General features: G+C 40.3%; 1 protein-coding gene and 4 long non-coding RNA genes across 8 annotated transcripts; all 5 read right to left on the bottom strand.

Annotated features, from left to right (window-relative positions):
* Positions 1–25,803: 25,803 nt before the first annotated feature.
* LOC138929316 (uncharacterized) lies at positions 25,804–28,278 on the bottom strand. The gene is made up of 5 exons (XR_011445717.1): positions 27,532–28,278; positions 26,848–27,416; positions 26,545–26,789; positions 26,368–26,485; positions 25,804–26,308 (listed from the first exon to the last, which is right to left on the bottom strand). It is a non-coding gene; the product is annotated as an uncharacterized lncRNA (long non-coding RNA).
* Positions 28,279–31,904: 3,626 nt separating this feature from the next.
* LOC138929315 (uncharacterized) lies at positions 31,905–34,385 on the bottom strand. 3 transcript variants are annotated; one of them, XR_011445715.1, is made up of 6 exons: positions 34,133–34,383; positions 33,596–34,071; positions 32,912–33,480; positions 32,609–32,853; positions 32,432–32,549; positions 31,908–32,372 (listed from the first exon to the last, which is right to left on the bottom strand). It is a non-coding gene; the product is annotated as an uncharacterized lncRNA (long non-coding RNA). The 3 variants fall into 3 exon arrangements; XR_011445716.1 differs by having other exon boundaries at positions 33,596–34,041; XR_011445714.1 differs by having other exon boundaries at positions 31,905–32,372; positions 33,596–34,385.
* Positions 34,386–36,262: 1,877 nt separating this feature from the next.
* LOC138929317 (uncharacterized) lies at positions 36,263–38,247 on the bottom strand. The gene is made up of 5 exons (XR_011445718.1): positions 37,739–38,247; positions 37,054–37,623; positions 36,751–36,995; positions 36,574–36,691; positions 36,263–36,514 (listed from the first exon to the last, which is right to left on the bottom strand). It is a non-coding gene; the product is annotated as an uncharacterized lncRNA (long non-coding RNA).
* Positions 38,248–38,311: 64 nt separating this feature from the next.
* LOC121503122 (uncharacterized) lies at positions 38,312–42,698 on the bottom strand. The gene is made up of 2 exons (XR_005991299.2): positions 41,781–42,698; positions 38,312–38,921 (listed from the first exon to the last, which is right to left on the bottom strand). It is a non-coding gene; the product is annotated as an uncharacterized lncRNA (long non-coding RNA).
* Positions 42,699–48,055: 5,357 nt separating this feature from the next.
* LOC138929318 (uncharacterized) lies at positions 48,056–52,369 on the bottom strand. 2 transcript variants are annotated; one of them, XR_011445719.1, is made up of 3 exons: positions 52,301–52,320; positions 51,764–52,253; positions 48,056–51,648 (listed from the first exon to the last, which is right to left on the bottom strand). XR_011445719.1 is itself a non-coding variant. In XM_070288763.1 (2 exons), the coding sequence occupies exon 2, from the start codon at positions 50,839–50,841 to the stop codon at positions 49,732–49,734; it is 1,110 nt and encodes a 369-aa protein (XP_070144864.1). In that variant the 5' UTR covers positions 50,842–51,648; positions 51,764–52,369; the 3' UTR covers positions 48,056–49,731. The 2 variants fall into 2 exon arrangements, 1 of the variants encoding a protein (XP_070144864.1); XM_070288763.1 differs by having other exon boundaries at positions 51,764–52,369.
* Between the last annotated feature and the right edge of the window lie 19,720 nt (positions 52,370–72,089).

Here is a 72,089-nt window from a genome sequence, read left to right as displayed (position 1 = left end):
ATTAGGTCCCTACCCACGAAGCAAGAAAGGTCACATAGGGTTACTTATTGTCCTTGATCACTTCAGTCGTTACCATTGGATGTGTCCACTAAAAAAATTTACGTCTTCCGCGATCATAGATTTTCTGCGAAATCGAATTTTTGCTGAATTTGGAACACCCGAGATCGTCGTAAGCGACAATGGATCTCAATTCAAGTCTAATGAGTTTGAAGCCTTTTTAACAAAGTTTGGAATCAAGCACACGCTTACCGCGTTATATTCTCCTCAGAGCAACGCGGCGGAGAGGGTAAATCGCTCCTTATTGGCTGCGATACGATCCTATCTGCGAGCAGATCAAACCGAGTGGGATTCTAATTTAACTAGCATTTCCTCGGCGTTGCGATCCTCGCTGCACCAAGCCCTTGGCTGCTCACCTTACAAGGCATTGTTTGGTTTCAATATGGTAAATCATGGAAGTGATTATAAGTTGTTGAAAAAGCTATCTCTCTTGGAAGAATCTCCGCTTTTGAATTGTCAGAATAAACTTCATTGGTTACGAGATGAGATAAAGCAAAATAGCCGCACGGCTTATGAGCGTAATGCGACGCAATACAACTTGCGATCCAGACCAGTCTCGTACAAAGAAGGCCAAGAGGTGTTTAAACGCAACTTTTACCTGAGTAATTTCTCTAAGAATTTCAATAAGAAATTAGGGCCGCAGTTTTCAAAATGTCGGGTGAAGAAAAAAATAGGAACAGCTTATTACTTGCTAGAAACATTGCAAGGCAAAGAAATCGGTACATATCACGCCAAGGATCTTCGAAGCTAATTCCAGCTAATCGTGCCTCGGAGCCTCGTTAGATTATCTGGTGGTGTAATGGACCCATATAAAAACTTTTTAGTATTTTTTTTTTTAATTAAAATGATACGCACCTAAAAATAGTAGCGATAATTAGTATCGCCCCCTTATCTGGCAACGTCTTAAAAATGACAGTTGAAACCACCAGCTGGTGAATACCGAAGTGCAAATCGGTGAAGGGTTCTTCGGGTCTCCAGCTTCTGGCTTCGATCTTTTCTATTGGAGTCGTCAAGCTGAGAAGTTGGTCCCGAACCCAGCAGGGAAAATATACAAGCGAGCATATGCACATGTGCTCCGGACCCTAATCCCACTGCTATTTCGGCATCGGTTGAAAAAGGCCATCAACAAACGTCAATCTACCGGCTGCCAAAGATTGCCGTGTCGGCAAGGTAAATATTCTTTATAAAAAAATGTCCAAGCCGATCGACATATAATAATATTTTCTTTGCACGTGTAGGTCACGCTTATTTTCTTCGACTACACGGCGAGAAATCGCTAGGTCGATTGAGCAGAAAGAAATACAAGAAAAGGAAGCACTGGGTAAATATTTCTAAAAATATTCCTGGGCTCGTTTGCACAACATTAATTATTTTAATTCCTGTAGCTAAACGAGGCAGCAGAGCAGATTGGTTACGCTATTCCGCTCTGGCCAAAAAAGGCGGCTGGAGCAGCTATCTCTGCTGGGGAAAATTTATTTGGAGTTCGCAGCAGCTTGGACACAAAAGTGTGTGAGGGTGAAAGTTATTTTATGTTAACATATTTAACAGTTTCATATTATACATTCGCGGTCCATACCAATAAAATTGGACGCGACTGTAAACTGCAATTAAAAGCTCATTATCTAGAGCTTAGCATAGATAAAGCTCCTTATCTATGCAATATATATCGATGCTCATAGATAGCAGCTGATCGATGCATCTAGCTGACAACTCTAATTAGCTGTCATCTAGCTGTCATGCACTTGTCATGCACCTGTCAAATCGAGCTTAATTTTTCCACCCGCGTTTCCGTTTTGGCCCTTCTCTCATTCTCTTGAGATCTGTGCCCAGCGAAACATCGTGATTACTATATCACATAAAAATATATATATATATAAAACGGCACGTGCAGGAAAATTCCTTCCAACCTCGCCGAATTTCTAAGTGTGCTTTTTTCACACAAAGGCATTGGAATTTAAAATAAAGGAGATCTTCTGGAAACCAATATTTTTGTGTTTTTGTGTTCCGAAATACTCCGGGTAAGCATTTTGTGAAAAAGTGAGGTTCGAACCGAAAATTAACTTTAGTTTTCTAGCCGGATTATCCGAGCCATCCCGCTCCCGATCGGGCAGCGAAATCTTTGTTTATTGAGAGCCAGTAAAACCCCACTTAAGTGGCGGCGGCAGCGATCAACGTTTTCCGCCCCGTTCCTCCTTCTGGCGGCCACGGCCGCTGGCCCCCCCCCTACGCCCGTTTACATATATATTTGGAGGCTAAAGGAGACATTAAGACACCAAGAAGGAGGTCGTTCTTTTTTTGTGGATCTACCCCTCAGCTTTCCACCAGCTATATCGGCAGGCCCCCAAAAAGGGCGCTGCGCCATCCATTTCTGTGCACTTAATCAACTGCAGGATCATTTGTATCGCCTGCGTTACATTATTTTGTTAATTTTAGTTTATATTTCTTTTAAAGAGAATTTGTACTTATATCTGAATTTGTTTTCATGTGCTGCTGACGAGTTTGGTTTTTCATATATGACTTTAATTTCCACATTTATCAGCAAAGGTCACCGTGAGGTCAACGGGCCCGTCGACATCGAGGGACTGGGTCGTAAGTACGGCATAGCCGATATAAACAATTTATGAGAAGCCAAGACCAGCACACAGGTTCTTCAGATCGCTCTGAATAGCGATTTTTTTTTCTTCTTTCTTTGTTAAATATTAGGATATAAGTATGAAATCGACTCCCTTTGAATTTTTATATACAATATTAGAATTAATTGCACATTATATTTTGAGCATAAACTTTATGAAATTATAACGAAATTGAAATCATGAATTATTAGAGTTTTTATTTAGGCACCTTAAGGGTCAACACCTCAGAGGAATTCAATTCGCTAGGAGATAAATAACACCTCAATTCTCTTACAAAATTAGTTCAAGTCGTAATTCCAAGTTTTTCGGGTTTCCGTATTTTCTCCCGATACTCTGTCTACATTTAATTCGAGTAATGGGAATGTCCCAAGAGGAACAAGAACCACGCCATTTTCCCTGAGCACGGCCGGACCCCTTTTCGTAGACAGAGCGTTCCTTGAAGGACATATACCGTCCGTTACAGAATTTGGCGCCCAACGTGGTGCACGATCAGGTTTTTTAATAAAACCATATGGAAAATTTAAATATGTACATAGCTTAATGTATTTAGGTTCCAGTACCCTGCTTTCCAAAATACTTCCCTAAAATCCCCTCCGTTAACCTAAATCCATCCAAACATTTTTAGTAAATTCCGAAACAATTGCAGTCTATAAATCTAGGAATTGTCATTAAATTAAAATGTCAACCAGAAATATAAACTGTAAGAAATGACATATTTATATTTAAATTTGAATCTGGTTGGAATGTAGCGTTTGTCATCGAGCAGACAGCACACCACCAAGAAACAGTTTAATAGCGTGTTTAATCTGCGTAAAATTGAGAAGTTCATGCTAGATTACATTGTAGGGCATGATCCTCTTTTACTATGATTAAAATTCCCTTTAATTTTGTATAAAAATCAGATTTGCGACATGAACAAAACAGAAGAAAAACAGAAGAAATATAGAATACTCTGAGGTGAAGATACTTAAGGATAAGTCCTAATTCAATCATATATAAAAAAAATATACATATACATTTCATAGACATACCTTTATTCGATTTAATTCTACAAAAAAAATATAACTCAGTAAGGAAACTACCTTCTTCTTCTCTTTAAACAAATATTTATAAAATAAATAAAACATAGTTAAATTGATAAATATTCTAAATAAGATCCGAAGGCCACATTCTAAATATGTCTGTAAGGCGTAGCAATGAAAACCTTGCAGCCATACCACCTGCCGGTGAAGGTTTCTTTTGTACAATTTGTAATGTAGTCACTGAGGGCGAAATACTTACCACACCTTGTAGACATCAATTTCATAGAGTATGTCTGTTAACTTGGTTAGACAGCAATGAGACTTGTCCTTTGTGCCGACAGCACCTAACTCGATCAGATATAAATCCAGAATCGGTGGAAGCAAGAGCTCAGGCTTTGCAGGTACCAAGCGCAGCAACAGCAGGCAGTTCAAGATCTGGACCAATACCCAGAACTCGACCCGCCACTAGGAAAAGTGCGAGAAACGTACAAAACCCTTCTAATTTACCAAGGCCACAACAGAATACGCCAAACCGCGAATCAGTGCGTCAGGGTGTAGCAGCAATTCCCCAAAACATAACGGAAGAGCGTGTTCAACAAATTATAGCTAGCTCAGTAGATCACCTTATGGCAAGCTTAGTTGGAGCACTTACAGATCAGATTAGTGCATCTCTAGCTAATATAAATCTGGCATCACACGGGCGAGACGCTCGTGCCGAGCCCCAGCTAGAATGGGAACATGAAATACCCAGCTCATTGCCTCGTTTAAGTAACTTTAGGGATGCCCAAAGAAACGATTACTCAGTTGAAAGACCGGATAGAGTTTCTGGTGTCATTTCCAATTGGCATTTGAAATTCAGTGGCTCAAACAACGATATTCCGATCGAAGATTTCATTTACAGAGTTAACTGTTTAACAACGCAGTGCCTCAATGGAAACTTTGATTTACTATTTCAGTTTGCAAACCTTTTATTTTCGGGTCCAGCACTAACGTTCTATTGGCGAGTGCATCGGAACTCAGATGTGATGACTTGGTTCAGTTTGTGTGACCGACTGAAAGATAGGTACCAAGATCAACGAACTGATAGGGACATCAAAGTTGCCTTACGTAGGCGAAAGCAAGGTAATAATGAGTCATTTGACGAGTTTTTAGATGCGATGCTTACCATTGCGGATGCCTTAAGAGAACCTTTAACAGACTCGGAAATAACCAGTTTCCAGTTACAAATATACGTACCAATCCCAGAAATGTCGTTAATATTGTACAGTTTGAGGAAGAAGTTGTAGAAAATCTGGAGGATGAATCGCCCCAAGAGATATGTGCCGTTCGTACTTCCGACAAAATAAAGTGTTGGAACTGCGATGAGACAGGACACAGATATCAAGACTGTCTGAAAATCCGACGCATCTTTTGTTATGGATGCGGAGCAATTAATACATACCGGCCTAGCTGCCAAAAATGCTCACCTTCCTCGGAAAACTTGACAAGGGATATTCGTCACCTTCCCCAGTCGAATGTCCCCAACTAGAGTCCGATTCAAGTTCAAAGGGGACGTGTAAGTCTGAAATATTACTCCCCAATCTTCCATTTAATTTCACACCCTACCATGTCCGAATGCAAAACATATTGAAAGAAAACCTCGGTCAGCCGAATCGCGTGCACTCCCGCACACGTTCAGCGGAACGCATCCGAACTTATTACAGGAATAAAAATGTCCTAAAGAAGTTCGCTATCTCAGCCTTAGACTATAAAAGCAATGATATTAGACCATTTTCTCATATTGAAATTTTAGGAGAATTACATCTAGCACTTTTAGATAGTGGAGCGAACAAAAGTGTAATCGGTGGCGAATTAGCCCAACATATTCTCAGGCAAATTAATTAATCAATTAATACCTATGAAGGGTATGGTTAAAACCGCTGATGGCCAAACTCAAAAAGTTGCCGGAACATTTCCTGTAAAGGTTAGTTTTAACTCGATGCAGAAAGTTATAGAGTTTCTAATCGTTCCATCTATAAACCATGGTATGGATTTTTGGAACGAATTTGGAATTTCAGTTTCGATTACAAGTCATATCAATGAACTTCAGGTAGATCAGTTAGAAAAGTCCGATAAATTGAACCTTAGTAAATCGGAATTAACGAGATTGAAGTCTATTATTAATCTGTTTCCTTCTTTTGAAAAAGACGGACTTGGAAAAACACTTTTAGTTGAACATTCGATCGATACGGCAAATGCTAAACCCATAAAACAGAGATTTTATCCCTTATCTCCGGCGAGAGAAAAATTACTTTGCAACGAAATCGATCGAATGATATCCCAAGACGTCATAGAAGAAGCTCCAGCTTCACCGTGGTCTTCTCCAGTGACCCTAATTGTAAAACCCGGAAAAGTCAGATTTTGTTTGGACGCACGAAAGTTAAACTCAGTCACAATAAAAGACGCTTACCCAATGCCATTATTAGATGGATTAATAAGTCGTCTTCCTCCTGTTCACTGTATCTCAAAAATTGATTTAAAAGATGCATTTTGGCAAATCGCTTTAGATCAGCAATCGCGAGCCAAAACCGCATTCACGGTACCCAACCGCCCACTGTATCAATTTAAGAGGATGCCGTTTGGGTTAACCAATGCTCCACAAACCTTATGTCGTCTTATGGACTTAGTCATTCCATTTAAGCTCAAATCTCACGTTTTAGTATATCTGGATGATTTGTTAGTCTTGTCCTCCAGTTTCGAAGATCATTTATTGCATCTGGCAGAGGTAGCAACTCAGCTTCGAAAAGCTGGGCTGACTATAAATGTATCCAAAAGCCAATTTTGTTTAAAGCAGGTCGAATATCTTGGATATATTGTTGGAGAAGGAACTCTGCAAATAAATCCCGAAAAAGTTCGAGCAGTATCCGAATTTCCAGCTCCGAAAACCCAACGACAACTTCGAAGGTTTTTAGGAATGACGGGCTGGTATCAGCGATTTATAGCACAGTATTCCACAGTGATCTTTCACTTGACAGAACTCTTAGAAAAGAAACCATTCGAGTGGAATGAGGACGCTGAAGCAGCATTTCAAGAAATAAAGTCCAGACTTTGCTCAGCTCCTTTACTGGTGCATCCTAATTATGCAAAAGCGTTTATCATACAATGCGACGCCTCTCTACATGGAGTTGGTGCCGTTTTATCGCAGTGTGACGAATCAGGGATTGAAAGACCTATTGCATACATGTCAAAGAAATTAAATAAAGCGCAAAGAAACTACACAGTAACAGAACTAGAATGCCTTGCCGTTATTTTAGCTGTGAAAAAGTTTCGAATGTATGTAGAGGGTCACCCGTTTAAGATCGTAACTGATCATGCGAGCCTTCGCTGGTTGATGAACCAATCGGACCTCAGTGGCCGATTGGCCAGATGGGCCATCAAGCTCCAAGGATTTACGTTTGACATAGAGCATCGCAAAGGATGTGAAAACGTAGTTCCAGACGCATTATCGCGATCCTTTGAAGACGAAGAGCCTATCGCCTCGATAGAATTCGAAACCATGCCTAGAATTGATTTAGAATCCAAAGCTTTTCAATCCGATGAGTATTCTACACTCAAAGAAAAGTTTAAGGTTGCGAATTTACCAGACTTTCAAGCAATTGACAACTATCTAAACCATCGGACTTGTTTTCCCTCTTTAGAAAACCAAGATGAGGATTGGAAATTATTCGTCCCATCAGAGCTTAGGGATGAAGTGATTCGCTCTAATCATGACCAACCATCGTCTGCTCATTGCGGAGTCGCTAAGTGCTTAGAAAGAATTCGACGTAGCTTCTACTGGCCACGAATGGCTACAGACGTGCGGGAATATATAGCTCGATGTGAATTATGTCGAACTTCTAAACATCCGACAGTTGGCCTCAAACCGCCAATGGGAAGCCAAGCGACTAGCGAAAGACCATTCCAGCGTCTTTATGTCGATTTCATAGGACCCTTTCCACGAACCAAGAAAGGCAACATCGGTATCTTTATTATACTAGACCATTTTTCAAAGTTTAGGAATTTTCAACTTAGTAATATGGCTTCTCACTTTAACGCTAAACTAGCACCCGTAGGAATAAAAGCTAGAATTAGACAAAAATTAGGTACAAATATATATAAGTTAGAGGATTTAAATGGAAAAGAATTAGGAAACTTTCATGTAAAAGATATTTGGCGAGCCTAACCATTGTCACCCTTTTTCAGCTTTTATCTATACTGTGGCAGTAAAGATCAAACCTGTGCTGTGAGGGTGAAAGTTATTTTATGTTAACATATTTAACAGTTTCATATTATACATGTGGGATCCGGTACTGTTGATGGAGTGGCCAGAGTCACCAGGAGCGGTCTCACCTATTAGTTTCTGGCTCCCTTCTTTAAAATACTAGAACGAACACTCGAAAGCAGTGTTAAGCTCTGGCAACTCTTCGTTCAGCAGTCGCCGCCAGAATCTCGCTTCGATCGGACACGTTTGGAATAAGCTACATAACATTTTGTAAAATTAAGTTACAAGTTTAAAGTCGATGGAAATAAAGTATATCCTAATTTAAAGTCGGTGTTACAACTTTATTGAAAAGAGGACACTGCATTTTTGGGGGCTCAACCGGGATATTGCCCACCATTCGACAACTTGGACCTTAAATCGCATATTTCACACACGGAAAATATGTTTAACTAACAAAATATTGTGCGGTGCGAAAGTTGATGAAATTGCAAGTTTAAAAACTGGTCAAGAGTTTTGGAAAGGAACGAAAAGAAGAAAAAGAGACAGCGAAAGAAGCAGAAAAGTATTTCATCAGAAGCGGAAAAGAATTTCATCAGAAGGCGAAAGACACACACACATGGGCGAGTAAGACAGAAGCAGGAGGGACAAAGACGAACAGCGTGGCGGAGATTCAACGGATGAGGCTGGTAAAGAGCGAGAATTGAGAAGCAGCGGATCAGGCTGGAAACGAGGAGAACGAACAAGACATTGGAGCTGGTGGCGTAGCGGTTCGTGCGGGCAAGAACGTGTTGGCCAGGATTGGAACACGGAATTGGAGACAGACGTGGACGGCCAGGCGATTCTAATTGAGTTTAACATCGGAGAGGCAGCGGTACAGTTGCGTAGCAGCAGCGTAGCAGGCTGGGAAGTAAGGGAAGCAGCGGATCAGGCTGGAGGAAGATCAAGCGGACAAGAACAAACAAGACATAGGAGCTGGTGGCGTTAGCGGTTCGTGCAAGCAAGAGCGTGTTTGCCAGGGCAAGAACACGAGGAGCAGGAGCAGATCAAGCTTAAGATCTGGAGGTGGACAAGCAGAGGAGCAGACGTGAAGGTGCAGACGGGAGCAGCAAAGCATCGTCAGTGCGTGCAAGCATAACCTTGTTGGCCAGAGCTAAGGCACGTGGTTTTGCAAGCAGGCAAAGCAGATCCCAATTGGAGGCATAGCAGAGGTTGCTGTGCGCAGAAGACGAATAAGAGTGCGGTGAACACGAAAAGAAGAGAGACAGCAAGAGACGCAGCCCAGAAGAGGGTTGCCAGAGGGTTTTTGTACAGTCGGATGCATTAGTGCAAAGACAGAGCTATTGTTACAATTTGAGCAAAAGAAATTAGAGTTAAGACACTTTGTCATCATATTAATTGTAATTTTCTGCAGGACACATTGGTAAAATGGAGAGAAGCGAGATCTTGGCATTGCGAGTGGAAGAATTGAGACGGAAGTTGTCAGAGCTGCAGTTGAATACAACCGGATTGAAAGCTGAACTACAACAACGATTGCTAACTCATTATGGGTTGATAGATGAGGGTGAGTCAGAGAATGAGGGTGAGGCCGCTGAGTTTAGGTCAACATCCTCCACACCGATCAATAACCGCAACAGGGCAGTTATTAGATCATGGTTTACTTTGAAAGACGTCGAAGGAAGTGTTTCTCAGTTTTCAGGCGTAGGTGTTCCCAACATAGACCTGTGGATTGAGGAGCTAGAAGATTGTGCAGCTACCGTAGAGTGGAGTTCACTGCAGCAGTTTGTTTATGCAAAACAGTTACTGAGTGGAGCAGCAAAAATGTTTGTGCGTAGCCAGAGAGACATTAATGACTGGGAAAGTTTGAAGTCATCGTTGTTGCAGGAGTTTGGAGTACAGATATCTACAGCAGAGATTCATCGCAGGTTGGGAAAACGTCGTCAGCATAAGGGAGAATCTTTGCAGGAGTATCTCTATGCCTTAATGGAGATAGCTAAACCTATCCGTTTGGAGGATGAAAGTCTGATTGAGTACTTCGTAGAAGGAATTCCAGATGCACGGTCAAATAAATCTATGTTGTACCAGGCTAGAAATTTAAAAGACTTGAAGTGGCAGATTGAAGCATACCAAAAAGCAAGAAGCGCATATAAGTCAGATAACAAGTACGCTTCTCAGGGCGGTAAGGCAGGGACCGAATTCAATAAAGAAAAGACAACGGACTCTGTGAGGAAATGTTTCAGGTGTGGAGATCCGTCACATATGAAAAGAGATTGTCCAGTGCAGGAGAAATGTTTCAAATGTAATCGGCCAGGACACCGAGCAGCGCAGTGCAGAGTAGAGGCTCAAGTCAAAACTGAAGAGAGAACCAATGTGGTTCAGGCAGAGAAAGTTATCCAAAAGCAAGCTCGTGAACCAGTTGCTTGCGGTCTTGAGCTGAAATCAGTTTTTTGCTCGAATGTTGAATTCAAAGGACTTATCGATACAGGAGCGGAGCTTTGCCTAATGCGTAGGCGTGTATTTTTAAAACTTGGCGTAGGCGTAGGCAGTTTGATGGGCAGGCAAAGAGTTTTGACAGGAATTGGAGAAAGTCAGGTGCTGACTTTCGGTAGCTTCAAAGCGCCAGTCAGTATCGACGGCATTGAAATGTGGATGGAATTCCACGTAATCCCAGACGAAGATATGAAGTTCGATGCTATTTTAGGGACAACAATCTTGGAGAACGTCGACATGATGGTCACGAAGAAAGGAACTGTGTTTTCGAAAAGGGTGCAGTGCATCCAACAAGACCAGGCGCAGATAACAGAGAGTTCCTGCATGCAATTAATGAATGAATTTGGTAGCCTTTGCATGTTAAGCACAGAAGATCGAGAGTTAGGGTTGGAATTGGATCATTTAACTGAAGGTGTCGCTGCAGAAGTAGGGTTGTTGGTGAAGAATTATAATCCGAAGAGAAATCATAGTTCGCCAGTGGAGATGAAGATTTTGTTGACAGATGAATTGCCAGTATATCAACACCCAAGGCGTTTGGCCTATTGCGATCAAAAGGTAGTCGATGCTCAGGTCGAAGAATGGCTTAAGGAAGGTATAATTAAACCAAGTACGTCAGAGTTTGCTTCGCCAGTTGTTTTAGTTGACAAGAAGAATGGTAAGAAGCGTTTGTGCTGCGACTACCGCAAATTGAACGAAAAGATAGTCAGAGACAACTTTCCAACAGCACATATGGATTGCGTTATTGAAAAACTGCAAGGTGGAGAGATTTTCACAACACTGGATTTGACCAATGGCTTCTTTCATGTTCCTGTGTCACCAGAATCTCAGAAGTATACTTCGTTCGTTACCATGAGTGGGCAGTACGAGTTCATGTTTGTACCTTTCGGTATCACAAATTCTCCAGCAGTGTTTACCAGATTTATAATGGCTGTCTTAAGGGATTTGATAAAACACGACGATGCAGTAGTGTACATGGATGATGTGATCATTGCTAGCAAGAATGTAGAACAGGGCGTGCAGAAGTTAGGGCGAGTTTTGAAAGTGGCAGAAGAGAACGGTTTGCGCATAAATTGGAGCAAGTGTCAGGTATTGAAGAAGAGAGTACATTTCCTTGGATACATTGTAGAAAATGGTACAATCAAACCAGGTGAGGAGAAAACTAGAGCGGTTGCTGATTTTCCTATTCCTCGTGATAAAAAGGGAATACAACGATTTTTAGGTTTGACGTCGTATTTTCGAAGGTTCGTAGAAAACTACGCAGGTATTGCAAAGCCGTTGTCTGACTTGTTGCGTAAGGAAGCAAAGTTTGAGTTCAAAGAGATGCAAGTAGAAGCTTTTGGAAAATTAAAGGCTGCGTTAATCAGTGGGCCCGTTCTGAGACTGTATGACCCTACACTTGAAACGGAAATTCATACCGACGCTTCAAAGTTCGGATTTGGAGCCGTGTTACTTCAGAAAGGCAGAGAAGATAGTTTGTGGCACCCAATTTTCTATATGAGTCGGAAGACCAAACCTTGCGAAGAGAAATATCATTCGTATGAACTTGAAGTTCTTGCAGTTATCGGAGCATTGATAAAGTGGCGAGTCTACGTTCTTGGCAAAAGGTTCAAAATAGTGACAGACTGCAATGCTTTTGCCATGACTATGAAAAAGAAAGAGATTCCGCTTAGAGTGTCGCGTTGGGCGATGTACTTGCAAGATTTCGACTATGAAATTGAACATAGGTCAGGCAGCAAGATGAGACATGTGGATGCGTTGAGCAGGGTGTATTGTTTTGTTGTGACGGATAGCTTAATACATCGCTTAAGAGAAGCACAGCAAACAGATGATTGGACTAGGGCAGTGAAGAGTGTTGTTGAGTCAAAAGGCTATGAAGATTTCTATATATCCAACGGAATTTTATTCAAGGATCAGAATAAGGAGTTGCTAGTAGTGCCATCGCTTATGGAAGACGAGATCATTCGAAATGCGCACAAGCAAGGTCACTTTTCTTCAAAAAAGACTCAGGAGTTGGTCGAAAAGTCGTACTACATTCAGAAGGCTAAAGAGAAGATAGCACGAATCGTTGAGAGCTGCGTCGAGTGTATCTTAGTGAATGCCAAAGCTGGTAGGCAGGAAGGGTTCCTTAAACCAATCGATAAAGGTGACAAGCCGTTGGTTACATACCATATAGACCATGTTGGCCCGATGGAGTTGACTAAAAAGCGCTATAATCACATTCTCGTAATTGTGGATGCCTTTTCTAAGTACGTATGGTTATATCCTACAAGAAGTACTGGGGTTGAAGAAGTTTTGAGTTGCTTGGAGCGTCAGTCAGTCATTTTCGGTAACCCATACAGGATTGTATCGGATCGAGGAGCTGCTTTCACTTCACACTTGTTTAAGGAGTACTGCGAAAGGGAGAAGATACAGCACTTGCTCATTGCGACAGGAGTTCCTAGAGGTAATGGACAGGTAGAGCGTATGCACAAGATAGTGGTTCCAATGTTATCTAAACTAAGTGAGGAGAGTCCAGGATGCTGGTATAAGCAGGTTGGCAAGGTACAACAGACGATTAATAACACTGAGCCCAGAAGTACAAAAGTGTCTCCGTTTAAGATTCTAACAGGCCTCGATATGCGTATTTCCAGTAACTTAGAGTTAAAGGAGTTGATGCAGGAATGTTTAATATCAGAGCTAAACGATGAAAGAGAGAAGTTGCGAATAAAAGCAAGACAGAATATTCAGGATATTCAAACAGAAAACAAAAGGGCATTTGACTCTAAAAGAAAGGTAGAAAGCCAGTACGCAGTAAATGACTTAGTAGCTATTAAACGCACCCAGTATGGAACAGGCTTAAAGTTGAAAGGAAAGTACTTAGGTCCCTATAAAGTAGTTAAGATTAACAATCATGGGCGTTATGAAGTTGAAAGAGTCGGAGAAGGAGAAGGGCCATATAGAACCAAGACAGTTGCAGAGTACATGAAACCATTCGGGTCGAATGAAACGTCAGGAAGGCCGAATGTGGGATCCGGTAGTGTTGATGGAGTGGCCAGAGTCACCAGGAGCGGTCTCACCTATTAGTTTCTGGCTCCCTTCTTTAAAATACTAGAACGAACACTCGAAAGCAGTGTTAAGCTCTGGCAACTCTTCGTTCAGCAGTCGCCGCCAGAATCTCGCTTCGATCGGACACGTTTGGAATAAGCTACATATACATTTTGTAAAATTAAGTTACAAGTTTAAAGTCGATGGAAATAAAGTATATCCTAATTTAAAGTCGGTGTTACAACTTTATTGAAAAGAGGACACTGCATACATTCGCGGTCCATACCAATAAAATTGGACGTGACTGTAAACTGCAATTAAAAGCTCATTATCTAGAGCTTAGCATAGATAAAGCTCCTTATCTATGCAATATATATCGATGCTCATAGATAGCAGCTGATCGATGCATCTAGCTGACAACTCTAATTAGCTGTCATCTAGCTGTCATGCACTTGTCATGCACCTGTCAAATCGAGCTTAATTTTTCCACCCGCGTTTCCGTTTTGGCCCTTCTCTCATTCTCTTGAGATCTGTGCCCAGCGAAACATCGTGATTACTATATCACATAAATATATATATATATATATAAAACGGCACGTGCAGGAAAATTCCTTCCAACCTCGCCGAATTTCTAAGTGTGCTTTTTTCACACAAAGACATTGGAATTTAAAATAAAGGAGATCTTCTGGAAACCAATATTTTTGTGTTTTTGTGTTCCGAAATACTCCGGGTAAGCATTTTGTGAAAAAGTGACGTTCGAACCGAAAATTAACTTTAGTTTTCTAGCCGGATTATCCGAGCCATCCCGCTCCCGATCGGGCAGCGAAATCTTTGTTTATTGAGAGCCAGTAAAACCCCACTTAAGTGGCGGCGGCAGCGATCAACGTTTTCCGCCCCGTTCCTCCTTCTGGCCGGCCACGGCCGCTGGCCCCCCCCTACGCCCGTTTACATATATATTTGGAGGCTAAAGGAGACATTAAGACACCAAGAAGGAGGTCGTTCTTTTTTTGTGGATCTACCCCTCAGCTTTCCACCAGCTATATCGGCAGGCCCCCAAAAAGGGCGCTGCGCCATCCATTTCTGTGCACTTAATCAACTGCAGGATCATTTGTATCGCCTGCGTTACATTATTTTGTTAATTTTAGTTTATATTTCTTTTAAAGAGAATTTGTACTTATATCTGAATTTGTTTTCATGTGCTGCTGACGAGTTTGGTTTTTCATATATGACTTTAATTTCCACATTTATAAGCAAAGGTCACCGTGAGGTCAACGGGCCCGTCGACATCGAGGGACTGGGTCGTAAGTACGGCATAGCCGATATAAACAATTTATGAGAAGCCAAGACCAGCACACAGGTTCTTCAGATCGCTCTGAATAGCGATTTTTTTTCTTCTTTCTTTGTTAAATATTAGGATATAAGTATGAAATCGACTCCCTTTGAATTTTTATATACAATATTAGAATTAATTGCACATTATATTTTGAGCATAAACTTTATGAAATTATAACGAAATTGAAATCATGAATTATTAGAGTTTTTATTTAGGCACCTTAAGGGTCAACACCTCAGAGGAATTCAATTCGCTAGGAGATAAATAACACCTCAATTCTCTTACAAAATTAGTTCAAGTCGTAATTCCAAGTTTTTCGGGTTTCCGTATTTTCTCCCGATACTCTGTCTACATTTAATTCGAGTAACGGGAATTTCCCAAGAGGAACAAGAACCACGCCATTTTTCCTGAGCACGGCCGGACCCCTTTTCGTAGACAGAGCGTTCCTCGAAGGACATATACCGTCCGTTACAAGTGACCCAAAAATAAACGTGTGAAACAGTGCAGATTTAAAAAAAAAATTTAAAATTAAAAATCCTTAAAATCTAGTGACAAATTAAAAGTTAACCAAGACGAGGAAATGGGTTAAAACAACTCATAAAATATACGACTAGTTAAAATATAAAATCTTAAGAAAAAAACCCGACCTCAAAACAAAAAAAAAAAAAACATGCAAAATAGTGTAAAAACATATATATAAAACTTATTTTTTTTTGTTCAATTAAAAACCAATAGAGTTAAAACCATATCGGAAACATCGTAATTTTTACCGAATCATGAAATTATGAAGTGTCTCAAATCCGATAAGAAATATAAAATTTAAAATAGGCATGTAAAAGGTGTTAAAAAAAAAAACAATGATAGCGATAGTGATGGTGATGCATAAGAGCAGTCAATATGATAGAAAACAAAAAAACAAGAGCGTGAGCTTAGCAAATCCAACTAAAATCGTACAGTGCAATAAAAAGTTTCGTTGCCAGTAAGAATACAAAAAACTAATTAAAACGTAACTAAACACAGTAAAATAAAATAAATAATATGTAGCTGTATAATTAATATCAAATATGAAAACGTATTGAAAAAAAAAAATTTAAAAAACTTCTACATATTTTAAATATTAATCAAAAAAAAAAAAAAAAACAAAACAAACAAACAAATTAAGATCATGCGGCTATATTTTTAATTTTTAATTTCCCCCTAATACACACCAAAACCTCATCGACAAGAAGGCCTTCTTCGAGAACAACAAAATGGGTGAGTGAACACAGAAAACAACTTATGTCGCCCAGTGTAAAGACTGATTACCGGCATTAATGCTTATCAGCATCGATTGATTTTTGTTATTTTGCCAATTCCTCTTTTTATTCTGATTCATGTTATCATCGTAAATTTAAAGCATTTAAATGTAAAGCCAAAACATGCGCTACACTGAGAAAATTAAAACCTAATTATTTTGTTATTTTGCATATACATATTTCTTTTTTTTCAGCAATAGAAACTGGTTTATTGTAATTGTGCGATGTAGGTTGTTGAAGCGAAACAAAAATAGAATAATAATAAATAAATTAAATTATGTAGACCCAAAACAAAAGAAAAAAAAAAAAAAACAAAAATAAAAACAATTAAATGGGCATAGTTATAATTTAATAAAATTTTAGAGCATAATAATTAGGCACCTCATTACCATTATCATTGTTTTAAACCAAACAAAATAGAATTAAAAATGACACTGGAAAAAATTTAAATGATTAAATAAATAATAATATTAACCATAAGTAAATAAAATAGGCTATGTACTGATAGGGTATAGAAATTAATAAATAAATAAGTTAGGCATTGAAATCTAGTGGACATGAGTGAAGAAAAATAATTATATTAGGACTTCGTTTATTATTGTTAATATGAGATATGTGCACTGAAAAATATGGAAAAGGAATTTTTGTTTGATTATTAAAAATTATTATAATGATGATGAATTTTTAAGTTTTCTTACTTATGGCATGGGAGACTAACAAACTGATGTATACGTAAATACTTTTGGGGTCTTTCGCTAACGATTACAAGAAGGACCATGGTTGGGAGGGTAAAGATATAGGGTGTGGCGAACAACAGCCAAGGCCACCCCTGCAGGCTCAAAAATTTATTCGTGCTTTCTCGTTTCTCAATTTTTTTCGCAGTTTAGCTTTGCCTTGTTTCATATATTACTAATTATGAGACAATTGTTTTGTGTGTTGGTTTCGAATGAGGATCGTCTCATTGTGTAGATTCAGGAGGGACTCTATAATAAAAACCTTTGACGTAACAATCCTTATCCGCAGCAAAAACCGCCCCCACATCTCCCGCTAGAGCTAGGAATCAATGGGTCCCGCTCAGCTGATGGTTAAGGGTCGACAAGCCTGAATGTGGTTAACACTCGGAGGTATGATCGAGAACAACGATACCCTGTTTATGTTTTTCCCTTTCAACGGCGAAATTACGTCACATTATATTAGTTTTTACACTGCTAATACATTTGCATACTCAATTGCAAATTTGTAAACAAAAAGTTCACATCTCAGCTATAATGCATGTATCCACGGCAGAATTTATATTTAAATTAGTTCTTACAATGCTAATACATTTGCATACTCAATTGTAAATTTGTAAACAAAAAGTTCACAACTCCGCTAATAATGCATGTATCCACGGCAGAATTTGTACTTATATTAGTTTTTTAAAGGCTAATACATTTGCACACTCAATTGTAAATTTGTAATTTTGTTTTTGTTTTTTGTAAACAAAAAGTTCACATCTCAGCTAATAATGCATGTCTCCACGGCAGAATTTATATTTAAATTAGTTCTTACAATGCTAATACATTTGCATACTCAATTGTAAATTTGTAAACAAAAAGTTCACAACTCAACTAATAATGCATGTATCGACGGCAGAATTTGTACTTATATTAGTTTTTACACGGCTTATACATTTGCATACTCAATTGTAAATTTGTTAACAAAAAGTTCACAACTCAGCTAATAATGCCTGAATCCACTTCAGAATTTATATTTATATTAGTTTTTACACGTCTAATTCATTTGCACACTCAATTGTAAATTTGTAAACAAAAAGTTCACAACTCAGATAATAATGCATATATCCACTTTAGAATTTATATTTAAATTAGTTCTTACAATGCTAATACATTTGCATACTCAATTGTAAATTTGTAAACAAAAAGTTCACAACTCCGCTAATAATGCATGTATCCACGGCAGAATTTGTACTTATATTAGTTTTTACACGGCTTATACATTTGCATACTCAATTGTAAATTTGTTAACAAAAAGTTCACAACTCAGCTAATAATGCCTGAATCCACTTCAGAATTTATATTTATATTAGTTTTCACACGTCTAATACATTTGCATACTCAATTGTAAATTTGTTAAGGGGGTCTTCTCATTGGGCAACTTTTTTTTTTCGATTTTTTTTTTTTTGCATTTATTTATAGCTTGGGATGGTGTGTATATGTCCCCAAAAGGATTTTTAGAAATTGGAAATACTTTAGAAAATACAGCCTTTTTTGTGAAGCAAGATCTATGCAAAATGAGCTTTTTTCAAACTTCAAACGCGTTTATCTCGAAACCACGTTTTTCGAACTGGCGGCCATGATATCTCCAGTTCAACTGAACCGATTTTCATGAAACAAATTGGAATCGACGCAGAATTGTCACCATTTTCGGCTGACGGAACAGATTTTTTTAAAATTTTTTTTTTCTATTTTTTTTTTACACTAAGCTACAAAAAAAACGCCAGAAATCGAAATTTTTTTTTTGAATGGCCGCCATTTTGTTTTAAAAATTTTAAAAAAAAATCTGTTCCGTCAGCCGAAAATGACATCAATTCTGATTATAACCCCGTTTTTATTTTTCATTTCGGACGCTCTGGAGACCCTGAATCGTGGCCGCCAGGACGACACCTTTTTTTTCGACCACCAAGTTTGAAGTCTCATTACTCTTTGAACAACCCTCGTATCGAGGCAAGAACAACTTTTTTAGTTACTTTGAACATTTTTGAATACAATAAATAAAAAAAGTTTTCAATTATTCTTTGCGTTTTCAAATAAGAATTTTTTTAAAAAGGGTCCAAAAAACGGCTTTTGAATGAGAAGACCCCCTTAACAAAAAGTTCACAACTCAGCTAATAATCCACTTCAGAATTTATATTTATATTAGTTTTTACACGTCTAATTCATTTGCATACTCAATTGTAAATTTGTAAACAAAAAGTTCACAACTCAGATAATAATGCATATATCCACTTTAGAATTTATATTTAAATTAGTTCTTACAATGCTAATACATTTGCATACTCAATTGTAAATTTGTAAACAAAAAGTTCACAACTCCGCTAATAATGCATGTATCCACGGCAGAATTTGTACTTATATTAGTTCTTACAATGCTAATACATTTGCATACTCAATTGTAAATTTGTAAACAAAAATTTTACAACTCAGCTAATAATGCTTGTATCCACGGCAGAATTTGTATTTATATTAGTTTTTACACGGCTTATACATTTGCATACTCAATTGTAAATGTGTAAATGAATCCTGAATCCACTTCAGAATTTATATTTATATTAGTTTTTACACGTCTAATACATTTGCATACTCAATTGTAAATTTGTAAACAAAAAATTCACAACTCAGATAATAATGCATATATCCAATTTAGAATTTATATTTAAATTAGTTCTTACAATGCTAATACATTTGCATACTCAATTGTAAATTTGTAAACAAAAAGTTCACAACTCAGATAATAATGCATATATCCACGGCAGAATTTATATTTAAATTAGTTCTTACAATGTTAATACATTTGCATACTCAATTGTAAATTTGTAAACAAAAAGTTCACAACTCCGCTAATAATGCATGTATCCACGGCAGAATTTGTACTTATATTAGTTCTTACAATGCTAATACATTTGCATACTCAATTGTAAATTTGTAAACAAAAAGTTCAAAACTCAACTAATAATGCATGTATCAACGGCAGAATTTGTACTTATATTAATTTTTACACGGCTTATACATTTGCATACTCAATTGTAAATTTTTAAACAAAAAGTTCACAACTCAGCAAATAATGCCTGAATCCACTTTAGAATTTGTTCACGCCAGAAAGGCGTTTAATTTCGGGAGCCAGTGTGATCCCGTACGCTCTCCTTTTCTCTCCCTCTTCCTCCGGACTTCCAGTCCAAAGAGCTTCCAATCCGCTCTCCCTAGCTTTAATTTCTTTGTATTGTGTTAGTACCAATTACTCCTTCTACTAATAAACATCGACGCACGTCGCGTAAAACCCCGTCAAGTCTCCGTGTTCTTATTTCGAGTGCATTTCAGCTTAAAGCCGCCCCCCTACAACATTTGGTCCATCAGAGCCGGATTTTTCGTCGCATCTACCAGCAGCTCCGGTGGCTTTAAAACCGCGCAAGATAAGTTCAAATATATTATTGCTGCCGGTCATACAGTTAGGTTTTGCGAAGCTCAATTCCTCTTAATCTCTCTGTATGATTATTGTCTAAATCCAAGTCCGATTAATCCGACACTACGGCAGCATAAGAAGTTCCAATTCCAAATCCAAAATATTCGTTTTCTACATTTTTCAATATCTGTGCCGAAATCCAAATTGTGTGTGTAAATAAGTGCAATAGCCACAGTGAGAACTTATTTGCAATAGTTCTCAATTCCTCTTTAATAACTGTGTTTCCGCTAGCATTTATTTACATTTACATACATATTCAATACAGTCCACTCCACAAGACTACAATCGCTGTCAACATTGACATTTCCCCAAATCGAGAAATTATATCCAAATAATTTCTATACAAGATCTACGGGTTCCAAAATTCCGAAAGTGTTTGTTTAAATGCCTAAGCCACAGTGAAACTTTCAGTTCCGAATTGTTTTAAATTCCTTTACGTTCGCTGTGTTCCGCTTGCATTTATTTACATTTATATATGTACATACGTACATATATTTTCACTCCAGTCCAGTCTACACTACTGATCTCCGACTACTTCCGCAACATCTGAGTATACATAAAGATATCCACATATTTATAACAAACAAATTAAAACAAAAAGAAAAACTACAAATACAGTCCACTTCATTCCGAAACATACATATATTTACAACAAATGTATAAATATATAACCCAAAATATTTCAATTACTGTCCGGCAGCTACTACGACTATAAATTCATTTAAATATATGCACTGCAGCGCCAACTTCATTTGTATATTTAATTTATTTACTCTCCCTTGCTCTATCCTGAGCTTCACCTAATTAAATATACATATGTACATACATACATAATCGTCTGCAAGTCGACGGTCCAATATTTGGCAATTTTTTCCGCCTCTCCTTATCTCCGCTATTTTGCACTTGCATACGACAAGTGCACAAATAGACATACACACGTATTGGTTCCAAAATACAACACCGGTCAATCACATAAGTCCAGATCAATAAAATAATTTGTAAATTATTTTATATTAAAATTCCAACTAACGAATTAAGTTAGAAATCCAAGTGCGCTTCCGTATCCGCACTAGTGTGACCGTATTTTCGTAATTCCGTATTTAATTCAAATATTCTCGATTTAAATTCCATACGAGAAAAATACAATTTTCCACAAATAATTATATATAATAATTATTTCAAAAATAATTATTACGAGTCCGATTGGTTCCTAAATTCCCAATCAAACTTCGACACATAAATTTTAATACCTATTTATAGTAAAAATTATAAAGAAATATCCAGAATGGCTCCTTCAATTTTAGACAAATTTACTTTGATCTGTGACCGTCTAAGTCACTTCGAGTCCCGAGTCTGCAATCCAGCAGCGCCCACTCCATCCAAATACTCTTGCCAAATCCATCTCGACCAAGTCCGAGCGCTATGGGATAAGGTCGAGAAAGAGTACGAAGATTGTTCAGAGCTGATTTCAGTTGGGTTAGAGGGCGCGGAGGACACCTTGCCTACTCTTAAGGCAAAATACGACTACTCCTATTTTATTTACGAACGGTGTGCCGCCCAGCTCATGGAACAGATCGATACGATCTCCTCCAAATCGTCTCCAGTCCAACCTCCTGCGCCCCAAAATTCCTTTCCGTCTGGCTGTCGGCTTACTCCGTGCGAAACGGAAGTTTTCTCGGGCGATTATCTTCGCTGGCCGACTTTCCGGGACCTTTTCACAGCGGTCTATATCGACAATCCTACGCTGACCCCTGTAGAAAAGTTGTTCTATTTAAATGCCAAGACTAGTGGTGAAGCTCATTCCATAGTTTCCAATTCGCCACTCACCAACGACGGTTTCCGCTCAGCATGGAAAAACCTATCTGAGCGTTTCGAAAATAAACGCGCGTTGGTAAACAGCCAACTGAAGAAATTGTTGAACATTCAGTCCATTGAACGGGAGTCCTCGGCAGCCTTGAAGGAGCTGCAAAATACAATTCAAAATTGCCTCACATCCCTAACTCTGTCCGGCCTTCCTACGGATAATTGGGATTGTCTATTGGTTTATTTGTGTTCCTCGAAGCTTCCAAAGCTAACGCTCTCCTTATGGGAGCAATCCCTACCAAATAAAACCGAAATTCCGACGTGGCTAGAATTAGATTCTTTCCTTACTGAGCGCCATAGAACTCTGGAATCTATAAATTCTATTCAACCTCCTACGATACGCCTCAGTCCGTCCAACCCGACAAAATCCATCGTGGCACCGCGAGTACTAAAATCCTTTAGTACGCGGATTGTTCACTTATCCAAAAGATGCGATTTGTGTTCTGCAGAGAACCATCCAGTGCGTAAATGTCCACGCTTCCTCCAAATGACGATAGAAGATCGTACTTCATACATTGAGAAAAAACAGTTGTGCTTAAATTGCTTTGCAAGCGGTCATCCACTCCGTAATTGCACAAGCGCCCACAGCTGTCTTACTTGTCACGGTCGGCATCACACATTGTTGCATCCAAGCAACACTTCATCCAGTGTTCCGAATCCTCGTGATGACGCACCACAAATTCCTGCACCCATCCAAAGGATTTCCTCGTTCTCCACACGAGTGACCACTTCTGCCGATTCCTCCAATTACTGGGTTCCATACGACGATAGCAAGAGCAGACGTTCCCGAGGTATTTTATCCTACCAATGCCGAGTCTGCCAAGGGAACCATCCTCTTCGGAAATGCCACCGGTTTCTGCGCCTTAGCGCTGAGAAACGGCTCCAGGCAGTCATAGAAAGAAGTACTGCGTCAACTGCCTGGCCCACCACCATTCCGGGGGATCGTGTCGTAGTAAAGACCGATGCCAGTCGTGTGGACAGGATCACCACACTCTTCTCCATGCCAACGAGTGCTCAGCGTTATCCTACGCTTTCCAGAGCTAATCCTTGCTGTTACTTTTGCTGCGTATCCTCGCAAGGGGGGGCAGAATGTTCACGCCAGAAAGGCGTTTAATTTCGGGAGCCAGTGTGATCCCGTACGCTCTCCTTTTCTCTCCCTCTTCCTCCGGACTTCCAGTCCAAAGAGCTTCCAATCCGCTTTCCCTAGCTTTAATTTCTTTGTATTGTGTTAGTACCAATTACTCCTTCTACTAATAAACATCGACGCACGTCGCGTAAAACCCCGTCAAGTCTCCGTGTTCTTATTTCGAGTGCATTTCAGCTTAAAGCCGCCCCCCTCCAACAAATTTATATTTATATTAGTTTTTACACGTCTAATACATTTGCATACTCAATTGTAAATTTGTAAACAAAAAGTTCACAACTCAGATAATAATGCATATATCTACTTTAGAATTTATATTTATATTAGTTTTTACACGGCTAATACATTTGCATACTCAATTGTAAATTTGTAAACAAAAAGTTCTCAACTCAGCTAATAATGCCTGAATCCACTTCAGAATTTATATTTATATTAGTTTTTACACGTCTAATACATTTGCATACTCAATTGTAAATTTGTAAACAAAAAATTCACATCTCAGCTAATAATGCATATATCCACGGCAGAATTTATATTTAAATTAGTTCTTACAATGCTAATACATTTGCATACTCAATTGTAAATTTGTGAACAAAAAGTTCACAACTCAGCTAATAATGCATGTATCGACGGCAGAATTTGTACTTATATTAGTTTTTACACGGCTTATACATTTGCATACTCAATTGTAAATTTTTAAACAAAAAGTTCACAACTCAGCTAATAATGCCTGAATCCACTTTAGAATTTATATTTATATTAGTTTTTACATGTCTAATACATTTGCATACTCAATTGTAAATTTGTAAACAAAAAGTTCACAACTCAGATAATAATGCATATATCCACTTTAGAATTTATATTTATATTAGTTTTTACACGGCTAATACATTTGCATACTCAATTGTAAATTTGTAAACAAAAAGTTCACATCTCAGCTATAATGCATGTATCCACGGCAGAATTTATATTTAAATTAGTTCTTACAATGCTAATACATTTGCATACTCAATTGTAAATTTGTAAACAAAAAGTTCACAACTCAGCTAATAATGATTGTATCCACGGCAGAATTTGTACTTATATTAGTTTTTACACGGCTTATACATTTGCATACTCAATTGTAAATTTTTAAACAAAAAGTTCACAACTCAGCTAATAATGCCTGAATCCACTTCAGAATTTATATTTATATTAGTTTTTACACGTCTAATACATTTGAATACTCAATTGTAAATTTGTAAACAAAATGTTCACATCTCAGTCAACATATATCCACGGCAGAATTTATATTTAAATTAGTTCTTACAATGCTAATACATTTGCATACTCAATTGTAAATTTGTGAACAAAAAGTTCACAACTCAGCTAATAATGCATGTATCGACGGCAGAATTTTTACTTATATTAGTTTTTACACGGCTTATACATTTGCATACTCAATTGTAAATTTTTAAACAAAAAGTTCACAACTCAGCTAATAATGCCTGAATCCACTTCAGAATTTATATTTATATTAGTTTTTACACGTCTAAAACATTTGCATACTCAATTGTAAATTTGTAAACAAAAAGTTCACAACTCAGATAATAATGCATATATCCACTTTAGAATTTATATTTATATTAGTTTTTACACGGCTAATACATTTGCATACTCAATTATAAATTTGTAAACAAAAAGTTCACATCTCAGCTATAATGCATGTATCCACGGCAGAATTTATATTTAAATTAGTTCTTACAATGCTAATACATTTGCATACTCAATTGTAAATTTGTAAACAAAAAGTTCACAACTCGGCTAATAATGCCTGAATCCACTTCAGAATTTATATTTATACTAGTAAGCCCGGCGAACTCCGTTACGCCACCTTCGGCAAATTATCCGTTTAATTGAGGTGCTCTTTGGTAAACCATATTTTTTGTGATGCGTTGTGGTTAATGGAATTATCTAGGGACCAAATAGCCCCTGGGATGCTAAAATCACCAAGAACTACTAATTATGTGGTCCCTACCCGAAATTCTTTTAGAGACCAACTGAATAGCGGAAATATGGTTTCAATAAATAGGAAGTTCCGACAATGGAGGAATATAGTCCGATCTAGCCGGTATACTGTGAACAGAGCTTTAAAAACTTCGGAGCTCAGAATCTCCGGCTTTAACCAGGTTTCTGTAAACACAACACTTGGGAAGCAAATGTGACACTATTATAGTACAATTTAGGAAGCTTACTGCGTAAGCCTCTAGCATTCTGATAGGAGATACCAAGGAAGCTTGTTAGTTCTTTGGGACGGAATTGGAAGACGTTGAAGGCGCATTGGTCAAATCGGGCCTAGGAAGAGTAATTCCAACTGTCCTTTTTTTCTCTTTCTTTGCTTCGAATTCATTGACAATCACATGCTTTTGTCAGTTTTGGACAGAGCATAGTTTGTCAAAGAATTCCTCAGGAACATATATTTTGAAAGATGAAACTGTCTCGTTGGTGGTATTACCATAAGGGGTTTTTTCAAGGCAGGCTGATTTTCTGCCTTACCAATTTCGGCCGGTAGTCCGGGCCTGACACCCTGGTAGGGATCTGGGGCTTTGAGAGGACAACTGTTGGGACCCTCCAGTAGACAAAACGGATATGGGCAACACCGGGGGCACGGTCTCACCCGCGACACCTTCGGATAACGAATCTTTTCTAGCACTCTATCTCAGGATTCTTGACATTTGTCCTGAGGTCGATGGTTACTGTTGCTGTTAGGAGCCTGCCACGCTGGTTGGGATCCTCTTAGATGCTGCACACCAGTTGATCTTCGTATGCTCACGCGTTGTCTCAATCGGGCATTTTCCCTTACTACATTTCGTCTCTCCTCGCTTAAGTTCTGTGACTTGACACTTGTCACAGCACAGCACAACACTTGTTGCTGGCATGCATGCCTTGTGCGGAGACCGATGTTCAAACGTCGTGCTCTAGGCATTTTGAACTATAGGCAAAGTGGTTAATTTAACCTCAAATCCACAAAATTTTCACAGTTCAACTTACCAGCTTAAAGACAAATGCTGGTTTCCAATTGAAATGTTAGGAAACGAATAACTTTTTTTTTTTTGCAAAACCATGGAAATCGGTTGGTGCGTTCTGGAGTTATGTATATGATATGGGCCTATAGGCAGAGTGGTTAATTTAACCTCAAATCCGCATAATTTACACAGTTCAACTTACCACCTTTTCTGTTGCAATTATTCTTGAAAAATTCCGAAGAAGAGGACACTAAGCTTGCCTCAAATGCTACAAATTACCAAGGCTCAGATGCACCATTTGTTTTACTAAACCATTCGAAAGTGCCCAATAAGTTAATTAAAATCGGTGACAAAGACAGGCCGGCAATAGCTGAGAATATTTCCACCGCTGGTCCCGATTGGATAGTAATTCTATCCTATCCGGGAAATTCTGGTCTTGATCAAGGACTATAGGCAGAGCGGTTAATTTAACCTCTAATCCACATAATTTATACATTACACTCACCACCTTTTCTGTTGCAATTATTCTTGAAAAAGACGCTGAAATATATGAGGAAGAAGAAGAGGACACTAAGCTTCCCTGAAAAGCACCAAATTCCCAAGGCTCAGATGCACAATTTGTATTAGTAAGCCATTCGAAAGTGCCCAATATTAAATTTATTAAAATCGGGGACGAAGACAGTCCGGCAATAGCTGAGAATGAATAACTTATTTTTTTACTGATTCTTCACAATTTCACAAAATTAGTTTTGTTTTGTTTTGTTTCATAAAATAAACTGAGTAGAGAATTACGGCATGCTATGTATCAGTGATGGCCTTTATGCAAAAACGACTTTCCCGATTTTCTGTTGCAATTTTTCCTGAATTTTCTTTACTGCTTATATAACGAATTCCAAGACCTTTCCAACGAATGCAAAACCGTGGAAATCGGTTCATGCGTGGTGTTCCCTGAATGTTGCACCGCACATTCAGCTGATCCACCATCGACGAAATGAAATATATTTGCAGAAATTGATGCGGTTCCTCTGTTGTTGGCACCAATGAACCATGCAAATGATATATTTGTCCTAGTATCTGTAATTGCAAACAATCATTTGTTGAAGAATCGTGTGATGGTGTAGTCCGTAGAGTATATGTTGTTATTATGTTGCAATTCTTTGTGTTTTGTGTAAGTGATTGTAACTTTTACCTTGCAAGTCGGCATGAAGCCGCCTTCTCGAATGATATTAGCTCCAAAGGAAGTCATGCGAAAGCAGTTATTGTATTCAAGGATGTGTTGAAGAAAATGGCTGGAATCTGAATCACTTCCATCGAACAATGCTTTTATTGGCTGTGGTGGTGTAAGTAATGGATCCAGTTTGACTTTTCCACTTGCGCAGCACAATCCAGCAGTTTCTCTTTTAAACTTTAACGCATTGCAATATCGGCATATAGTCGTCATATGTAGGTCCAATATCTAATTTTCTATCATCTCTGTAGTTCGCAGAGGGATCATATTGAAATGCCAAGCGATTGTATGATGCCAATGATCTTCGTGTGCTCACGCGTCGTCTTAATCGGTCATATTCTCTTCTTGGATTTCGTCTTTCCTCGCTTAAGTTCTGTGAATACCCTTGTTGCTGGATTGCATGCCTTCTGCGGAGAACGATGTTCACACGTCGTGCTCTAGGCATTTTGGACTATAGGCAGAGCGGTTAATCCACATAATTTACACAGTTCAACTTACCACCCTAAATACAAATGCTGGTTTCCAATTGCACTGATATGAAACGAATAACTTATTTTACTCAAAATTGAACACAATTTCGATTTGTCATAAAATAAACTGAGTGGAGAATTATGGCATGCTGTGTCAGTGTTGGCGCTTTATGCAAAAATGATTTTCCCGCTTTCTGTTGCAATTTTTCCTGAATTTTCTTAACTGCAAAAAATCACAAATTCCGAGACCTTTCCAACGAATGCAAAACCGTGGAAATCGGTTCGTGCGTTCTGGAGTTATTTGCTCCGCGCAGAAAACTCGACTTATTTTTATATAATAGACTAGCAGACCCGACCCGCTTTGCTGGGCCCGAACTAATTATAGTTGACCCGGCAAACACTGTTTTGTCACGTATATTATTTGTAGGAAACAATAGAAAAACAATGAGCATATTACAGAGTTGGCAGTAAATAAAATATTAAACCTTGTTTATATATAAAAATCTCCTGTCACTATATTTGTTCGCTATAGACTCCTAAACCGCTTCCTCTGCTTGTTCAATAAAATTATACTGGCACCGAGTCGTTACGCGCTCTTCACAGTTACCCATAAAATATATTTGAAGAAATTTCGGATTATCATCAGCCATTGGCATCAATGATCCAATTTTGTGGTACAACTGGCCTTAAATTTTTAATGTAGTTTCAGAATTACGTCCATCGGATGCAAGATCACAAATTTTAGTGGCCCCAAATGGCGTCATTTGGAAGCAAGAATTAAATTTGCGTATTTTACGCAAAAATAATTTTGAGTCATTTGAATTTCCAGCAAGAAGGGATAATAAAGGTTCTGGCGGAGCCGGTAGAGGTTGCAGCACGACTTTTCCTCCTGCGCAGCACATACCGGCAGTTTCATTCCGGAATTTAAACGCCTGACAATATTGACATACATAATACCTTGAAAGTGGGCATGAAATTGTCTTGTATAATATGTGTAGCACCAAATGATGTCATCTGGAAACAATTGTTATATTTCTGAATGTTGGTCAAAAAGTGCTTAGAATCATTTCCAATCCCAGAAACTAAAGAGCGTAAAGGATCTGGTGGTGGGACCAATTCTGGCAATTTTACTTTGCCTTCAGCACAACATAATCCAGTAGATTCACCAGTGTATTTTAACGCCTTACAATATTTACAAATTGTTTTCATTTCCCCAATTGTTACTGATTTGTCGGCACAATAATCAATTGCCGGATCATAGTGGAATGCAGCTCGTTCAAGAATCACAGGAGCACTGCGTCTGCGGATTCGCTCAATTTCATTATGTCTAGCTTGCTGTTGTTGTGTTTGATGTGCACGAACTCGTTGCATTCTAAGCCTATCTCCTACATTGTCACTCACTAAAGAACGCAATTCTGACATAGCAATACGACTATTTTCTTGATCTCTCTGTCTCTGGTCATCAGTGCGGTTAGCACGTGAGGTAGCTCTTCGCACATTTGATTGACTACGACGACCTACGTTAGGTCGTCTTCTCCTCGGCATCGTAAATTGTAATTGAGAAAATTTCCCGTTTATTTAGCAGTAAAGTGTCACTATCACAAAAAAGAGCACATTACTTGGAATGTCACTATCACAAAGGATCACCAAAGTAAAGAAAGTTCTCGCGCACGTAGCCACAAAGATAGAAGGATGCACTCATAGATATCGTAACTCGTAACACAATATAATATCGTAATACTTTTTTCCGTGCTCTGACTGAAAAGCGACAGACAGGATGGATACTTTTTTCCGTGCTCTGACTGAAAAGCGACAGACAGGATGGATTGACATATTAGTTGGTTGTCAAATCTAATGTCAAATATTATGATTGCGTTCAGAAATTTAACTTAAGATTTATAATTTAACGTTTGTGACAAAACTTAAGATTTATCTTTCGATTTCTATATAGTCTTATTAAAAACAAAAGACAGATTAACAACTGAAGTTAGCTAAAATTAATTTTCTCGAAGCTATATGAAGCTGTGAGACTATGCAATTTTGTCGCGTTCGCGATTCACTTTCACTTTTGTTGAGTTTCGGAACGCGATATTAGATCCTCCAACGCGCATGCGAATTTGAACTTTATACAGCAGTCATGCCCAGCCCATAGCTCTTTGTGCTCGCATTGTTTTTGTAATTGCTCTTTAGCATAGGCAGAGCAATCGCCGTATGCATGCACGGCTCACTCCATAAGCAAAGGAGATTACACAAACAATTTTGCGTATTCTCTTCATTCTCCACGTCTTCGTTGATCTCGGCAACAACACTTTCATAGGCTTCACCGTTATCTCGCTTGTCCGAATGTAAATTGTTGTTGGATCGCCGAAAAAAGTACATCGCGAAAAATCAGTTGTATTTTGCGTTGCGGGCAAGATGTTTGATATTGCAGAATCTAATTTTTTATTTTGTAAAAATTGCTATGGTGAGCCCCAATGCATTGTTAAAATGTATTTTCATGTATTTTTATTACTTCCGATATCTTAATTTGAATTTACTTTCATTTTTTTCAGTGCAGAAATTTGAAGTAAAAAAAAACTTTTGCGTAAATGTATTTGTGTTTTCATTTATATGTATTGGTGCGTTGCTCTGCCATAAGCAACGTTTGGGCACCCCTGTTATACAGCGGTAATAAATTACAAATTGACTCTCCATTTTATTTAGAAAACGTTTGTATGGGAAATAGAAAAATACTGTTTTGAGGATTTTCCCGGCAATTATTCGAATTTTTCTCACCTTTTAAACCTTCCCTAGACCTCCACGAATAATTCAAGACCAAGATAAGATAAATCCGTTCAGCCATTCTCGAGTTTTAGCGAGACTAACGAACAGCAATTGATTTTTATATATATAGATTAGTTTTTACACGTCTAATACATTTGCATACTCAATTGTAAATTTGTAAACAAAAAGTTCACAACTCAGATAATAATGCATATATCCACTTTAGAATTTATATTTAAATTAGTTCTTACAATGCTAATACATTTGCATACTCAATTGTAAATTTGTAAACAAAAAGTTCACAACTCAGATAATAATGCATATATCCACGGCAGAATTTATATTTAAATTAGTTCTTACAATGCTAATACATTTGCATACTCAATTGTAAATTTGTAAACAAAAAGTTCACAACTCGGCTAATAATGCCTGAATCCACTTCAGAATATATATTTATACTAGTAAGCCCGGCGAACTCCGTTACGCCACCTTCGGCAAATTATCCGTTTAATTGAGGTGCTCTTTGGTAAACCATATTTTTTGTGATGCGTTGTGGTTAATGGAATTATCTAGGGACCAAATAGCCTCTGGGATGCTAAAATCACCAAGAACTACTAATTATGTGGTCCCTACCCGAAATTCTTTTAGAGACCAACTGAATAGCGGAAATATGGTTTCAATAAATAGGAAGTTCCGACAATGGAGGAATATAGTCCGATCTAGCCGGTATACTGTGAACAGAGCTTTAAAAACTTCGGAGCTCAGAATCTCCGGCTTTAACCAGGTTTCTGTAAACACAACACTTGGGAAGCAAATGTGACACTATTATAGTACAATTTAGGAAGCTTACTGCGTAAGCCTCTAGCATTCTGATAGGAGATACCAAGGAAGCTTGTTAGTTTTTTGGGACGGAATTGGAAGACGTTGAAGGCGCATTGGTCAAATCGGGCCTAGGAAGAGTAATTCCAACTGTCCTTTTTTTCTCTTTCTTTGCTTCGAATTCATTGACAATCACATGCTTTTGTCAGTTTTGGACAGAGCATAGTTTGTCAAAGAATTCCTCAGGAACATATATTTTGAAAGATGAAACTGTCTCGTTGGTGGTATTACCATAAGGGGTTTTTTCAAGGCAGGCTGATTATCTGCCTTACCAATTTCGGCCGGTAGTCCGGGCCTGACACCCTGGTAGGGATCTGGGGCTTTGAGAGGACAACTGTTGGGACCCTCCAGTAGACAAAACGGATATGGGCAACACCGGGGGCACGGTCTCACCCGCGACACCTTCGGATAACGAATCTTTTCTAGCACTCTATCTCAGGATTCTTGACATTTGTCCTGAGGTCGATGGTTACTGTTGCTGTTAGGAGCCTGCCACGCTGGTTGGGATCCTCTTAGATGCTGCACACCAGTTGATCTTCGTATGCTCACGCGTTGTCTCAATCGGGCATTTTCCCTTACTACATTTCGTCTCTCCTCGCTTAAGTTCTGTGAACACACTTGTTGCTGGCATGCATGCCTTGTGCGGAGACCGATGTTCAAACGTCGTGCTCTAGGCACGTGCTCTAGGAACTATAGGCAAAGTGGTTAATTTAACCTCAAATCCAAAAAATTTTCACAGTTCAACTTACCAGCTTAAAGACAAATGCTGGTTTCCAATTGAAATGTTAGGAAACGAATAACTTTTTTTTTTTTGCAAAACCATGGAAATCGGTTGGTGCGTTCTGGAGTTATGTATATGATATGGGCCTATAGGCAGAGTGGTTAATTTAACCTCAAATCCGCATAATTTACACAGTTCAACTTACCACCTTTTCTGTTGCAATTATTCTTGAAAAATTCCGAAGAAGAGGACACTAAGCTTGCCTCAAATGCTACAAATTCCCAAGGCTCAGATGCACCATTTGTTTTACTAAACCATTCGAAAGTGCCCAATAAGTTAATTAAAATCGGGGACAAAGACAGGCCGGCAATAGCTGAGAATATTTCCACCGCTGGTCCCGATTGGATAGTAATTCTATCCTATCCGGGAAATTCTGGTCTTGATCAAGGACTATAGGCAGAGCGGTTAATTTAACCTCTAATCCACATAACTTATACATTACACTCACCACCTTTTCTGTTGCAATTATTCTTGAAAAAGACGCTGAAATATATGAGGAAGAAGAAGAGGACACTAAGCTTCCCTGAAAAGCACCAAATTCCCAAGGCTCAGATGCACAATTTGTATTAGTAAGCCATTCGAAAGTGCCCAATATTAAATTTATTAAAATCGGGGACGAAGACAGTCCGGCAATAGCTGAGAATGAATAACTTATTTTTTTACTGATTCTTCACAATTTCACAAAATTAGTTTTGTTTTGTTTTGTTTCATAAAATAAACTGAGTAGAGAATTACGGCATGCTATGTATCAGTGATGGCCTTTATGCAAAAACGACTTTCCCGATTTTCTGTTGCAATTTTTCCTGAATTTTCTTTACTGCTTATATAACGAATTCCAAGACCTTTCCAACGAATGCAAAACCGTAGAAATCGGTTCATGCGTGGTGTTTCCTGAATGTTGCACCGCACATTCAGCTGATCCACCATCGACGAAATGAAATATATTTGCAGAAATTGATGCGGTTCCTCTGTTGTTGGCACCAATGAACCATGCAAATGATATATTTGTCCTTGTATCTGTAATTGCAAACAATCATTTGTTGAAAAATCGTGTGATGGTGTAGTCCGTAGAGTATATGTTGTTATTATGTTGCAATTCTTTGTGTTTTGTGTAAGTGATTTTAACTTTTACCTTGCAAGTCGGCATGAAGCCGCCTTCTCGAATGATATTAGCTCCAAAGGAAGTCATGCGAAAGCAGTTATTGTATTCTAGGATGTGTTGAAGAAAATGGCTGGAATCTGGATCACTTCCATCGAACAATGCTTTTATTGGCTGTGGTGGTGTAAGTAATGGATCCAGTTTGACTTTTCCACTTGCGCAGCACAATCCAGCAGTTTCTCTTTTAAACTTTAACGCATTGCAATATCGGCATATAGTCGTCATATGTAGGTCCAATATCTAATTTTCTATCATCTCTGTAGTTCGCAGAAGGATCATATTGAAATGCCAAGCGATTGTATGATGCCAATGATCTTCGTGTGCTCACGCGTCGTCTTAATCGGTCATATTCTCTTCTTGGATTTCGTCTTTCCTCGCTTAAGTTCTGTGAATACCCTTGTTGCTGGATTGCATGCCTTCTGCGGAGAAAGATGTTCACACGTCGTGCTCTAGGCATTTTGAACTATAGGCAGAGCGGTTAATCCACATAATTTACACAGTTCAACTTACCACCCTAAATACAAATGCTGGTTTCCAATTGCACTGATATGAAACGAATAACTTATTTTACTCAAAATTGAACACAATTTCGATTTGTCATAAAATAAACTGAGTGGAGAATTATGGCATGCTATGTGTCAGTGTTGGCGCTTTATACAAAAATGATTTTCCCGCTTTCTGTTGCAATTTTTCCTGAATTTTCTTTACTGCAAAAAATCACAAATTCCGAGACCTTTCCAACGAATGCAAAACCGTGGAAATCGGTTCGTGCGTTCTGGAGTTATTTGCTCCGCGCAGAAAACTCGACTTATTTTTATATAATAGATTAGTTTTTACACGTCTAATACATTTGCATACTCAATTGTAAATTTGTAAACAAAAAGTTCACAACTCAGATAATAATGCATATATCCACTTTAGAATTTATATTTAAATTAGTTCTTACAATGCTAATACATTTGCATACTCAATTGTAAATTTGTAAACAAAAAGTTCACAACTCTGATAATAATGCATATATCCACGGCAGAATTTATATTTAAATTAGTTCTTACAATGCTAATACATTTGCATACTCAATTGTAAATTTGTAAACAAAAAGTTCACAACTCCGCTAATAATGCATGTATCCACGGCCGAATTTGTACTTATATTAGTTTTTAGAAGGCTAATACATTTGCATACTCAATTGTAAATTTGTAAACAAAAAGTTCACAACTCCGCTAATAATGTCTGTATCCACTTCAGAATATGTATTTATACTAGTTTTACACGGCTAATACATTTGCATACTCAATTGTAAATTTGAAAACAAAAAGTTCACAACTCAGCTAATAATGTCTGAATCCACTTCAGAATTTGTATTTATATTAGTTTTTACACTGCTAATACATTTGCATACTCAATTGCAAATTTGTAAACAAAAAGTTCACATCTCAGCTATAATGCATGTATCCACGGCAGAATTTATATTTAAATTAGTTCTTACAATGCTAATTTTGCATACTCAATTGTAAATTTGTAAACTAAAAGTTCACAACTCCGCTAATAATGCATGTATCCACGGCAGAATTTGTACTTATATTAGTTTTTAGAAGGCTAATACATTTGCACACTTAATTGTAAATTTGTAATTTTTTTTTTTTGTTTTTTGTAAACAAAAAGTTCACATCTCAGCTAATAATGCATGTCTCCACGGCAGAATTTATATTTAAATTAGTTCTTACAATGCTAATACATTTGCATACTCAATTGTAAATTTGTAAACAAAAAGTTCACAACTCAACTAATAATGCATGTATCGACGGCAGAATTTGTACTTATATTAGTTTTTACACGGCTTATACATTTGCATACTCAATTGTAAATTTGTAAACAAAAAGTTCACAACTCAGCTAATAATGCCTGAATCCACTTCAGAATTTATATTTATATTAGTTTTTACACGTCTAATACATTTGCATACTCAATTGTAAATTTGTAAACAAAAAGTTCACAACTCAGCTAATAATGCCTGAATCCACTTCAGAATTTATATTTATATTAGTTTTTACACGTCTAATACATTTGCATACTCAATTGTAAATTTGTAAACAAAAAGTTCACAACTCAGATAATAATGCATATATCCACTTTAGAATTTATATTTAAACTAGTAAGCCAGGCGAACTCCGTTACGCCACCTTCGGCAAATTATCCGTTTAATTGAAGTGTTCTTTGGTAAACCACATTTTTTGTGATGTATTGTGGTTAATTGAATTATCTAGGGACCAAATAGCCCCTGGGATGTTAAAATCACCAAGAACTACAAACTAAGTGGTCCCTATCTGAAAGTCTTTTAGAGACCAACTGAATAGCGGAAAGATGGTTTCAATAAATAGGAAGTTCTCACAATGGAGGAAAGATGAAACTGTCTCGTTGGTGGTATTGCCATAAGGGGTTTTTTCAAGGTAAGCTAATTATCCGCCTTACCAATTTCGACCGGTAGTCCGGGCCTGACACCCTGGTAGGGAACTGGGGCTCTGAGAGGACAACTGTTGGGACCCTCCAGTGGACAAAACGGATATGGGCAACACCGGGGCACGGTCTCACCCGCGACACCTTCGGATAACGAATCTTTTCTAGCACTCTATCTCAGGATTCTTGAAATTTGTCCTGAGGTCGATGGCTATGTCGAGGAAGGCTGCTGTTAAGAGCCTGCCACGCTGGTTGGGATCCTCTTAGATGCCGCACACCAGTTGATCTTCGTGTGCCCACGCGTTGTCTCAATCGGGCATTTTCCCTTACTACATTTCGTCTCTCCTCGCTTAAGTTCTGTGAATACACTTGTTGCTGGCTTGCATGCCTTGTGCGGAGACCGATGTTCAAACGTCGTGCTCTAGGCATTTTTAACTATAGGCAAAGTGGTTAATTTAACCTCAATTTCACATAATTTACACAGTCCAACTTACCACCTTAAAGACAAAAGCTGGTTTCCAATTGAAATGTTAGGAAATGAATAACTTTTTTTTTTTTGCAAAACCGTGAAAGTCGGTTGGTGCATTCTGGAGTTATGTATATGATCTGGGTCTATAGGCAGAGTGGTTAATTTAACCTCAAATCCGCATAATTTACACAGTTCAACTTACCACCTTTTCTGTTGCAATTATTCTTGAAAAATTCCGAAGAAGAGGACACTAAGCTTGCCTCAAATGCTACAAATTCCCAAGGCTCAGATGCACCATTTGTTTTACTAAACCATTCGAAAGTGCCCAATAAGTTAATTAAAATCGGTGACAAAGACAGGCCGGCAATAGCTGAGAATATTTCCACCGCTGGTCCCGATTGGATAGTAATTCTATCCTATCCGGGAAATTCTGGTCTTGATCAAGGACTATAGGCAGAGCGGTTAATTTAACCTCTAATCCACATAATTTATACATTACACTCACCACCTTTTCTGTTGCAATTATTCTTGAAAAAGACGCTGAAATATATGAGGAAGAAGAAGAGGACACTAAGCTTCCCTGAAAAGCACCAAATTCCCAAGGCTCAGATGCACAATTTGTATTAGTAAGCCATTCGAAAGTGCCCAATATTAAATTTATTAAAATCGGGGACGAAGACAGTCCGGCAATAGCTGAGAATGAATAACTTATTTTTTTTACTGATTCTTCACAATTTCACAAAATTAGTTTTGTTTTGTTTTGTTTCATAAAATAAACTGAGTAGAGAATTACGGCATGCTATGTATCAGTGATGGCCTTTATGCAAAAACGACTTTCCCGATTTTCTGTTGCAATTTTTCCTGAATTTTCTTTACTGCTTATATAACGAATTCCAAGACCTTTCCAACGAATGCAAAACCGTGGAAATCGGTTCATGCGTGGTGTTCCCTGAATGTTGCACCGCACATTCAGCTGATCCACCATCGACGAAATGAAATATATTTGCAGAAATTGATGCGGTTCCTCTGTTGTTGGCACCAATGAACCATGCAAATGATATATTTGTCCTAGTATCTGTAATTGCAAACAATCATTTGTTGAAGAATCGTGTGATGGTGTAGTCCGTAGAGTATATGTTGTTATTATGTTGCAATTCTTTGTGTTTTGTGTAAGTGATTGTAACTTTTACCTTGCAAGTCGGCATGAAGCCGCCTTCTCGAATGATATTAGCTCCAAAGGAAGTCATGCGAAAGCAGTTATTGTATTCAAGGATGTGTTGAAGAAAATGGCTGGAATCTGGATCACTTCCATCGAACAATGCTTTTATTGGCTGTGGTGGTGTAAGTAATGGATCCAGTTTGACTTTTCCACTTGCGCAGCACAATCCAGCAGTTTCTCTTTTAAACTTTAACGCATTGCAATATCGGCATATAGTCGTCATATGTAGGTCCAATATCTAATTTTCTATCATCTCTGTAGTTCGCAGAAGGATCATATTGAAATGCCAAGCGATTGTATGATGCCAATGATCTTCGTGTGCTCACGCGTCGTCTTAATCGGTCATATTCTCTTCTTGGATTTCGTCTTTCCTCGCTTAAGTTCTGTGAATACCCTTGTTGCTGGATTGCATGCCTTCTGCGGAGAAAGATGTTCACACGTCGTGCTCTAGGCATTTTGAACTATAGGCAGAGCGGTTAATCCACATAATTTACACAGTTCATGTTGGCAAAAACCACCCTCCTTATTAACAACACATATGCACTTATAGTTTATAATTATATTTAATGAGTCTTTTCTTTCATTTGGCACAGCACATCTACTATTCACAAAGGTTGTTTTACGCGAACTGAACTAAATACATTTCAATGTGTCCCTTTTATAGTTGATCTTCGCAACACTTAATTCTAGGTATTTGAGGATCTCCGCAACATTTAATTCTAGGTATCCGAGGATCTCCGCAACATTTAATTCTAAGTATTTGATGTTGCTTTTGTCTTGCAGCCAAACAATGTTGCAGACTTATGTTGGTTGCATTTAATACACCTCCTCAAAAACAACATTAAATAAACTAAAAAAAAACAATTCAGTACAAAAAAAAACTTATAAGACATGCTGTGCCTTCTGGGGTGCATACAATATCTTGGTTCAACATTTGTTGCATGGATTGGGGAAAACCCAGAAAAACCCAATCAAACCAAGCAAATATATATGTAGATAAATTAAAATAAATTTAAGTTCAAAAATTTAATAAAAAAAAACGCAAAATAAGAAGATATTTCATAGTAGATAGGAGTGTTCATCCTTTTTGGTTTAGGTTTGTTGTTCATCGTCATCAGTAAGACCCATTCTGCTTCTTAGCTTGAGGAATCTGGCTGCAGGTAAAGTTTTTGTAAGAATATCAGCTAGTTGGTTGTCTGTGGAAATATACTCAAGAACAATTAGCTTATTTTCAATCTGTTCCCGAGAAAAATGGTATTTAATATCAATATGCTTTGATCGTTTGTGACATGAGGGGTTGTTTGCAATGCTAATGCATCCCTGATTATCTTCGTAAAGTTTTATCGCTTCATTAATTTCAAATTTAATACTTTTCATTAAAGACTTAATCCACAAAGATTCTCTAACTGCTTCGAATAGAGCCATGTACTCGGCTTCAGTTGATGAGGCAGCCACCGAGTTCTGCTTCTTAGTATTCCATGAAATAACATATGATTCAAATAATTTAAATATGTAACCGGTTGTACTTTTTCTATCGCACTCACTACCCGCCCAGTCAGAATCAACATATCCTGTAATAATATTTTTGAAATTAGAGTTCTTAACAAAAGTTAATTTAAGATCAGCTGTTCCTTTCAAATACCTAAGAACTCTTTTTAAACATGTCCATAATTCAATATTATTATTATTAGTATATCTACTTAATATACTAATTGATGCACACAAATCCGGTCTTGTACACAACATTACATACATCAAGCAGCCTATTAAATTTCGACATGGTGCATCATAACTTTCTTTTGAGCTTAAGGCCGCAAAATTTATTTTACTTGGTAGTGAAGTGCTTACTGGATTACATTCTTCCATGTTAAATTTCTTTAAAATATTTTTAATATAAGGCGTCTGGCTGAGCTCGAACTTGTTTGATTTTCTTTCTATTTTTATTCCTATAAAATAACGAATTTCAAGTAAGTCAGTCATTCTAAATTTTGTCATGAGATATGATTTTAGTTTAGTCATGGTGTCAATGTTTTCAGTAGCTATTACTAAATCATCAACATATAAGAGCAGGTATATATTTTTAGAGATACATCCTTTATCTAATATATAGATACAACGATCCACAGCGGAGTTTTCAAAACCAATTTCTTTTAAAACATTCTCAAATACCTCAAACCAGCATCTTGCAGCTTGTTTAAGGCCATATAAAGCTTTGTTCAATTTACAGACTTTATCATTTTCGAAAGGTAGTCCTTGAGGAATTTTCATATATATATCTTCTTTAAGCAGGCCATTCAAGAATGCTGTTTTCACATCCATATGGTGAACCTTTAAGTCAAATTGGTTTGAAAGTGATAGAATAAATCTAAAACTGGAAATTCTCGCTACAGGTGCGAATGTTTCATCGTAATCAATCAAATGCTGTTGTGTGAAGCCTCTTGCTACTAGTCTTGCTTTGTATCTAATATTCTCACCAAGTTCGTTATGTTTAATGGTAAAAACCCATTTACAGTCTACAATGTTTTTATCCTTTGGCTTTTCAACAATACTCCATGTGTTATTATAAGTATGAGAATCTAACTCTTCACGAATTGCTTTTTCCCACTCCACTCTATCACTTCTGTTATTTATATCTTCAAAGGAGTTTGGAGTATCATTCGCAAAAGCATGTGCATTCATTAAACAATTATTGAGAAATCTATAAGATGTTTGTGGTTTACCTTTCAATCTCTCACTTCGCCTTATTTCAGTTTCTTTTTCTTTCTGGGGTGAATCAGGCAATTGGTGCTCAACACTTATAGCCTCTTCTTCTAGAGATGTTTCACAACTAGGCTGTATATCTAAAATTTGCATTTTAGATTTTTCCTCCGTACTTTCATTCCGGAAATTTTCTTCTGCACTTTCCTTACTTTTATTTAGGATACATTGTTGATCACTTTCCATGTGTTTACTCACATCTATACCATCCTCCATTTCTTTGAGGATATCAAGCTGATCACTTTCAGTGCACTCTTCCACAAAATTAAAATTTTGTTCCACAGTCCTAGAATTTTTCATATTTGTCTCATCGACAATTACATCTCTTGCCACAATAAATTTTCTAGACTCAACATCCCAAATTTTTAACCCATTCTGTTCATACCCAACGTGTATACCCGTTTTTGATTTTTCATCAAACTTTCGTTTTCGGATTTTGTTGTGTATGTATACCGTTGCACCAAATACCTTCAGGTATTTTAGACATGGCTTTCTTTCATGCCATAATTCATAGGGAGTCTTTGTTATGTCTTTCAATGCTTTGCTTGAGCTTCTGTTAATTAAATAAGTTGCTGTTAAGACAGCTTCACCCCAGAAACTTTTACTTAAATTTGCGCCATGTATCATGGATCTAGCCTTTTCTGTTAAAGTCCTTATCATACGTTCAGATACCCCGTTCAATTGGGGTGTATGTGGCACTGTAAGATGATAAGTAATTCCTCTCTCCACACAGTATTCTCTCATTTCGTTTGACAAATATTCCCGCCCATTGTCTATATACAAATTGACAACCTTCAAATTGAAATGGGCTTCACTTTTCGAAATGAAGTCTTTGAAAACGGAAAATACTTCGGATTTATATTTTATTAAATAGGTAACACAATAGTGTGTAAACTGATTGACAAAAACAACGAAATAATTTTTCCCATCGATAGTAGGAGGGCTAATAGGGCCACAAACATCAGAATGCACAATATATAATGGTCTTTTAATGTAACTTTTATCTTTGAATTTTTCAAATGGCAATCTTGATTGTTTGCCTTTAACACATGCTTCACATATATCTTCATTTGGATGGACATTCTTTAACACTTCAGTATCTTCAAACATATTATATCGTATGAGTTCTAAAAATTTTCCCTTGCTAACGTGTCCTGACCTCTCATGCCACAACTGATACTGTTTAAAATGATTATTGTTTAATGTATGTGCTTTATAACATATTTTAAATTCCATAGTTGGCACATTGTACTTACAGGAGTTTTTAATAATTATGTTACCGTTCTTTGTAACCGTGACACCTCCTGCGTTGAATTCAATAACCATTCCAGCCTCTTGCATTCTTTTAACAGAGATTAAATTATGTGGAATATCTTTGCAATAAAGTACGTCTTCCAAAGTAATGTTTTTCTGGAACTCATTTTTAAGTTTCATTATGCCTTTTGCCGTAGCATAAATAAATTCACCACACTTTGCCACTGATATTTCAATTGGTGTTTTTAAACTTATGTAGTCAGCAAACAGTTCTTTATCATTTATCATATGGTCTGACGCGCCCGAGTCCAAAATAAATGAAACATCACTTTTGTTTTTAATTATAGCACGATTCAACATAAATGCGAAACCTTTTTCAACTGTGGCCACTTGAGCCTGTTTTCCACTTTCGTTTTCTTTATTGTTTTTATTTAGCCTTTTAAAATGGTAACAATCCTTTTTAAAGTGTCCTTTTTTACCGCAATGATGGCATGTATATTTTGATTTAAAATTATTTTTGTTTGGTTTGAATTTTGATTTATTTTTGAAATTATTAAATTTTGTTTGTTCCTTTTTATTATAATTTCCCACAGCTTGCAATGATTTAAGACTTGTGTCTTTACTTATACCTTTAAGTTTTATTTCCTGATCTAGCAAACGTGTCTTTACAAATGCCAAAGTTATTTTTGCTTCTGATAGAGTCTCTATAGCTGTTATCACCCCATCGTAGGCGGCTGGCATTGTCAATAGAAGATGTGACACTTTGTCCATCTCATCCATCTCTGCCCCTGATGCTACTAACTCACTAATTAACTCGTCAAAAGTAACAAAATGATTTGCAAGTGTGACCTCTCCTTTTAATTTTAATGACAGTAATTGCTTTCTGATAGAAAGCTGAGATGCCAGACTCTTTCGCTCATAAATGGCGTCCAGATTGGTAAAAATCGTTTTTGCTGAGCTTTCATCATTTGCGAACCCAAGAAATGAATCACTTAGGAACTCAATGATTATACTTTTAGCAGTATTTTCTGCTTTCTTCCACTCATCAGTCATTTTTTTCAGGAGGATCTTTATCAATTACTTTTAAAGAATCGTTTTCGGATAAAAGAGCCCTTACTCTGAATTTCCAAACGGAATACCTATCGCCGTCAAACGGCTTTATATTTCTCTTTGACTTTTCCATTTTCCAGAATTGACAAAATTAAAAGGAATTAGAAACCTCTGAACTTAGTTCGAAAAAAAATTTTTCTTGTGAAAAGTTACCCTCAAATTTATCTTTAAAAAAATGTCTTTCCAAAATTCTTAAGAAAAATTTCGCATCAGATTGGTCCCGTATTTCTGGTTAAACGCTGCTGTCTGTTTCTCAGAATCCTTTACATAAAGCCTATTTCACAATATGTCTTAATATTTGAAATCACTAGTACATACATATGTACATACATTTCATAATTTGAATTTTAATTATTAATACTTCATCAAAATCAAATTGAAATTATTTCACTATTAACTTTGTTTGATTTTTCTTATATTTCGCTTTTCAATATTTTATTTAATACTTTGTTCTAAGCACTTTACTTAGTCACACAATAAGGTTTAAATTTTCATTCTTTTTTTTTTTTTAGGTTTATGAATTTGTTTAAACAATTTGTTTTAACCAATTTAAATTGCAGAGGGAGCTGGGCCCATAACCTGTTGGCAAAAACCACCCTCCTTATTAACAACACATATGCACTTATAGTTTATAATTATATTTAATGAGTCTTTTCTTTCATTTGGCACAGCACATCTACTATTCACAAAGGTTGTTTTACGCGAACTGAACTAAATACATTTCAATGTGTCCCTTTTATAGTTGATCTTCGCAACACTTAATTCTAGGTATTTGAGGATCTCCGCAACATTTAATTCTAGGTATCCGAGGATCTCCGCAACATTTAATTCTAAGTATTTGATGTTGCTTTTGTCTTGCAGCCAAACAATGTTGCAGACTTATGTTGGTTGCATTTAATAGTTCAACTTACCACCCTAAATACAAATGCTGGTTTCCAATTGCACTGATATGAAACGAATAACTTATTTTACTCAAAATTGAACACAATTTCGATTTGTCATAAAATAAACTGAGTGGAGAATTATGGCATGCTATGTGTCAGTGTTGGCGCTTTATGCAAAAATGATTTTCCCGCTTTCTGTTGCAATTTTTCCTGAATTTTCTTTACTGCAAAAAATCACAAATTCCGAGACCTTTCCAACGAATGCAAAACCGTGGAAATCGGTTCGTGCGTTCTGGAGTTATTTGCTCCGCGCAGAAAACTCGACTTATTTTTATATAATAGATTAGTTTTTACACGTCTAATACATTTGCATACTCAATTGTAAATTTGTAAACAAAAAGTTCACATCTTAGCTAATAATGCATGTATCCACGGCAGAATTTATATTTAAATTAGTTCTTACAATGCTAATACATTTGCATACTCAATTGTAAATTTGTAAACAAAAAGTTCACAACTCAGATAATAATGCATATATCCACTTTAGAATTTATATTTAAATTAGTTCTTAGAATGCTAATACATTTGCATACTCAATTGTAAATTTGTAAACAAAAAGTTCACATCTCAGCTAATAATGCATATATCCACGGCAGAATTTATATTTAAATTAGTTCTTACAATGCTAATACATTTGCATACTCAATTGTAAATTTGTAAACAAAAAGTTCACAACTCAGCTAATAATGCTTGTATCCACGGCAGAATTTGTACTTATATTAGTTTTTACACGGCTTATACATTTGCATACTCAATCGTAAATGTGTAAATGAATCCTGAATCCACTTCAGAATTTATATTTATATTAGTTTTTACACGTCTAATACATTTGCATACTCAATTGTAAATTTGTAAACAAAAAGTTCACAACTCAGCTAATAATGCCTGAATCCACTTCAGAACTTATATTTATATTAGTTTTTACACGTCTAATACATTTGCATACTCAATTGTAAATTTGTAAACAAAAAGTTCACAACTCAGCTAATAATGCATGTATCCACTTCAGAATTTGTATTTATATTAGTTTTTACATGGCTAATACATTTGCATACTCAATTGTAAATTTGTAAACAAAAAGTTCACAACTCAGATAATAATGCATATATCCTCGGCAGAATTTATATTTGAATTAGTTCTTACAATGCTAATACATTTGCATACTCAATTGTAAATTTGTAAACAAAAAGTTCACAACTCCGCTAATAATGCATGTATCCACGGCAGAATTTGTACTTATATTAGTTCTTACACGGCTTATACATTTGCATACTCAATTGTAAATTTGTAAACAAAAAGTTCACAACTCAGCTAATAATGCCTGAATCCACTTCAGAATTTATATTTAAACTAGTAAGCCCGGCGAACTCCGTTACGCCACCTTCGGCAAATTATCCGTTTAATTGAGGTGCTCTTTGGTAAACCATATTTTTTGTGATGCGTTGTGGTTAATGGAATTATCTAGGAACCAAATAGCCCCTGGGATGCTAAAATCACCAAGAACTACTAATTAAGTGGTCCCTACCCGAAATTCTTTTAGAGACCAACTGAATAGCGGAAATATGGTTTCAATAAATAGGAAGTTCCGACAATGGAGGAATATAGTCCGATCTAGCCGGTATACTGTGAACAGAGCTTTAAAAACTTCGGAGCTCAGAATCTCCGGCTTTAACCAGGTTTCTGTAAACACAACACTTGGGAAGCAAATGTGACACTATTATAGTACAATTTAGGAAGCTTACTGCGTAAGCCTCTAGCATTCTGATAGGAGATACCAAGGAAGCTTGTTAGTTTTTTGGGACGGAATTGGAAGACGTTGAAGGCGCATTGGTCAAATCGGGCCTAGGAAGAGTAATTCCAACTGTCCTTTTTTTCTCTTTCTTTGCTTCACAGAGCATAGTTTGTCAAAGAATTCCTCAGGAACATATATTTTGAAAGAGGAAACTGTCTCGTTGGTGGTATTGCCATAAGGGGTTTTTTCAAGGCAGGCTGATTATCTGCCTTACCAATTTCGGCCGGTAGTCCGGGCCTGACACCCTGGTAGGGATCTGGGGCTTTGAGAGGACAACTGTTGGGACCCTCCAGTAGACAAAACGGATATGGGCAACACCGGGGGCACGGTCTCACCCGCGACACCTTCGGATAACGAATCTTTTCTAGCACTCTATCTCAGGATTCTTGACATTTGTCCTGAGGTTGATGGCTACTGTTGCTGTTAGGAGCCTGCCACGCTGGTTGGGATCCTCTTAGATGCTGCACACCAGTTGATCTTCGTATGCTCACGCGTTGTCTCAATCGGGCATTTTCCCTTACTACATTTCGTCTCTCCTCGCTTAAGTTCTGTGAACACACTTGTTGCTGGCATGCATGCCTTGTGCGGAGACCGATGTTCAAACGTCGTGCTCTAGGCATTTTGAACTATAGGCAAAGTGGTTAATTTAACCTCAAATCCACAAAATTTTCACAGTTCAACTTACCAGCTTAAAGACAAATGCTGGTTTCCAATTGAAATGTTAGGAAACGAATAACTTTTTTTTTTTGCAAAACCATGGAAATCGGTTCCGCATAATTTACACAGTTCAACTCACCACCTTTTCTGTTGCAATTATTCTTGAAAAATTCCGAAGAAGAGGATACTAAGCTTGCCTCAAATGCTACAAATTCCCAAGGCTCAGATGCACCATTTTTTTTTACTAAACCATTCGAAAGTGCCCAATAAGTTAATTAAAATCGGGGACAAAGACAGGCCGGCAATAGCTGAGAATATTTCCACCGCTGGTCCCGATTGGATAGTAATTCTATCCTATCCGGGAAATTCTGGTCTTGATCAAGGACTATAGGCAGAGCGGTTAATTTAACCTCTAATCCACATAATTTATACATTACACTCACCACCTTTTCTGTTGCAATTATTCTTGAAAAAGACGCTGAAATATATTTATTTTATTTATTTATTTATTTATTTATTAAGAATAGCAAATATCTGCCATTTTGAATCCATATCCTTACCTCAGACCGGATAAGGAGTGTTTTTTAATGATATGCTCCGACTCACATCAGGTGGTCAGAGGCAAGGATAGGTGTCTTAAAATATTATTTTTGTTAAAGTCTAATGACATTTCAAAATATAAAAGAGAGTACATGTCGTTGTAAAGCGAACATAAAACGCGAAAAGGATCGTGTGCCTCGAAATTAGTTTTACAAATATCCAAAGCTATAGGCCGGAAGTAACGTGATGGCCTAGAAGGAACTGAAAAGCGTATTTGCTTAAGAAGATTACTGGAAAAAATATATCCATTTATTAATTTATGCAGGAACATCACGCCATGGCAGGTACGACGATCCTTAAGAGAGGGCAGGTCCAGAAGGCGTAGTCTGTCGGCATACGGAGGAAGGTGGCGATGAGGGTCCCAGTCTAAACCCCGAAGAGCGAACAAAAGGAATTGTTTCTGTACCGATTCGATAAGATCCTGATACTTTGCATATTGAGGGGACCATACGCACGAACAATATTCGAGTATGGGCCGAACCAGGGATATATATAAAAGTTTTGTAGTGTAGGGATCATCGAATTCCTTAGACCATCGTTTTACGAAAGCAAAAACTCCCTTTGCTTTACCAACAATTATACCGATGTGATCGGTGAAGCTCAAGTTGTGGGTAAATAGAACACCAAGATCCGTTACAGAGTGGATACGTTCAAGAACACTCGTGCCTAAGGAATAGTTAGCCTGGAAACAATTTCTGCGGTAAAACGACATGTATTTACATTTGGAGTTGTTGAGAAACAATAAATTGTGAGTGCACCAGGACATCATGTTGTTTAAATCAGCTTGCAAGAGCTGAGCAGAGTCAGGATTCACAAGAGGCAAACATAGTTTTACGTCATCAGCATACATCAAGACGTAAGAGTGGAGAATAACTTGGGGCAGATCATTTATAAAAATGCCAAATAGAAGAGGACCGAGGTGGCTCCCTTGAGGAACGCCAGAAGTCACGTGAACAAGGTTTGAGAATGAACCCTTGAATGCAACTCTTTGAGTACGGTTCGACAAATATGTAGAAATCCACTTGATCAACGTAACCGGAAAACCCAACAGACAAAGTTTCTTCAGCAGTAATTGATGATTCACCGAATCGAAAGCTTTGCTGAAATCTGTAAAGATAACATCGGTTTGGGTGTTATTTTGAAATGCGTTTCTAATGACAGCAACAAACTCAAGGAGATTTGTAGACGTTGATTTACGTTTCATGAAGCCATGCTGTGAGGGGGACATTATTGAGCTACATTGGTGCTGAAGCTGAGTAGTAATTAGAAATTCGAATAATTTGGGAATCGCACTAAGTTTTGCAATACCTCTATAGTGCTCAATATTAGATTTACTGCCCTTTTTGTGAAGCGGAATGATAAACGATTCTTTCCAAACTTTGGGGAAAAACGAATGCTGAAGTGATAACTGAAAAAGTCTAGACAATGGTCTACATAATGAGCTGGCACAATTTCTCAGAACACAGCTAGGTACAAGATCTGGACCAGAGGAAAAGGAAAGTTTGATTGTTCTAAGATTATGAAGAACATCATCTTCGCTGATTACAGGCATAAAAATGCAATTGGAATGCGGGAGTGGAAAAGAATACTCTGAGTTATTATCGAAATTAGTTTGTGAGTATGTAGTCTGGAAGAACTTTGCGAACAGGTTCGCGATATCAGGCTCATTGGAAGCGGAGGCATTATCGAAATGAAGACATGAAGGAAATTGTTGAGATTTCCGTTTCGAGTTTACAAAAGCGTAAAATTGCTTCGGGTTAGCCTGAAACTCAATTTTGCACCGATTTAAGTGGTTTCTGTAGCATTCAGAATTGTGTGCTAGGAAATTTGTACGAGCAGTTAAATATCTCGAATGGTCGACTTGAAGACCAGATTTGCTATACTTTTTAAACAGTCTGGATTTCAGATTTTTTAGATATGAAAGCCGACGAGAAAACCAAGGGGGCTTATGAGAAACTTCTGGTGAGGGAAATGAAGGGACATACATGTCGAAAACTGAGTACATTATTTCATAGAAACGCTTAACAATGTCTGAGGGATCCTCTGTGGAGTTCAAGAAAGTCCAATCCGTTAAGGATAAGTGGTGGTTCATTTCTGTAAACTTAGCTTTTCGAAAGCAACGAAACGTTGCAGGCTCAGCTTCCGGACACAATAATAATGGTGTGGAGGCTTCGAGGGTTAGCTCCAAAGTGGGATGATAAGCGTCCTCAGGACTAGAAAGAGGGTCAATTCTAGTGACGTAGGCATTGGCAAACTCAGAGACAAAGATGAGGTCTAAGACGTTATTACTGCAGTTTCTAACAAAATTTAATTGTCCCAATGAATGGTCAATGAGACCATGAATTAAATCGTGGGGTGAGGTGGGAACAAGAACATTTGAATCAGGTAAGGGCATCCAGGAAATGGAGGGTAGATTAAAATCACCCGTGACGATAAGGTGGTCATTAATACCAAGGGAAGAATGAATTTCTTGAATTAAGGATAAATGCTGCATATAAATATCAGTGTCAGACCTAGGTGGAATATACGAGCATGAAACGTAGATAGAATAATCGTAAACCTGGATGCGAACCGCCACAAACTCTATATCAGTGTCAGTTTTAGAAATGATATTGGAAACCAGATCGGATTTAACCGCAATGAGAACACCACCGCCTGTCCGTATAGGACGATCACGTCTAAAGATGGCATAGTTCCCTGAAAAAATCTCAGAGTCAGACACAGAGGAGTTGAGCCATGTTTCTGTAAAGACAATAACATTGGCATCGAAAGAGACACTATTGACGTGCAGCCTACTGAGCTTGCCAAGTAAACTACGAACATTCTGATAGTGAAGAACAAAAGAGTCTATTAGTTTTTTGGAGGCCTAGTTGAGGGAGTTTGAGGCCCGCGAGCACGAGGAGTACTTTTGTGTTCGAATTCATGAACAATTGCATGCTTAGGCCACACAGAAGGATCAAGAGCCTTAGAAAATAGTTGGTCAGAAATTGTAATTTTAAACGAAGATATATCACGTCTTTCCTTAAAATTGAATTTGGAGACACTAAATTCAGTAACAGAAACATTCAATTTGCTGCTCAAGTGGGTCTTAACGTCGCCCTCAGAAGCATCTGGATTGAGGCGGGAAACAAATATCTGTTTTTTCGGAGCAACACCAGCCAAAGGCACCGGTCCGCGTTTGGCAACGCCAGAAATTGTCGACTGTTGGGGGCCGCTTCTGGTAACGGCCGGCACCGAGATAGTGACCACCGGGGGAGCCACTGGGTTGGGATTTGACACCACCGACGCGTCGTTGATGGCAGCAGCACGCGACGTGGATGCCTGATCGGTGTAGACAGGCTGCTGAACCGGGAGCATGGTGGCTTCGCCCCCTCCGAGAATGGGGACTGGTGCAGCAACTTCAGCAGAGGCAGCAGCGTGCAACGTGGACGCCTGGACAACGTTGACAGGCTGCTGATCCAACGGCCTGACAAGATCTTCAACCATAGAAGTTGTGATCGATGATGCATCATCACCAGAGCCGTTATCCACGGCTGCAGGCTTGGCACGTGGGGTGAACTGCATAAGGGGGCATTCAGGGTCTGGAAGAGATAAGAACTTTTCAGACAGGTTGCTCTTGTTTTTGTTTACGGGGTCACTTAGCAGTTTAAGCGACTTGAAATGGTGTTCCGCCTTCTGGAAGCGAGTTGACAACTCCTTAAAGCCGGCCGCCAACGACTGAAACTCCAGGTGAGTCTGCCTCATGAAGACCCGCATATCGGATTTGATATGCAGGCAGCTCGGGCACGTCCAGTCCAATCCAGGATTTTCGCGAATGCGGTCGGTGATACGCGATCCATTTTGCCCCAGATCGGCGCATCCAATGTGGGCGATATTATCACAGAGCCAGCAGTAGACAGTGACATGCCGCGAAGAAATTTTTTGGCCGTTCGGGCACTTAGGGAAACAACACGTAGCCATTATTGGAATAAAAAAAATACTTTATCCAAGTAAATTACGAATTGGATTAATTTATTTGCGCGACGAGATGGCCGATCAAAACAAATTATACAATTGTTTTTTTGAAAAAAAAAAATTGTTTAAGTTTCGCGGCGAACAGACCGATCAAAACAGAAAGCGAAGAGCGCACAAATAAAAGCTTTTATCTAAGCGCCAAAAAATAAGAAATTTGTGTTATTGATTTAGCTAGCGCCAACAACAAATACAAGGCGATGCAGCGATAAGCGGTAAACACAATGCACAATGAGGAAGAAGAAGAGGACACTATGCTTCCCTGAAAAGCACCAAATTCCCAAGGCTCAGATGCACAATTTGTATTAGTAAGCCATTCGAAAGTGCCCAATATTAAATTTATTAAAATCGGGGACGAAGACAGTCCGGCAATAGCTGAGAATGAATAACTTATTTTTTTACTGATTCTTCACAATTTCACAAAATTAGTTTTGTTTTGTTTTGTTTCATAAAATAAACTGAGTAGAGAATTACGGCATGCTATGTATCAGTGATGGCCTTTATGCAAAAACGACTTTCCCGATTTTCTGTTGCAATTTTTCCTGAATTTTCTTTACTGCTTATATAACGAATTCCAAGTCCTTTCCAACGAATGCAAAACCGTGGAAATCGGTTCATGCGTGGTGTTCCCTGAATGTTGCACCGCACATTCAGCTGATCCACCATCGACGAAATGAAATATATTTGCAGAAATTGATGCGGTTCCTCTGTTGTTGGCACCAATGAACCATGCAAATGATATATTTGTCCTTGTATCTGTAATTGCAAACAATCATTTGTTGAAAAATCGTGTGATGGTGTAGTCCGTAGAGTATATGTTGTTATTATGTTGCAATTCTTTGTGTTTTGTGTAAGTGATTGTAACTTTTACCTTGCAAGTCGGCATGAAGCCGCCTTCTCGAATGATATTAGCTCCAAAGGAAGTCATGCGAAAGCAGTTATTGTATTCAAGGATGTGTTGAAGAAAATGGCTGGAATCTGGATCACTTCCATCGAACAATGCTTTTATTGGCTGTGGTGGTGTAAGTAATGGATCCAGTTTGACTTTTCCACTTGCGCAGCACAATCCAGCAGTTTCTCTTTTAAACTTTAACGCATTGCAATATCGGCATATAGTCGTCATATGTAGGTCCAATATCTAATTTTCTATCATCTCTGTAGTTCGCAGAGGGATCATATTGAAATGCCAAGCGATTGTATGATGCCAATGATCTTCGTGTGCTCACGCGTCGTCTTAATCGGTCATATTCTCTTCTTGCATTTCGTCTTTCCTCGCTTAAGTTCTGTGAATACCCTTGTTGCTGGATTGCATGCCTTCTGCGGAGAACGATGTTCACACGTCGTGCTCTAGGCATTTTGGACTATAGGCAGAGCGGTTAATCCACATAATTTACACAGTTCAACTTACCACCCTAAATACAAATGCTGGTATCCAATTGCACTGATATTAAACGAATAACTTATTTTACTCAAAATTGAACACAATTTCGATTTGTCATAAAATAAACTGAGTGGAGAATTATGGCATGCTATGTGTCAGTGTTGGCGCTTTATGCAAAAATGATTTTCCCGCTTTCTGTTGCAATTTTTCCCGAATTGTCTTTACTGCAAAAAATCACAAATTCCGAGACCTTTCCAACGAATGCAAAACCGTGGAAATCGGTTCGTGCGTTCTGGAGTTATTTGCTCCGCGCAGAAAACTCGACTTATTTTTATATAATAGATTAGTTTTTACACGTCTAATACATTTGCATACTCAATTGTAAATTTGTAAACAAAAAGTTCACAACTCAGATAATAATGCATATATCCACTTTAGAATTTATATTTAAATTAGGTCTTACAATGCTAATACATTTGCATACTCAATTGTAAATTTGTAAACAAAAAGTTCACAACTCAGATAATAATGCATATATCCACGGCAGAATTTATATTTAAATTAGTTCTTACAATGCTAATACATTTGCATACTCAATTGTAAATTTGTAAACAAAAAGTTCACAACTCCGCTAATAATGCATGTATCCACGGCCGAATTTGTACTTATATTAGTTTTTAGAAGGCTAATACATTTGCATACTCAATTGCAAATTTGTAAACAAAAAGTTCACATCTCAGCTATAATGCAAGTATCCACGGCAGAATTTATATTTAAATTAGTTCTTACAATGCTAATTTTGCATACTCAATTGTAAATTTGTAAACAAAAAGTTCACAACTCCGCTAATAATGCATGTATCCACGGCAGAATTTGTACTTATATTAGTTTTTAGAAGGCTAATACATTTGCACACTTAATTGTAAATTTGTATTTTTTTTTTTTTGTTTTTTGTAAACAAAAAGTTACACGGTTTATACATTTGCATACTCAATTGTAAATTTGTAAACAAAAAGTTCACAACTCAGCTAATAATGCCTGAATCCACTTCAGAATTTATATTTATATTAGTTTTTACACGTCTAATACATTTGCATACTCAATTGTAAATTTGTAAACAAAAAGTTCACAACTCAGCTAATAATGCCTGAATCCACTTCAGAATTTATATTTATATTAGTTTTTACACGTCTAATACATTTGCATACTCAATTGTAAATTTGTAAACAAAAAGTTCACAACTCAGATAATAATGCATATATCCACTTTAGAATTTATATTTAAATTAGTTCTTACAATGCTAATACATTTGGATACTCAATTGTAAATTTGTAGACAAAAAGTTCACAACTCAGCTAATAATGCCTGAATCCACTTCAGAATTTATATTTATATTAGTTTTTACACGTCTTATACATTTGCATACTCAATTGTAAATTTGTAAACAAAAAGTTCACAACTCAGATAATAATGCATATATCCACTTTAGAATTCATATTTAAATTAGTTCTTACAATGCTAATACATTTGCATACTCAATTGTAAATTTGTAAACAAAAAGTTCACATCTCAGCTAATAATGCATATATCCACGGCAGAATTTATTTTTAGATTAGTTCTTAAAATGCTAATACATTTGCATACTCAATTGTAAATTTGTAAACAAAAAGTTCACAACTCAGCTAATAATGCATGTATCGACTGCAGAATTTGTACTTATATTAGTTTTTACACGGCTTATACATTTGCATACTCAATTGTAAATTTGTAAACAAAAAGTTCACAACTCAGCTAATAATGCCTGAATCCACTTCAGAATTTATATTTAAATTAGTTTTTACACGTCTAATACATTTGCATACTCAATTGTAAATTTGTAAACAAAAATTCACAGCTCAGATAATAATGCATATATCCACTTTAGAATTTATATTTAAATTAGTTCTTACAATGCTAATACATTTGCATACTCAATTGTAAATTTGTAAACAAAAAGTTCACAACTCAGCTAATAATGCATGTATCGACGGCAGAATTTGTACTTATATTAGTTTTTACACAGCTTATACATTTGCATACTCAATTGTAAATTTGTAAACAAAAAGTTCACAACTCAGCTAATAATGCCTGAATCCACTTCAGAATTTATATTTAAACTAGTAAGCCCGGCGAACTCCGTTACGCCACCTTCGGCAAATTATCCGTTTAATTGAGGTGCTCTTTGGTAAACCATATTTTTTGTGATGCGTTGTGGTTAATGGAATTATCTAGGAACCAAATAGCCCCTGGGATGCTAAAATCACCAAGAACTACTAATTAAGTGGTCCCTACCCGAAATTCTTTTAGAGACCAACTGAATAGCGGAAATATGGTTTCAATAAATAGGAAGTTCCGACAATGGAGGAATATAGTCCGATCTAGCCGGTATACTGTGAACAGAGCTTTAAAAACTTCGGAGCTCAGAATCTCCGGCTTTAACCAGGTTTCTGTAAACACAACACTTGGGAAGCAAATGTGACACTATTATAGTACAATTTAGGAAGCTTACTGCGTAAGCCTCTAGCATTCTGATAGGAGATACCAAGGAAGCTTGTTAGTTTTTTGGGACGGAATTGGAAGACGTTGAAGGCGCATTGGTCAAATCGGGCCTAGGAAGAGTAATTCCAACTGTCCTTTTTTTCTCTTTCTTTGCTTCGAATTCATTGACAATCACATGCTTTGGTCAGTTTTGGACAGAGCATAGTTTGTCAAAGAATTCCTCAGGAACATATATTTTGAAAGATGAAACTGTCTCGTTGGTGGTATTGCCATAAGGGGTTTTTTTCAAGGCAGGCTGATTATCTGCCTTACCAATTTCGGCTGGTAGTCCGGGCCTGACACCCTGGTAGGGATCTGGGGCTTTGAGAGGACAACTGTTGGGACCCTCCAGTAGACAAAACGGATATGGGCAACACCGGGGGCACGGTCTCACCCGCGACACCTTCGGATAACGAATCTTTTCTAGCACTCTATCTCAGGATTCTTGACATTTGTCCTGAGGTCGATGGCTACTGTTGCTGTTAGGAGCCTGCCACGCTGGTTGGGATCCTCTTAGATGCTGCACACCAGTTGATCTTCGTATGCTCACGCGTTGTCTCAATCGGGCATTTTCCCTTACTACATTTCGTCTCTCCTCGCTTAAGTTCTGTGAACACACTTGTTGCTGGCATGCATGCCTTGTGCGGAGACCGATGTTCAAACGTCGTGCTCTAGGCATTTTGAACTATAGGCAAAGTGGTTAATTTAACCTCAAATCCACAAAATTTTGACAGTTCAACTTACCAGCTTAAAGACAAATGCTGGTTTCCAATTGAAATGTTAGGAAACGAATAACTTTTTTTTTTTGCAAAACCATGGAAATCGGTTCCGCATAATTTACACAGTTCAACTCACCACCTTTTCTGTTGCAATTATTCTTGAAAAATTCCGAAGAAGAGGATACTAAGCTTGCCTCAAATGCTACAAATTCCCAAGGCTCAGATGCACCATTTTTTTTACTAAACCATTCGAAAGTGCCCAATAAGTTAATTAAAATCGGGGACAAAGACAGGCCGGCAATAGCTGAGAATATTTCCACCGCTGGTCCCGATTGGATAGTAATTCTATCCTATCCGGGAAATTCTGGTCTTGATCAAGGACTATAGGCAGAGCGGTTAATTTAACCTCTAATCCACATAATTTATACATTACACTCACCACCTTTTCTGTTGCAATTATTCTTGAAAAAGACGCTGAAATATATGAGGAAGAAGAAGAGGACACTAAGCTTCCCTGAAAAGCACCAAATTCCCAAGGCTCAGATGCACAATTTGTATTCGTAAGCCATTCGAAAGTGCCCAATATTAAATTTATTAAAATCGGGGACGAAGACAGTCCGGCAATAGCTGAGAATGAATAACTTATTTTTTTACTGATTCTTCACAATTTCACAAAATTAGTTTTGTTTTGTTTTGTTTCATAAATTAAACTGAGTAGAGAATTACGGCATGCTATGTATCAGTGATGGCCTTTATGCAAAAACGACTTTCCCGATTTTCTGTTGCAATTTTTCCTGAATTTTCTTTACTGCTTTGTGACGGTTAGGTCATTCCTCGAGGCTCAAGGATGGCCAGGGTTCGTCTCAGATATTTATTTGTTGTCTGAGGTGGTCGCTGCAAGGAAGTTCTCGATCCGGGTTCCAGAGGAGAAAGCCGTAGTTAGGTTATACTGGGACAAACAATTTATTATATATATGTATGGGTACAAATAGGACAGCGGGATTTGGTGTTGGCCGTCGAGAGTATCTGCTCCAGTTTGCCGTACGCCGGCTCGGGTCGTCCTTCCTCGGCTGCGTTTCGTCACCCGGTGGTCTGCCGTCCGCTCGTCCTCTTCGAGATGCGTTCCGTTGCCCTGGGGTCCGTTGCTCGTTCCCGGGCGGGGCTCCGAGTAGTCTAGCTTCCTAGAGGGGCGAGAGAGGTCGGCGAAGATCCTAAGGTCTTTCAGGTTAGTGCAGGATGCGGAGGCCCTGAGGTCTTCCACCAAGGGATCAGTGGGTAGAGGCCCTGAGGTCTTCTAAGATAAGAAGTTTGTAGAGGCCCTAAGGTCTTCTAAGGTAAGAAGTTTGTAGAGGCCCTGAGGTCTTCTAAGATCGAGAAGTTGTTAGAGGCCCTTAGGTCTTCTAAGATCGAGTAGTTGTTAGAGGCCCTTAGGTCTTCTAAGATCGAGAAGTTTGTTAGAGGCCCTTAGGTCTTCTAAGATCGAGAAGTTGTTAGAGGCCCTTAGGTCTTCTAAGATCGAGTAGTTGTTAGAGGCCCTTAGGTCTTCTAAGATCGAGAAGTTTGTTAGAGGCCCTTAGGTCTTCTAAGATCGAGAAGTTGTTAGAGGCCCTTAGGTCTTCTAAGATCGAGAAGTTGTTAGAGGCCCTTAGGTCTTCTAAGATCGAGTAGTTGTTAGAGGCCCTTAGGTCTTCTAAGATCGAGAAGTTTGTTAGAGGCCCTTAGGTCTTCTAAGATCGAGAAGTTGTTAGAGGCCCTTAGGTCTTCTAAGATCGAGAAGTTGTTAGAGGCCCTTAGGTCTTCTAAGATCGAGACGTTGTTAGAGGCCCTTAGGTCTCCTAAAATTGAGACGTTGTTAGAGGCCCTTAGGTCTTCTAAGGTTGATACGTGCACGGAGGCCCTAAGGTCTACCGAGATATATCGAGACTTATAGGGAGGCCCTTAGGTCTTCCAATATCGAGACGTACAGAGAGGCCCTAAGGTCTTCCACAAGTTATAGACGTAAGATATGGTCGGGGTCCGACTATTAGTTACCACCTTTACCAATATACCTTACTCGTCCTTGCTCCTTGGGCGGCTCCTTCCTGTTGGCTTACCCTTGCTCCTGTTAGAGGACTTGGCCGATCGCTGGCCGAAAACTGAATGCCTTCCAAGGGCTGAGGCTCGCCTTATATAGGGCTCTGGCAGGGTCGAGTGTGACCGCCGCACCCGAAGATATTTTGCCATAATAGTGTGGCCAGGCCCTTCTTGGGCCAGTGTGACCATTTGGGCGCGATCATGGCGCGCGCGCGCATTTAATTCAAATGGTGTTCTCCGTGTTGTGTTTGATTTCATTTTATTGTTGTACTTCATGTTTTAATCTGGTTTCTTATTATTTACTACATGTCTTGTGACTTCATGTTTGTTCTTATTCTTATTGGTATTTGGTGACTTCATGTTTGTTCTTATTCTTATTTCTATATTCTTGTTCTTTGTATTTTGTGACTTCATGTTTGTTCTTATTCTTATTTCTATATTCTTATTCTTAGTTCTATTTGTTTATTTATTGTGCGTTAAACGTCACACCCCCCCCCTCCTTTTGTTGGCGCTGTGCTCCATCAGCGTCACTTGGTTGGTTCTTGTTACCACGACGCGCCAGGCTCTCTCTCCATCCTGCGTGATCCATGCTTGCTGTCGGCCGTACTTTTTCCGTTCTAGTTTCCCTTTTATTTCTGCCACGGCCTCCATCGACAATTGTACTCCCGCTGGGATCCTCCATCCCCACGTGTTCCCATCGTACGAGTCGATATCAATCACGTCACGGTCGGGTGAGGTGGCTGTCATCTCTGGCGGATGCGGGCGTTTGTTCTCCCTGGTCTGGCGCTCGTGCTCCTCTGCCTGTGTGTTCCGGTTTCGGCTACGTCTCGGCGACTGCTGTTGTACTGCCGGGCGTGGTTGGCGGCTATTGCCCGCTGGAGATCGTTGTTGGGTCTGCGCTGTCTGCTGGCCTTGGTTGTGCGCTGGACCTCGTTGGTGGACCGGCGCTGTCGGTTGTTCCAGGTGGCTGCTCGATGGCGGTCGTGGGTGGGCTCGTGCTATTAGTTGAATTCGGTGGCCGTGAGATGGTGATCGTTGGCGGGCCGGCGCTGTCGGCTGCCCTTGGTGGCTGCGTGATGGTGATCGTGGTCGGGCCGGTGCTGTCGGTCGACCTTGGTCGTTGCGTGGTGGCGCCTGCTGCTGGCCTGCGGCTGCCGTTGGTGCTTGGCTGCCTTGTTGTTGTGCCCGATGTGTCGGCGGTGCCGAGCGTGCGCTGGCAACTGCGTATGAGGGCCATGTCATCGGCGACTGGTGGCGTGCTGACGGTGCTGCTGTCTGGCCTCGTCCTCCTGCCTCTGTTGTCCCTGGCGGCGTGTGCGCAATCCGCTTTCTCCCTGGTGCTGCCGTTGTCACCTCGTTCGCTATGCCCACCTTCGCTGGCGCCGTCCTCTTCCGTGTGCCCCCTGGCAGTGCCGATGCTTCCACCATTGCCATCGTTCTGGTAGCTGCCGCTAGGTTTGCGTGGCGCTGCCGGAACCGTTTCATGCTCTCCTGGAGCCGCTGCATCTTCCCTGTAATTAGAATTCGAAGAGCTTTTTTACTTTTGCTGAATTGGCATCTGTTCAGTGTTTTGTAATGTTTAAACCTTAGTGTTGTCAGATGCGGTTTGGTTAGTGTTGTGTTGTGTGTGTGTTTTAGTGTTGTGTTGTGTGTGTATTTTAGTGTTGTGTTGTGTGTGTATTTTAGTGTTGTGTTATGTGTATTTTGTGTTGTGTTTTCTGGTTCTGATTTATCCCCCAGGTGTGGTTTTGTGTCCCCAATGTATACGCGTTTTGTTTTATGGGTTTTTGGATTCCGTACGTGTATTATGACCGGGGATATGAATTTTCCTACCTTCCATGGCCCGTCATATTTTGGCGCGAGTTTGGCGTTGAACTGGTCTGCTGCGTTGGATAGTGGGTGTGTTCTGCACCATATCATGTCCCCTACCGCCGGCTTCCATTCCCGTTTGCGTAAATTGTAGTGCTGTTTTTGTTTTTCCGCCGCTTCTTGCATATTTGCCGTGGCTTCTTCCCTCAGGTTGTTCAGCCTTTTCCATCTTGTACCTATATTTTCTCCCGCCAGCCCTGATCCGGCTGTTACGGCGTCGAATACTGTGTTGGGTAGCCTCAACTCCTTCCCGAATATCAGCTGTGCCGGGCTAAATTTGGTTGACTCCGACGTGCTGCTATTGTATGCCAACATTAATTCGGGGAGGTGCTCATCCCATTTCGTATGCTCCTGCTCCTCATTGTCTTTATAGTGCGGTTTGTGCGTTCTGTTGGGTTTTCCTGCGGCGTGTACGGTGCTGTAAACTGTTGTCGCACGCCCCATTTCTCCATAGCGGTTTTCGTTTTCCGCCCTGTGAACTGGACACCATTGTCAGAGATCAGTATTTTTGGCGCTCCGACTCTCGCTATTACCCTTTCTCTGAATACTTTTAAGAACGCTTCGGCGGTTGCTTGTCGGATCGCAGCCAGTTCTACCCATTTCGAGAACTTGTCCACTATTACGATTAACGTGGTATTCCCGTGTTTAGTGCGGGGAAGTGGTCCGACAAAATCGACACACATTGTCTCCCATGGCGCCTCCGCGATTCGAGTCAACATTTTTCCTGCTGTTTTTTGCTGGGAAACTTTGTATCGTTGGCAGCATTGGCATTCCCTGACGAACCGTCTCACGTCCCTTCCCAGTCGTGGCCAGAAGTATCGTTGTCTGACTCGTCTCAGCGTTTTGTAGATGCCTAAGTGACCTGCTTCTGCCGTGCTATGGTTCTCTGCCAGCACCTGTGGTATCTCTTCCTTTGTGACGCATAGTTTCCATGGCTGTGAGTCCTCGCTGTCGCCGCCTAATTTGTAGAGTCGATCTCCCACTTTCTTGAACTCTGTGCTCCCTGGGTCGTTCTCTACTTCTTTGAGCTTTTGTTCCAGCCAGTCCTTTGCTTCCTTAATGGCTTTTAGCTCGATTCTTGGTGCTCTTGATAGTGCGTCCGCTACCGCATTCAATTTTCCCTTTCGGTACTGCACCTCGAACTGAAAGGGTTGGAGGCCTAACGCCCATCTTGCGACTCTCCCTGACGGACTTTCTATTGAATTCAGCCACTTCAGTGCCATGTGATCAGTGACCACCACAAATTGGTAACCTTCTAAGTACATTTTGTACTTATTGATGCCCCAATATATCGCGAGGCATTCCTTTTCGGTGGCGCTGTAGTTCCGTTCTACGTTACTTAGTCTCCTGCTGGCGTACGAGATCACGTGTTCCCCGTCTTTTCCATCCTGCGTCAGTACTGCGCCTATCCCCAAGTCGCTGGCGTCTGTCTGCAGTTTGAACTGGCGACTGAAGTCGGGGCATGACAGTACTGGAGTTTTTGTTAAACTTTCCTTCAAACTGTCGAACGACTTTTGGTGCTTCTCGGCCCATTCAAACTTTTTTCCTTTCTTCAGGAGGTCTTGGAGCGCTCCGGCCTGTTCCGTGAAGTTAGGTATAAACCTTCGATACCATGACGCCATTCCTAGGAAACTGTGCACCTCCTTCGTTGTTTTCGGTGCCGCCAGCTCTTGGATTGCCGCTATTTTCTCTGGGTCCGTTCTGATTCCTCTGTCGGTCACCACGTGTCCTAAATATTTCAGTTCTTTCTGGAAGAACTGGCATTTCTCTGGATTTATTTTTAGGTTCGCCCTTTGCAGTCGTCTGAACACTTCCCCCAGTTTTTCCAGATGCTCTCGTTTGCTCCGTCCTATGACCACGATGTCATCCAGGTATGCAAACGCAAATGGTTCCATTTCCGGGCCTATTATTGTGTCTAGTGCCCGCTGGAATGTCGCTGGAGCTGTCGTCAAGCCGAACGGCATTACCTTCCACTCGAATAGCCCCCGTCCTGGTACTGTGAATGCCGTATATTGCTGGCTGTTTTTCTCCATTGGTATTTGCCAGTACCCGGATTTCAGATCTATCGTACTTATGAACTTTGCTTCCCTTAATTGGTCCAGTATATAGTTCATCCTTGGTACCGGGTAGGCGTCTTTCTCCGTTCTTTCGTTCAACAGTCGATAATCTATGCACATCCGCCATGTGTTGTTTTTCTTTTTTACCAACACTACGGGTGCGCTATATGGGCTGCGCGATGGCTCTACCAGTCCTAATGCCAACAACTCGTCCACCTGTTCGTTAATTATCGCTTGTTGCTTCGGGTTTCGTGGATAATACCGTTGTTTAATCGGTCTGTCGTCCTTTAAGTGTATTGCGTGTCTCGTAATGTTACTTACTCCTTGCAACCCCTCAAATACTTGCCTTTGATTCTCCAGGAACGTTTGCACTTCCGCGTCCGATGGTTCTGGTATCTCTTCGTCGGCTCCACTGGCTGTCGGGTCCATCTCACTCCCCTTGTCCTCTATGGCTGTTATTTCCAGTTCCAGCTCCCCGCACCGTAGTAGGCTGTGAGCCCCGGCTAGAAAATCCATTCCCAACAAGATTCCGCCTGCGACCTGTCTCAAAATCAGGAATGTCAGGTTAAATGTCTTTCCTGCGAATTGGATCTCCGCTGTGAACATTCCTACTGTTCTCTGGCTCGATCCGTTAGCCATCATGATTTCGGCCCTGGCTCCGCTCCACCTGCCCTGCTTCCTGAGGTCTTGGTACCTATTCATACTTATCGCGCTACGGGACGCTCCGGTGTCAATTACTCCCTTCGTCGTTCTGTTCCCGACCCTGATGCGTGCGGTTATTTGGTACCCGTCGCAACTCAGCTTTCCTGGTGCTGGCTCTAGTCTTGTCGCCTGAGCTGCCAGCTTTATCTGCTCAGGCCTCCTGCGTTTCCCGGTCCCATTCTGCAGCATTCCGTCGTCCTGATGCCGTTTCGTCCACAGACCCAGCAGAATAACCGTTGAGGGTTGCCACATGTGCGCGCCGCATGGCCTGTTCCTCCGCATCGCATACAAATTTCCGGCCGTATTTGTTGCTGTGCTGGTTGGTTGTGTCGCGGCTGGTCCGCTGCCTCGATCTCCTCCACTTCCTCTGCTAGTTTGAGGAACTCCGTCAGCGACCTAAATCCTGATCTCCGCGTGTAGAGCTTGATCTTGCTCCTACAGTTGTTAAATATGCGGTCGAGCTTCTCTTCTTCTGACAGCTTCGTGAATCGCATCAGCTTTCTTAGTCCCATCGCGTATTCCCTCACCGGTTCTGAATCACGCTGTTTAAGCTGTGCGATCTGCGTTCTTAGCTGTTCCTCGTACCTTGGAGGCAGGAAGTACTCCAGTAGTTCTGTTGTCAGCTGCTTCCATGTGTTTATCTTGGTTGGAGTGGTGTTCCACCAGTCTATGGCGGCTCCTTCCAATATATATGGCATGGTCTGTACGAGCTGGTTCTCCTGAATGCCGTACCCAGACGCCCACTGCTCCATTTTTTCTAAGAACTCCAGTGGGTTTGTTGTCCCTTGGTATCGGATTCCCCAGCTCCGTACTCGGTCAACCACCTCTGTTTCCATCCTCCACTCTGCTTTCCTCTCTTTTTCTCCTTCCATCGCTCCGTTCAGCTTTTCCTTCTTCGCTGCTCTGATTTGAGCTTTCGCGCTTGTTGTTGCCTCCTCCTCGCTGTCCTGCTCCTCTTCTCTGCTTTCCGGTATTATCTCTGCTGGGTTTTTGTCCTTTTTGTATCTCACAGCTGGTCCGGCGATTTGCTGTCCTTGCTCCTCTTCCTCGAATATTACGATTTCCGGTATGATCTCTTTTGCCGGACTTTTCTCTCTCTTGTGCCTTATCGTTTGCTCGGCGAGCCGTTGTCTGATCTCTTCGTTATGATCCGTCCTCTTGGCAAACGCTGCCAGTAGCCGTCTTAGCTCTTCGTTTTTTCCTGACGTCTCTAGTCCGAACTCTTCCGCGTATTCCGTAAGTTCGTTTTTCGACGCTAAGTATACCCAGCTTGACATCACTCTGCCGGTGTCGGTCTGTTCCTTGCAACCACTTCAATCTGTTCGGGCGCCACTGTGACGGTTAGGTCATTCCTCGAGGCTCAAGGATGGCCAGGGTTCGTCTCAGATATTTATTTGTTGTCTGAGGTGGTCGCTGCAAGGAAGTTCTCGATCCGGGTTCCAGAGGAGAAAGCCGTAGTTAGGTTATACTGGGACAAACAATTTATTATATATATGTATGGGTACAAATAGGACAGCGGGATTTGGTGTTGGCCGTCGAGAGTATCTGCTCCAGTTTGCCGTACGCCGGCTCGGGTCGTCCTTCCTCGGCTGCGTTTCGTCACCCGGTGGTCTGCCGTCCGCTCGTCCTCTTCGAGATGCGTTCCGTTGCCCTGGGGTCCGTTGCTCGTTCCCTTAGGTCTTCTAAGATCGAGTAGTTGTTAGAGGCCCTTAGGTCTTCTAAGATCGAGAAGTTTGTTAGAGGCCCTTAGGTCTTCTAAGATCGAGAAGTTGTTAGAGGCCCTTAGGTCTTCTAAGATCGAGTAGTTGTTAGAGGCCCTTAGGTCTTCTAAGATCGAGAAGTTTGTTAGAGGCCCTTAGGTCTTCTAAGATCGAGAAGTTGTTAGAGGCCCTTAGGTCTTCTAAGATCGAGAAGTTGTTAGAGGCCCTTAGGTCTTCTAAGATCGAGTAGTTGTTAGAGGCCCTTAGGTCTTCTAAGATCGAGAAGTTTGTTAGAGGCCCTTAGGTCTTCTAAGATCGAGAAGTTGTTAGAGGCCCTTAGGTCTTCTAAGATCGAGAAGTTGTTAGAGGCCCTTAGGTCTTCTAAGATCGAGACGTTGTTAGAGGCCCTTAGGTCTCCTAAAATTGAGACGTTGTTAGAGGCCCTTAGGTCTTCTAAGGTTGATACGTGCACGGAGGCCCTAAGGTCTACCGAGATATATCGAGACTTATAGGGAGGCCCTTAGGTCTTCCAATATCGAGACGTACAGAGAGGCCCTAAGGTCTTCCACAAGTTATAGACGTAAGATATGGTCGGGGTCCGACTATTAGTTACCACCTTTACCAATATACCTTACTCGTCCTTGCTCCTTGGGCGGCTCCTTCCTGTTGGCTTACCCTTGCTCCTGTTAGAGGACTTGGCCGATCGCTGGCCGAAAACTGAATGCCTTCCAAGGGCTGAGGCTCGCCTTATATAGGGCTCTGGCAGGGTCGAGTGTGACCGCCGCACCCGAAGATATTTTGCCATAATAGTGTGGCCAGGCCCTTCTTGGGCCAGTGTGACCATTTGGGCGCGATCATGGCGCGCGCGCGCATTTAATTCAAATGGTGTTCTCCGTGTTGTGTTTGATTTCATTTTATTGTTGTACTTCATGTTTTAATCTGGTTTCTTATTATTTACTACATGTCTTGTGACTTCATGTTTGTTCTTATTCTTATTGGTATTTGGTGACTTCATGTTTGTTCTTATTCTTATTTCTATATTCTTGTTCTTTGTATTTTGTGACTTCATGTTTGTTCTTATTCTTATTTCTATATTCTTATTCTTAGTTCTATTTGTTTATTTATTGTGCGTTAAACGTCACACCCCCCCCCTCCTTTTGTTGGCGCTGTGCTCCATCAGCGTCACTTGGTTGGTTCTTGTTACCACGACGCGCCAGGCTCTCTCTCCATCCTGCGTGATCCATGCTTGCTGTCGGCCGTACTTTTTCCGTTCTAGTTTCCCTTTTATTTCTGCCACGGCCTCCATCGACAATTGTACTCCCGCTGGGATCCTCCATCCCCACGTGTTCCCATCGTACGAGTCGATATCAATCATGTCACGGTCGGGTGAGGTGGCTGTCATCTCTGGCGGATGCGGGCGTTTGTTCTCCCTGGTCTGGCGCTCGTGCTCCTCTGCCTGTGTGTTCCGGTTTCGGCTACGTCTCGGCGACTGCTGTTGTACTGCCGGGCGTGGTTGGCGGCTATTGCCCGCTGGAGATCGTTGTTGGGTCTGCGCTGTCTGCTGGCCTTGGTTGTGCGCTGGACCTCGTTGGTGGACCGGCGCTGTCGGTTGTTCCAGGTGGCTGCTCGATGGCGGTCGTGGGTGGGCTCGTGCTATTAGTTGAATTCGGTGGCCGTGAGATGGTGATCGTTGGCGGGCCGGCGCTGTCGGCTGCCCTTGGTGGCTGCGTGATGGTGATCGTGGTCGGGCCGGTGCTGTCGGTCGACCTTGGTCGTTGCGTGGTGGCGCCTGCTGCTGGCCTGCGGCTGCCGTTGGTGCTTGGCTGCCTTGTTGTTGTGCCCGATGTGTCGGCGGTGCCGAGCGTGCGCTGGCAACTGCGTATGAGGGCCATGTCATCGGCGACTGGTGGCGTGCTGACGGTGCTGCTGTCTGGCCTCGTCCTCCTGCCTCTGTTGTCCCTGGCGGCGTGTGCGCAATCCGCTTTCTCCCTGGTGCTGCCGTTGTCACCTCGTTCGCTATGCCCACCTTCGCTGGCGCCGTCCTCTTCCGTGTGCCCCCTGGCAGTGCCGATGCTTCCACCATTGCCATCGTTCTGGTAGCTGCCGCTAGGTTTGCGTGGCGCTGCCGGAACCGTTTCATGCTCTCCTGGAGCCGCTGCATCTTCCCTGTAATTAGAATTCGAAGAGCTTTTTTACTTTTGCTGAATTGGCATCTGTTCAGTGTTTTGTAATGTTTAAACCTTAGTGTTGTCAGATGCGGTTTGGTTAGTGTTGTGTTGTGTGTGTGTTTTAGTGTTGTGTTGTGTGTGTATTTTAGTGTTGTGTTGTGTGTGTATTTTAGTGTTGTGTTATGTGTATTTTGTGTTGTGTTTTCTGGTTCTGATTTATCCCCCAGGTGTGGTTTTGTGTCCCCAATGTATACGCGTTTTGTTTTATGGGTTTTTGGATTCCGTACGTGTATTATGACCGGGGATATGAATTTTCCTACCTTCCATGGCCCGTCATATTTTGGCGCGAGTTTGGCGTTGAACTGGTCTGCTGCGTTGGATAGTGGGTGTGTTCTGCACCATATCATGTCCCCTACCGCCGGCTTCCATTCCCGTTTGCGTAAATTGTAGTGCTGTTTTTGTTTTTCCGCCGCTTCTTGCATATTTGCCGTGGCTTCTTCCCTCAGGTTGTTCAGCCTTTTCCATCTTGTACCTATATTTTCTCCCGCCAGCCCTGATCCGGCTGTTACGGCGTCGAATACTGTGTTGGGTAGCCTCAACTCCTTCCCGAATATCAGCTGTGCCGGGCTAAATTTGGTTGACTCCGACGTGCTGCTATTGTATGCCAACATTAATTCGGGGAGGTGCTCATCCCATTTCGTATGCTCCTGCTCCTCATTGTCTTTATAGTGCGGTTTGTGCGTTCTGTTGGGTTTTCCTGCGGCGTGTACGGTGCTGTAAACTGTTGTCGCACGCCCCATTTCTCCATAGCGGTTTTCGTTTTCCGCCCTGTGAACTGGACACCATTGTCAGAGATCAGTATTTTTGGCGCTCCGACTCTCGCTATTACCCTTTCTCTGAATACTTTTAAGAACGCTTCGGCGGTTGCTTGTCGGATCGCAGCCAGTTCTACCCATTTCGAGAACTTGTCCACTATTACGATTAACGTGGTATTCCCGTGTTTAGTGCGGGGAAGTGGTCCGACAAAATCGACACACATTGTCTCCCATGGCGCCTCCGCGATTCGAGTCAACATTTTTCCTGCTGTTTTTTGCTGGGAAACTTTGTATCGTTGGCAGCATTGGCATTCCCTGACGAACCGTCTCACGTCCCTTCCCAGTCGTGGCCAGAAGTATCGTTGTCTGACTCGTCTCAGCGTTTTGTAGATGCCTAAGTGACCTGCTTCTGCCGTGCTATGGTTCTCTGCCAGCACCTGTGGTATCTCTTCCTTTGTGACGCATAGTTTCCATGGCTGTGAGTCCTCGCTGTCGCCGCCTAATTTGTAGAGTCGATCTCCCACTTTCTTGAACTCTGTGCTCCCTGGGTCGTTCTCTACTTCTTTGAGCTTTTGTTCCAGCCAGTCCTTTGCTTCCTTAATGGCTTTTAGCTCGATTCTTGGTGCTCTTGATAGTGCGTCCGCTACCGCATTCAATTTTCCCTTTCGGTACTGCACCTCGAACTGAAAGGGTTGGAGGCCTAACGCCCATCTTGCGACTCTCCCTGACGGACTTTCTATTGAATTCAGCCACTTCAGTGCCATGTGATCAGTGACCACCACAAATTGGTAACCTTCTAAGTACATTTTGTACTTATTGATGCCCCAATATATCGCGAGGCATTCCTTTTCGGTGGCGCTGTAGTTCCGTTCTACGTTACTTAGTCTCCTGCTGGCGTACGAGATCACGTGTTCCCCGTCTTTTCCATCCTGCGTCAGTACTGCGCCTATCCCCAAGTCGCTGGCGTCTGTCTGCAGTTTGAACTGGCGACTGAAGTCGGGGCATGACAGTACTGGAGTTTTTGTTAAACTTTCCTTCAAACTGTCGAACGACTTTTGGTGCTTCTCGGCCCATTCAAACTTTTTTCCTTTCTTCAGGAGGTCTTGGAGCGCTCCGGCCTGTTCCGTGAAGTTAGGTATAAACCTTCGATACCATGACGCCATTCCTAGGAAACTGTGCACCTCCTTCGTTGTTTTCGGTGCCGCCAGCTCTTGGATTGCCGCTATTTTCTCTGGGTCCGTTCTGATTCCTCTGTCGGTCACCACGTGTCCTAAATATTTCAGTTCTTTCTGGAAGAACTGGCATTTCTCTGGATTTATTTTTAGGTTCGCCCTTTGCAGTCGTCTGAACACTTCCCCCAGTTTTTCCAGATGCTCTCGTTTGCTCCGTCCTATGACCACGATGTCATCCAGGTATGCAAACGCAAATGGTTCCATTTCCGGGCCTATTATTGTGTCTAGTGCCCGCTGGAATGTCGCTGGAGCTGTCGTCAAGCCGAACGGCATTACCTTCCACTCGAATAGCCCCCGTCCTGGTACTGTGAATGCCGTATATTGCTGGCTGTTTTTCTCCATTGGTATTTGCCAGTACCCGGATTTCAGATCTATCGTACTTATGAACTTTGCTTCCCTTAATTGGTCCAGTATATAGTTCATCCTTGGTACCGGGTAGGCGTCTTTCTCCGTTCTTTCGTTCAACAGTCGATAATCTATGCACATCCGCCATGTGTTGTTTTTCTTTTTTACCAACACTACGGGTGCGCTATATGGGCTGCGCGATGGCTCTACCAGTCCTAATGCCAACAACTCGTCCACCTGTTCGTTAATTATCGCTTGTTGCTTCGGGTTTCGTGGATAATACCGTTGTTTAATCGGTCTGTCGTCCTTTAAGTGTATTGCGTGTCTCGTAATGTTACTTACTCCTTGCAACCCCTCAAATACTTGCCTTTGATTCTCCAGGAACGTTTGCACTTCCGCGTCCGATGGTTCTGGTATCTCTTCGTCGGCTCCACTGGCTGTCGGGTCCATCTCACTCCCCTTGTCCTCTATGGCTGTTATTTCCAGTTCCAGCTCCCCGCACCGTAGTAGGCTGTGAGCCCCGGCTAGAAAATCCATTCCCAACAAGATTCCGCCTGCGACCTGTCTCAAAATCAGGAATGTCAGGTTAAATGTCTTTCCTGCGAATTGGATCTCCGCTGTGAACATTCCTACTGTTCTCTGGCTCGATCCGTTAGCCATCATGATTTCGGCCCTGGCTCCGCTCCACCTGCCCTGCTTCCTGAGGTCTTGGTACCTATTCATACTTATCGCGCTACGGGACGCTCCGGTGTCAATTACTCCCTTCGTCGTTCTGTTCCCGACCCTGATGCGTGCGGTTATTTGGTACCCGTCGCAACTCAGCTTTCCTGGTGCCGGCTCTAGTCTTGTCGCCTGAGCTGCCAGCTTTATCTGCTCAGGCCTCCTGCGTTTCCCGGTCCCATTCTGCAGCATTCCGTCGTCCTGATGCCGTTTCGTCCACAGACCCAGCAGAATAACCGTTGAGGGTTGCCACATGTGCGCGCCGCATGGCCTGTTCCTCCGCATCGCATACAAATTTCCGGCCGTATTTGTTGCTGTGCTGGTTGGTTGTGTCGCGGCTGGTCCGCTGCCTCGATCTCCTCCACTTCCTCTGCTAGTTTGAGGAACTCCGTCAGCGACCTAAATCCTGATCTCCGCGTGTAGAGCTTGATCTTGCTCCTACAGTTGTTAAATATGCGGTCGAGCTTCTCTTCTTCTGACAGCTTCGTGAATCGCATCAGCTTTCTTAGTCCCATCGCGTATTCCCTCACCGGTTCTGAATCACGCTGTTTAAGCTGTGCGATCTGCGTTCTTAGCTGTTCCTCGTACCTTGGAGGCAGGAAGTACTCCAGTAGTTCTGTTGTCAGCTGCTTCCATGTGTTTATCTTGGTTGGAGTGGTGTTCCACCAGTCTATGGCGGCTCCTTCCAATATATATGGCATGGTCTGTACGAGCTGGTTCTCCTGAATGCCGTACCCAGACGCCCACTGCTCCATTTTTTCTAAGAACTCCAGTGGGTTTGTTGTCCCTTGGTATCGGATTCCCCAGCTCCGTACTCGGTCAACCACCTCTGTTTCCATCCTCCACTCTGCTTTCCTCTCTTTTTCTCCTTCCATCGCTCCGTTCAGCTTTTCCTTCTTCGCTGCTCTGATTTGAGCTTTCGCGCTTGTTGTTGCCTCCTCCTCGCTGTCCTGCTCCTCTTCTCTGCTTTCCGGTATTATCTCTGCTGGGTTTTTGTCCTTTTTGTATCTCACAGCTGGTCCGGCGATTTGCTGTCCTTGCTCCTCTTCCTCGAATATTACGATTTCCGGTATGATCTCTTTTGCCGGACTTTTCTCTCTCTTGTGCCTTATCGTTTGCTCGGCGAGCCGTTGTCTGATCTCTTCGTTATGATCCGTCCTCTTGGCAAACGCTGCCAGTAGCCGTCTTAGCTCTTCGTTTTTTCCTGACGTCTCTAGTCCGAACTCTTCCGCGTATTCCGTAAGTTCGTTTTTCGACGCTAAGTATACCCAGCTTGACATCACTCTGCCGGTGTCGGTCTGTTCCTTGCAACCACTTCAATCTGTTCGGGCGCCACTGTGACGGTTAGGTCATTCCTCGAGGCTCAAGGATGGCCAGGGTTCGTCTCAGATATTTATTTGTTGTCTGAGGTGGTCGCTGCAAGGAAGTTCTCGATCCGGGTTCCAGAGGAGAAAGCCGTAGTTAGGTTATACTGGGACAAACAATTTATTATATATATGTATGGGTACAAATAGGACAGCGGGATTTGGTGTTGGCCGTCGAGAGTATCTGCTCCAGTTTGCCGTACGCCGGCTCGGGTCGTCCTTCCTCGGCTGCGTTTCGTCACCCGGTGGTCTGCCGTCCGCTCGTCCTCTTCGAGATGCGTTCCGTTGCCCTGGGGTCCGTTGCTCGTTCCCTTAGGTCTTCTAAGATCGAGTAGTTGTTAGAGGCCCTTAGGTCTTCTAAGATCGAGAAGTTTGTTAGAGGCCCTTAGGTCTTCTAAGATCGAGAAGTTGTTAGAGGCCCTTAGGTCTTCTAAGATCGAGTAGTTGTTAGAGGCCCTTAGGTCTTCTAAGATCGAGAAGTTTGTTAGAGGCCCTTAGGTCTTCTAAGATCGAGAAGTTGTTAGAGGCCCTTAGGTCTTCTAAGATCGAGAAGTTGTTAGAGGCCCTTAGGTCTTCTAAGATCGAGTAGTTGTTAGAGGCCCTTAGGTCTTCTAAGATCGAGAAGTTTGTTAGAGGCCCTTAGGTCTTCTAAGATCGAGAAGTTGTTAGAGGCCCTTAGGTCTTCTAAGATCGAGAAGTTGTTAGAGGCCCTTAGGTCTTCTAAGATCGAGACGTTGTTAGAGGCCCTTAGGTCTCCTAAAATTGAGACGTTGTTAGAGGCCCTTAGGTCTTCTAAGGTTGATACGTGCACGGAGGCCCTAAGGTCTACCGAGATATATCGAGACTTATAGGGAGGCCCTTAGGTCTTCCAATATCGAGACGTACAGAGAGGCCCTAAGGTCTTCCACAAGTTATAGACGTAAGATATGGTCGGGGTCCGACTATTAGTTACCACCTTTACCAATATACCTTACTCGTCCTTGCTCCTTGGGCGGCTCCTTCCTGTTGGCTTACCCTTGCTCCTGTTAGAGGACTTGGCCGATCGCTGGCCGAAAACTGAATGCCTTCCAAGGGCTGAGGCTCGCCTTATATAGGGCTCTGGCAGGGTCGAGTGTGACCGCCGCACCCGAAGATATTTTGCCATAATAGTGTGGCCAGGCCCTTCTTGGGCCAGTGTGACCATTTGGGCGCGATCATGGCGCGCGCGCGCATTTAATTCAAATGGTGTTCTCCGTGTTGTGTTTGATTTCATTTTATTGTTGTACTTCATGTTTTAATCTGGTTTCTTATTATTTACTACATGTCTTGTGACTTCATGTTTGTTCTTATTCTTATTGGTATTTGGTGACTTCATGTTTGTTCTTATTCTTATTTCTATATTCTTGTTCTTTGTATTTTGTGACTTCATGTTTGTTCTTATTCTTATTTCTATATTCTTATTCTTAGTTCTATTTGTTTATTTATTGTGCGTTAAA

This window comes from Drosophila kikkawai, unplaced genomic scaffold (genome assembly GCF_030179895.1).
Source record: "Drosophila kikkawai strain 14028-0561.14 unplaced genomic scaffold, DkikHiC1v2 scaffold_130, whole genome shotgun sequence".
Classification (NCBI taxonomy): Eukaryota; Metazoa; Arthropoda; class Insecta; order Diptera; family Drosophilidae; genus Drosophila; species Drosophila kikkawai.
Note: the sequence above shows the minus strand (reverse complement) of the source record. Positions and strands in the feature narration are given on the sequence as shown.

Bases quoted from the DNA above. Each gene is read 5' to 3' on its own strand.
- LOC138929318 (XM_070288763.1), bottom strand. From the start codon at position 50,841: ATGGCTACGTGTTGTTTCCCTAAGTGCCCGAACGGCCAAAAAATTTCT.